Below are 72089 nucleotides of genomic sequence, written 5' to 3' on the forward strand. Positions count from 1 at the left end.
TAGGGTGCTCCTGGATCGGGGGTTTCGGGGCTTTTGGCAGAGCCCTGGCTAGTGGAACCAACAAAGGTGACATCAGCCAGTGCCAGGCAGTGGGCAGCTCCAGAGTCAGGCTGAGACAGCCAGCACTTGGGCTGTTGCTTAAGACAGTTTCTGAGACTACTAAGTAAGGAATGTTGCCTCTGAATGAGGAGAGGGTCTACAGTTAGAGGAAGGAGGAGGAGAGGCTTGAGTTTCCAGTTGGGGCTCCAAGGTCTGAAGGTTGGGAATAACAGGGAGCAGGTCACAGGTCCTTCGTGGCCCACAAGACTGGGGGCTGGGGAAATATGATAGAGTGCCGTTGTCTGGGTGGGCTTGGCTCAGGCCTTTCAGGAACTCCCACAGCATACTTTGTTCCACAGCCTCCCCTAAGGGCATCTATTCCCCACAGTACTGATCCCCATTGACAATCCCAGGTGGGGTGGCCTTGGGTTGTCCAAGGCTCCCATATCATCCCATGGGCCATTGGGAGATGTCCACTAATTGGTACTGGATGTACTTCCCAGCCAGGATGCAGGTCACCTTGCGCTGCTGTGATTTCAGTCACTAGGGACCTGGTGACTGAAGTGCTATAGATGCACAGGGTGCTCATGCTGTGGGTGGACAAACTGATAGACGAACCTAGGTTTCCTATTCTTTTTAAATCTTCACCTAAGGACATGCTTTGAGAGAGGAAGGGAGAGAGAGAGAGAAAGAGAGAGAGAGAGAGAGAGAGAGAAACATCAGTGTGAGAGAGAAACATTGATCAGTTTCCTTCTGTACATGTCCTGACCTGGGCTCAAACCTGAAACCCAGGTATGTGCCCTAATGGGGAATCAAACCAGCAATGTTTCTGTGCACAGGACGAAGCTCAACCAACTGAGGCACTCAGGCTGGCCCTTTAAGAACTCTTGACTCCCTTTCTTCCCGGCCAGCACAGGTCAATGAAATTATAACCTTACTTCAAGTAAAGATTGAGTCAGGAAGGGTCAAGGCCACAGTTTTCTCAAGCCAGAACTACAAAACAAAACTGTCTCTATGCCCAGGCACCATCCTTAACTCTAACCATGGGAAGCTGAGAGGCAACTGGAGAGCTGGACTCACCTGCTGACACACTCACACATACTAGGTCACAATTATCCCAGAACCACCTCATACAAGGAAGGATTTACATACATAAACTTAAAAAACAGTATTTATTTTTTATTAATTTCAGAGAGGAGAAGAGAGGGAGAAAGAGAGAGAGAAACATCAATGATGAGAGAGAATCATTTGGGTTGTCTGACTCCTGCACGCCCCACACTGGGGATCAAGCCTGCAACCTGGGCCTGTGCCCTGACCAGGAATTGAACTGTGACCTCCTGGTTCACAGGTCGATGGTCAACCACTGAGCCACGCTGGCCAGGCCATAACTGAACTTTTTAAATATCTCAACTGTCTTACAGATATTAGTACTATAGTAAAAAATATATATATATAGAAAATAAACCTTCAAATGTTGTCAGTTAGGAAACTTGAAACCAGAGTGGTCAGCTGATAAACTTAAGGTCACACTTGGCAAGTCCCCAGAACTGCAGTTAGGTACAAGGACAATTTCTGTGGGGGTGATATTGTGAGGAATTTGCATGATTCTGCTGCTGAGACAGACTGAGCCATTGGTTTGAATCTGTTGGTAGTTTTAGGTTCTACTTATTAGAGTTCCAGACAGTGATGCCTCAGAGACCTCTCCCCTGGTTTCCCATAATTTACATGGGACAGTTCACTTACTCCCTTAAATTATAAGGATTCAGAGAAACCAAGGCTAGTTCCTCTTCACAGAAAGGTTGGGAACCCTGATCTCAAAGTTGGTTGTTTTTAAAGACTTTTTAAAAATAGAGAACCATGCAAATACTAATATAATATACTAGTGGCCCGTTGCATGAAGATTTGTGCAATAAGCCTTCCGTCCCCTGGCTGCCAGCACTGGTTTTCCTCCGGCACCTGGGACCCAGGCCTTTGGTCTGCCCACAGCAGCGAGGCTTGGCTTCTCCCCTCCAGCTGCTCCCAGATGCTCCTTTTTTTTTCTCCAGCTCCTCTAGCGGAGCCCAGGGTGGACTGGAAGCCTGGGTTGTCCCTGGCGACCCAGGCCCCCAGCCACTCCTTGAGCAGAGTCCAGGGCCCACGGGAAGCTTGGCTTCCTCCATTGCCGGGAGCAACCCAAGCCTCCTGCTCACTCCAGCTCCGTGGCTGTCGCCATCTTCAGTCGTCTTCAGTCTTTGCTCCGAGCCTGCATATGCAAATTAACTGCCATCCTTGTTGGGTTAATTTGCATAGTCGCTGATTGGCTGGTGGGTGTAGCGGAGTGGCCGAGTGATGGAGTGATGTCTAATTTGTATGTTTCTCTTTTATTAGTGTAGATACACAGGTTCCTGTCACCCAGAATTAATGACTATTTTTTTCAAGGTATTTTGAGTAATTTTTTCCTTTGAATGGCTCAGGCATCGTAAGGCACAAACTGAATCTACCGGTGTGCTCGATCAGCCAAATTTCTATCAAATTAGAATGTAGTGTTACAGAATTTACCAGGTGACTGGAAAATACACAATGAATACGCAAAGATTCCAGAAGCAACCCCTTATTTGCGGATGTACTAGTATGGTGGCTAAGGGGAGTTAGATCTCCAAAGACTGAGTGACAGAATATGGATGAAGCTTTCCTTTTATACTTTTTAGTACCTTTGTCCCCCAAATATGAATCAAGCTTCCAGACCTTTCACAGGCCTTGCAGGCCCCCTCCCCCACCCCCCCTAGTGGGTTGGAATGGGGGAAGTGAGATTACACCCAAAGGCCTGGCCTGGCGCCAGAGCTAATAACCCCCTCCGGGGTTTGTGTATAGTTCATGGTTTATGGCCTCTGTACACGCATTACAGATAAGAGGGTTGGGGCTCAATTATACTAGCAAGAATGTGCAGCAGAATACTGGTTCTGGCACAGATTCAGATTGCTAGCCTCCCCAAACTGTCTTATATTCCCCTTTAGTAGAACTGGGGCAGGAATAAAAAAAATTTGTTTTAAGAAAATGTAATGTGATGAGTTTGACAAGTGTCTATTGCTATGCTTTATTTTATTATTTATTATTTTATTGTTGATAGTATTACAGATATCTCCCATCTCTTCTTATTGCTGTGCTTTAAACTGCATTTGAAATTGGAACTATATAAAGAGACATTTAATTTACATAATCTATTTTGCTGTTTTCACTTCCTCCTAAATCAGGTTGGTTTTTTTCTGACAGAAAATGCCTAGTTTCAAAAAAAGTCAGAGTAAAAGTTCAGTTTACAGATTTCCAGTGACAGAGATTTAAGGGGGCTAAATAACCCTGGAAGTAAAAGTTCAGAGTTTTGTTGCCTAAAAATTTATTTTCATTTGTTACATAAGAACCATGTTTGAATTTGGAGTCAGAAAGTCTGAATTTTTGACTCAGTGCTGCCACCAGTACACTGTATGGCTGCTGATCCATGACTTCACCTCGGTGGGCTAAGGATCTAACATTTTATGCTTTGGGATAACTTGATTCCACTTTTGATTATAGCTTTACCCTTTGGTACTTATTGACTAATCCAGTCTTGATTTCTTCCATCATATATAATAAGAGTGGTTAGATCCAAACATGATGATGATGAACTCGGCTAGTTTATGCACAAAACACAGTGCCTGGGTGCCATGCCTGCACTGGACAGCAAGACCTGGATCAGCTTTGCTCCCAAGGGTCAAAATCCACCTGCTTCTGGATCCTAGTCTCACCTCCACAGATCCTTCCAGATATTGGCTTGAAATGTGACTGACTTGGTGACAAGAGCTATTATTTCCCAAACATATTCTAAGCACCCTTTCTGGTTCAGGGCACTGTTTTTCACTTGTACTTGAAGACTATCCTGAAAGATAAGTCACTTTGGCAATTCCTTAACTGCCAGAACTCTACCCTGGTTGAAAACTCAACTCTGGATCTCACCTAAAAAAAAGAACAACTCTAAAGCCACCACTCCCACCTGATACTACTCTAATGCCATTGGAGCAGTCTTCAATCCTCATGGAGCACTCAGGGCTAATATTATGAATTCTTTTAAGAGTTTAGGGTTGGGATTGAGGGAGTGGGTCACCCTAGCTCAAACCCAGCCCAGTACATCAGCTCTAGCTATGCCTACTCCTTCTGATTCTGTAAAGCATGAGAAATAATACTCTTTTTTCCACAAGCACTGGCACTGACAAATAACAGCTCCACAGAGGAGTCCTGTAACACCACCAACAGTCCATGTTCAAGGAAGTGAGTTTGGACCCTAATGTGGCCACTGACTCAAGCTATGATCTTGGGCAAATGGCTGTTTCCTCCTGTGGAGACGGTGAGAGCTCCAGGCCCAGGTGATGGTGCAGCCTCACTGCCCCACTCACAGGAGGCACACAATAAATGCCCGTTATTCAATTTGGAAAATGAAGTACAACATTCAGTTTTGAAAAATATTTATTAAAAAACTAAAGTGAATGTGGCAAAAAACAAAACAAAAAAACCCCAACACATACCTTTAAGTAGCAAGCATATAACATTGGTTATAAAGCTTTCCCCACTCTATTGACCTAGTCTTTCCCACCATTTATGATCAAGGAGGGCCTCCAAGGGAAGCCTCATGTAAACAGCTCTCCTGTACTGGTGATGAGCAAAATCTAATTACGTGACGACTATCAGTGGACATAGGACTCACTTTTCTAGGTAATCCACCCCAAACACAAGAGAAAGACCAAGTCTTGGGAATGTGTTCCTGGGGACCTGTAGTTCTAGTTTTAATTTGAGGGATGGGCTTTGGGGGATGAGATAGTAGAAAGACAAATGGTATCAGTTGAGGGCAACTGTAAAGCACCTTTAAAATCTGGACCCTTTCCCCACAACTTAACCCAGTAATTCTCAAACTTCACTGTTGATAAGTATCACCTGATGGGATTGTTAAATTCATAGGCTCTCAAATCTGCATGTCTAACAGGAGTACTCCAGGTAACTATGCATACTGATTAGCCTTCCAGTTTGAGAAACAGGAACACTGTTTAAAATGCACTAAACCAACTCCTACCCCTAAACACAAGATGAAAGCAATCTTCTGACAGTCACTGTGCTTTGTCAATTTGGAGGGACCACTTAGGGAGGGGGCAGGAAGAAGCCTCCAGTTCTTAACCTACTGGTCTGTCTGCAGGAGCCCTGAGCAACCGGTCAAGGGCTATTCAGGAAGTAAAATTTAATAATCAAGTTATAGAACCAACAGGCCAAAAGCATTCACCCCAGTTTAATGAACTCCATTGGGCTGATGTTCAAACAGAACACAAGGTAACTGGGGACCTTGACTTGTGAAGACATAGTGAATAAAACATCCATAAAATCCTTTATTAACCATAGAGCACTATGCCCAAATAATTTCGCTGCATCATGGACAACATGTTGAAATAGTCACATTGATTCCAAGGTTCCCATTATCTGCAAAAAGATGTGCTATGGCTGTGTCAAAAACTAGGCAATCGCTGTTCATGATGGCCGCAGCCACGCCGTCATGAATGGATCGGGGTGTGGCCTCCCAGGTCAGCCTCCGCCGGTTCCCATTCAGCTCCAGTCTGTAGGCAAAGTTCTCGGCCTGCTTGCGAGTGCCGATGAGCAGCACGATGGCAAAGAACTGCTGGTGGCCTTCGTACTTCTCTTGTTTCTCTAGCACCAGCATGAAGTGATGGCCAAAACACGACTGCATCATCACCCAGTCGACAGCCCCCGGCAGGTTAATGTCTGTAGCTAGAAAGACAATGTCTTCTCCCTGAAGGGTGGTAATGCTCTTGTGGGCGTGCATGAGATGGGACATCACCGCCTCCAGGGACCCCTGCCACTTGCAGGAAGCACCAGGACAGGGGCAGGAGTAGGGCCGGTATTCACAGATGTCTTCGTGCTCTGGCTTCTCTGTGTGGTGAAGGGTCAGGGAGCAGCCTGTGGTGGCATACTGTGAGGACAGAAAGAAATACAGTGAGCCATGGGCTTTTCAAAAGTTCTACTGGGGTGGAAAAAAACACATGGCAGCCGGCAGGACGAGAGGGAGGGAGAGAGTGAGTGGGGAATGTGGGGACATGTGTGGTGTGTGTGTGAGTGAAGGGACAGTTAGATCTGGCAGGAGTCTTGGGGGCTGGCGGATAAGGCTCCTGGACGGGGAGCCCCTGCTATAGCCACAGGCACTCCCCCAACTGCAAGGCTCTGGCACAGAAACCACACCGTTATGAAGGGGAGAGCAGCCAAACCTAGGGGTGCAGCCATACTAACACCCAGACTGCTTTGGATACCACCTTGGACCCTGCAGAGAGTGCATGCCACCCCAGCTAGAATCATGCCACCCTGGCCGCTGTCTCCGGGACCCCCGCAGTGAGTTGCCTGCCGAGTGAGCCCCAACCCAGCCAAAGTTGCGCCACCTCAGCCACAGACATCGGGACCCCTGCCTCCCTGGCCATGGACTCCGGGACCCTATGTGTGTCATGCTACACCTCCCATGAGCTACAGGACTCTGAAGTGTGTTGTGCCACTCTGGCAGTGGGCTCCAGGACCACAAAGTGAGTCCCACATCATGACCCTGAGCACATGCACAACAGCTTGCATGACGAGGTTGGGTGTGAGGTACATAGTCAGACAATCTGTGAGGAAACTCCACCCATGAATGGGACAATAACATTCAAGATCCAACTACACCAAATAACTCAAGTAGGGGGCTTTCCTAGAACACCCAACTCAGGAGATCTAAGAAAATGCACCACTGGGTTCCACAAAACACCTACTACATAGGACCACCCCTCAAAAGTATGGGTGGCATAGCAGTTTCATCTAAGACATAGAAACAAATACAATGAGACAGCAAAAATGGGGAGACAAAGAACAATCCCCAAAGGAAAAGAATCACCAGAAAAAGAACTAAATTAAATGGAGGCAAATAATTTGTCAGAGAGAGAATTCAGAATAATGGTATTAAGGATGCTCAATCGTCTGGATGACAAATACACGCAACTAAATGAGAATTATAAGGAGCTGAATGAGATTTTCACCAACATGAATAAGAATCAAGAGGAAATGAAGAATGACATAGCTGCAATAAAGAAAACCATGGAAGGTTTCACAGTAAACTTGAAGAAGCTGAGGTCCGAATAGGAGAGTTTGAAGACAAGGTAGAAAAAAACACCCACGCAGAGCACCAACCAGGGGTGAAAAAGTTAAAAAGCAAGAGGAGAGCCTAAGGGAGCTGTGGGACAACATGAAACAAAACAACATCCACATAATTGAGGTGCCAGAAGGAGAGGAAGCTGAGCAAGGAATAGAAAACCTAAAGAAATAATGACAGAAAACTTCCCTGACTCAGGGAAGAAAAAAGTCATGCAAGTCCAAGAAGCTCACAGAGTCCCAGTCAAGACGAACCAAAAAAGACTGACACCAAAACACAACATAATTAAATTGGCAAACATAAAAGACAAAAAAAAAAAAAAAAAAAAAAAGAAAAGAATCTTAAAGGCTGCAAGAGAGAGATAGAAAGTTACCTACAAGAGATCTCCTATTAGACTATTACCTGGTTTCTTAACAGAAACTCATCAGGCCAGAAGGGAATGGGATGAAGCAAGGCTATCATTCAAAATTGAAGGGGAAGTCAGGAGGAACACAGGCATAAAGAATAAAAACAAGTACCTATCAATAATAACCTTAAACATAAATAGATTAAATGCTTCAATAAAAAGACACAGGGTAGCCAAATGGTTAAGAAAACATGACCCATATGTATGCTGTCTACAAGAGACCTATCTCAGAACAAATACACACACAGACTGAAAGTGAAAGGATGAAAAAAAAAATCTTCAGGCAAATAAAAATGAAAAATAAAAAAGCTGGGATAGCAATACTTATATCTGACAAAATAGACCTCAGAGTGAAGGTAATAACAAGAGATAATGAAGGCCACTTCATAATACTAAAGGGATCGATACAACTAAAGGATATAACTCTGGTAAACATATATGCACCTAATACAGGAGCATCCAAATACATAAAAATAAAAACTTCTGGAAGATATCAAGGGAAAGATCAACAGCAATATAATCATAGTAGGGGATTTTAATACTCCATTGACATCATGATAAATCTTCTAGACAAAAGGTCAACAAGGAAACAGATATCCCAAATGACTCACTAGATCAGATAGGACTATTGACACCTTCAGAACATTTCACCCCAAGGTTACGGAATATACATTCTTCTCAAGTGCACGTGGGACATTTTCAAAGACAGACCACATGTTAGTACACAAAAAAGTCTCTATAAATTCAAGGAGATTGAAATCATATCAAGTATCTTCTCAGATCACAATGTCATCAAATTGGAAATCAACTACAATAAAAACACTCAATAACAATCAAACACATGGAGGCTAAATAGCATGCTATTAAACAACGAATGGGTTACCAAAGAGATAAAAGAAGAAATAAAAAACATCTCAGAAACAAATAACAATGAAAACAACAATCCAAAATCTATGGGACACAGTGAAAGCAATCTTGAGATGGAAGTTCATAGCACTACAGGCTTACCTTAAACAACAACAACAACAGAAACAACAAGAAAAACTTGTAATACTTTATCTAACCCTACAACTCAAAGAATTAGAAAGAGAACAAGAAAAGCCCAGAGTGAGTAGAAGAAAGGAAATAATAAAGATCAGAGTGGAAATAAATGACATAGAGACCAAAAGTACAATACAAAAGATCAATAAAACCAAGAGCTGGTTCTTTGAAAGGATAAACAAGACTGATGAACCTCTAGCCAAACTCACCAAGAAACAAAGAGAGAGAACCCAAATAAACAAAATCAGAAATGAAAGAGGTGAAGAAACAACTGACCCCACAGAGATACAAAGGATCATAAAAAATAGAGTTGGCACAAGTCTATTCCAACAAACTGCACAACCTTGATTGACCAAACAAACATAGTCTCAGAAAAATACAATATTCTGAAACTCAATCAGGAAGAATCAGAAAACCTGAATAGACCAATAACTACTGATGAAATTGAAGCAGTAATAATGATAATAATAATAATAATGATAATAATAAAACTCCCAGCAAACAAAAGCCCTGGTCTGGATGGCTTCACAGGCGAGTTTACCAAACAATCATGGAAGAACTAACACCTATCCTCCTCAAACTATTCTAAAAAATTCAAGAGGAAGGAACACTTCCAAGCTCTTTCTCTGAGGCCAGCATTACCCTAACCCCAAAACCAGAAAAAGACACTACAAAGAAAGAGAATTACAGACCAATATTTCTGATGAACATAGATGCTAAAATCCACAACAAATTACTAGCAAATCAGATCCAGCAATAGATTAAAAAGATCATACACCATAACCAAGTGGGATTTATTCAGGGAATGCAAGGCTGGTACATATCCTCAAATCAATAAATGTGATATAGCACATTAACGGATAGCAAGACAAAAACCACATGATCATATCAATTGTTGCAGAAAAAGCATTTGACAAAATCCAATACCCTTACTTGATAAAAACTCTGGGCAAAGTGGGAATAGTGGGATCATACTTCAACATCAGAAAGGCCTTATAGGACATACCTAAACCCAACATCATACTCAATGGGCAAAAACTAAAACCATTTCCCCTATAAACAAAACAAGACAGGAATGCCCACTCTCACCACTCCTGTTCAGCATAGGACTGGAAGTGCTAGCCATAGTGATCAGACAAGAAGAAGAAATAAAAGGCATCCAAATAGGAAAAAAAGAACTAAAACTGTCATTATTTGCAGACGACATTATATTTACAAAGAAAACCCAAAAGACTCCATCAAAAAACCACTCAATTTAGCAAATGAATTTGGCAATGTAGCAGTATATAAAATTAACACCCAGAAATCCATGTCATTTTTATACACCAATTATGAACTCTCAGAAAGAGAAACTAAAAAAATAATCCCATTTACCATTGCAACAAAAAAATTAAGATACTTAGGAATAAACTTAACCAAGGAGGTAAAAGACCTGTACTTTGAAAACTACAGGATGTTGAAAAAAGAGATAGAGGAAGATATACACAAAAGTGGAAGAATATACCATGTTTATGGATTGGTAGAATCAACATCATTATAATGGTCATACTACCCAAAGCAATCTATAGATTCAATGCAATCCCTATTAAAATACTAACAGCATATTTCACAGACCTAGAACAAGTACTCTAAAAATTTATATGGAATCAAAAAAGACCCCAAATAGCTGCAGCAATCTTGAGAAAAACAAAGTTGGAGGGATCACAATACCAGATATCAAGCGATATTACAAAGCCATTGTACTCAAAACTGCCGGGTACTGGCACAAGAACAGCCATATAGACCAATGGAATAGAACAGAGAACCCAGAAATCGACCCAAGCCATTATGCTCAATTAATATATGACAAAGCACACAAGAGCATACATTGGAGCAGAGACAGTCTTTTCAATAAATGGTGTTGGGAAAATTGGACAGTTACATGCAAAAAAATGAAACCAGACCACCAACTTACACCATACACAAAAATAAATTCAAAGTGGATAAAAGGCGTAAATGTAAGACATGAAACCATAAAAATCCTAGAAGAAACCATTGGCAGCAAAATCTCTCGGAGTAATATGTTTACGGATACATCTCCTAGGACAGTGGTCGGCAAACTCATTAGTCAACAGAGCCAAATATCAACAGTACAACGATTGAAAGTTCTTTTGAGAGCCAAATTTTTTAAACTTAAACTATATAGGTAGGTACATTGTTATTAACTTAATTAGGGTACTCCTAAGATGGCCTTTGCTAAAAATGTCCTCAATCTGATTAAGATACGTTCGCTGAGGTCGACCCCTTCCACCTCTCCCATCCACACTCGTCTTGTATACTTGTTTCCTCTATCTCCTTTCGTTCATCCTCTCTATATGTCCAAACCAACTCAACATACTTTTCTCAATCCTCGACACTACATCTTCTTTCACTCCACAGTGTTCCCTAAAATTAACTTAATAAGCTTTACTTAAAGTTTTAAGTCTTAGTTAAGCTATAGGTACGTTGAATAAAACTTGATATCATACTTAATAACGATATTATTTATTGGTAAGATTAAATTCCTTACAATTTACCTTACAATATCCATAAAATTAAATCATGACAGTGACTGACAAACACTAATGTGAACAATGGCCTTGCATCTCCTTGGAAAGTTTGGGTAAGTCAGGTTTGTATGTTGTTGTTTTTAATTTTAGGCATGATTCCAGGTTCTCATCAATAAGACGACTTCTCAATTTACTCTTGATAAGGTTCATGCTTGAAAATGATTGTTCGCATAAATATGTAGACCTGAATAAGGAAAGAACAGCAAACGCTAGTTTTTTCAGTTGATTATATGAGTCAGGAATATTATTCCAGGTGTTAAAAATCAACATACCTTCCTTCTCCAGGTCTTTCAAAGCCGACCACTTGTGCTGTGAACTAAGTTCACATTTTTTCCAATATTTCTATATCAGCACAAAGATGTTCAAGTTTCGAGCTCCATAGTTCTTTGTTTTTTTAAATCCAGCAATTGCATTTCAAAGTTGCCAATGTCAATATTAAAGGGACAAAAATTTAATTCTGTTACAGTAGCATTGAGAGGTTTTTAACAAAGACTAGTCACTTTGCTGTTTCTGAATTCCTGAAACCTGTTGAGAAAAGCTTCCCTTATATTTAAAAGTGTTGTTTTGAAATAGCAAATGTCAATATCAGAATTATTTTCTTGGCAATGTTTCAACAGGCTTGGAAAGTGAATCAAAGTTTCTCTTTCAAAATCTTGAGCAAAAAGAGATCCTTTGTTTTCGAATGAAATAACTTCTTCTAACATCGAAAAAACTGTGTTTCCTTTCCCCTGTAGTTTACGATTAAGCTGATTTAGATGAGCCGTAACGTCTACCATGAAATAAAATTTTCATGATCATTCGTTAGTTCTGGATAGTGAACACCCTTCTCAAGGAGAAATGCTTTAATTTCTCTTAATAAGGAAGCGAAACGTTTCAAAACGTTTCCTCTTGATAACCAACATGCCTTGTTATGCAGCAGGAGATCTGCGTACTCACTCTCCATTTCAACTAAAAATTCTTTAAACTGGCGATGATTAAGAGCTTTACCTATAATGGAGTTGATAATCTTAATCACCAATTCCATAACTTTGCAAATTTCTTCTGGAAATGTCTGTGCACAAAGGGCTTCTTGATGAATGATGCAATGGTAAGTAAGTATCTCATGATTAATTTTTTCTTTCAAAATAGCAACAAACCCGTTTCTTACACCGGTCATACTTTTTGACACGTCTGTTGAAACTGAGACAATTTCATCGAGTGGAATATGATGTTTTTCAATGCACTCAATTACAGCATTTGCTATATCCTCTCCACGTGTTTGACCTTTGAGTGGCAATAATCCTAAAAGTTCTTCTTTAGGACCTGTAGATGAAATAAATCGTACAAAAAGTGAAACGTGCGCTGTATCATTTATGTCACAATACTCGTCAACTGCTATTGATAAAGCTGAAACCAATTTAAGATCTTCGACTTGCTGGTTGGTTATATTCGAAGACATTTTGACTGTTCTATCTTTCACTGTTTTAGCAGACAATGGTAACTCTTTAATTTTTTTTTAGAATATCTGCTTTGTTCTTAAAATCCTGAAATAGCTCTTCAGATGCATTTATTTATAAAACAACTTTTTATGTATTCGCTGTCTGTATATGGTTTTCCTCTCTCAGCAATCTCTTGACTAACCACAAAACTTGCAATATTAACATTGTTGGAAGATTGCATCCAGTAATTAAATACAGAACTTGATTTTTCTTGACTCTTCTGAAGTTCCTCAACTGCTTTCTTCCTTGCATCACCGACAGGATATTTAGTACTAAATGACACGTGTTTAGTTGTAAAGTGTCTCTCCAAATTTGATTTCTTGTTATGCGCCAATTTTTCCTGACAAATAAGACAGGTCGGAAGGTCATTTAAGTTTTGAATAAACGCGAAAGTCTCAGTCCATTCAACTTTAAATTCACGGTTTTCGTCTTCCGTTTTTCTTTGCTTCTTCTTTGTAGACATGTCAAACAGGGCACCTAAACAAATGTTTCATTTTATAATAATAAAGCCACCAACACAAAATAATTACAACTCTTAAATTGATGACAAAAATACCTGTAGGATTTGCAGCTGGTTGGAAAAATACAGGTAACTTTATGCTTCGTGTAGGTACTTTTGTCACCCGCACTCGATTTGCGGACGCGACTAGCACTAACCACTGCACAATGAGACTGCTGACTGACTGGCTCACTCAACTCGTGCATGAACCACGCGCGCCTCCACTGCGCTGTGTATCCCACGGCCCCACTGCGCCGCGTGGCCTGACACGCCACTTTTTCAAAATAGATTCACCCAGGCCAAAAACCGACTTCTGCGCAGGGGCCATGAAGTTTCAATCGCACTGTATGTGCGCGCCCGTACGCATGTGGCTCGCAAGCCGTGGTTTGCCGACCACTGTCCTAGGACAATGGAAACTAAGGAGAAAATAAATGGGACTACATCAGAATAAAAAGCTTCTGCACAGCAAAAGAAACCATCAACATAAAAACAAGAAAGCCCACTGCACTGGAGAACATATTTGCCAATGATACATCCGATAAGGGGTTAATCTCCAAAATTTATAGGGAACTCATACAATTTGACAAAAAAAAGATAAACAACCCAATTAAAAAATGGGCAAAGGATCTATATAGACACTTTTCCAAAGTGGACATATAGGAAGCCCCAAGAGACATATGAAAAAATGCCCAAGGTCACTAATCATCCAAGAGATGCAAATAAAAATGACAATGAAGTACCACCTCACACCTGTCAGAATGGCTATATCAACAAATCAAGAAACGACAAATATTGGCAAGGATGTGGAGAAAAGAGAACCCTGGTACACTGCTGATGGGAATGTAGACTGGTGTAGCCTCTGTGGAAAACATTATGTAGTTTCCTCAAAAAATTAAAAAGGAACTCCCATTTGACCCAGTGATCCCACTTCTAGGAATATATCCCAAGAAAATAGAAAGAATATATACACCCCTATGTTCATAGCAGTGCAATTTACAATAGCTAAGATTTGGAAACAGACTATGTGGATTAAAAAACAGTGTTAGAGCTACACAATGGAATACTACACAGCTGTACAAAAGAAAGAACTCTTACCATTTGCAACAGCATTGATGGACCTAGAGAGCATTATGCTAAGCAAAATAAGCCAGTCAGAGAAATATAAGAATCACATGATCTCACTCATTTGTGGAATATAATGAACAATATAAACTAATGAACAAAAATAGATACAGAGACACAGAAGCATCAAACAGACTATCAAACCTAAGAGGGAGGACAGTGGAGGGTGGGGGAGGAGGGTGAAGAGATCAACCAATGAACTCTTATGGGTATATGCATAACCCATGGAATTAGGCAATAGGGTGGTGAAGGCCTTGGGTCAGGAAGGGGGGCAGGATGGGAGAGGCCATTGGAGGAACCGGGGGACATATGTAATACTTTCAACAGTGAAGATTAAAAACAAATTCTACCGGCTTAAGCCTCTAAGAGTACCCACTCAGGTTTACTACTTAACCTGTAGTCTTATTTCAACTATTTTTGCTGGAGATGAGTTGAAGACTTGAGTAAAAGTCTCAGTTCCTATTCACTGTCAGTACTACCCTGCACAAAACCAGGGCAGATCCTGCAGCAGGAATGTGCTGCATTCCAACCCCCCTCTAACATCAAAAACTTATAGCTCAACTACTCTTAGTATAAACACCAACAAAATTGCTGAGGCAGTCCTAGGAAACCTTATTTTCTGTGAATTTCAAGACCTTTTAAAAGAATTTTAAATTGCTTAGGGGTAGGGTTGGACAAGGAATATGTTATCTCCAGACTGGTTTTCACCTAAACAATTTAGAAAATACTACTCCTCTCTTTTTTTGGTCTCCACTTCATCCTGGATCAAACTAGTGACTGGCAGGCAGGCTGTGAGGAAGACTGCCCTTTGGCTCCATGCTTTTGCCTGCTGGTGTGATCAGTCTTGGGCAGAAGAAGGCCAGAGACCACTCACCTGATAAAAAAAATACCTCACCTTCTTTATCTTTTAAATTTTCCCCTGAGGGGCTCTGAACACACCTCTTGGGTGAGAGGAAATCACTTCTGACAGCTGCTTAACTAACTTGGGAGACTGCTGGTCGGTTTGGTTCCAGCCAGTGGAGGTTAAAACGAGAAGGGCTCCACACTCCTCTCAAAGCCCTCTGAGCTTTCCTGAGACCACTTCCTCAAGTTCAATTGCACATCTCCTATGACCAGGTATGTCAGGTCCTCGACAGGCCCAGGAGAAAGGTGACTAAAGTGGGTCCTGGAGTGGGTGTTGTCCTAGAGGAGTTTTCTGACTTGGTCAGTCCACCCCTTAAACTACTGCCTTAATAGGGTACAAACAAAACCTTTTTCTCCCTTGAGGTCAGGATGACATTCCTGATGGATAAATCACACCTATCACAGGAAAAGACCACATGGAAAGGAATCAGATATTTGTTCCCAATCTTCACAAAAATGACAATGTTCATTCCTAGCTAACGGATGGAGCCAGCCCACAAGTAGACACTTGCCCAGAGTACTATGCAATTGTCTTGTAAAGGATGAGGAAGCCTGAACAACTTTTTGGGTGAAGCTAGAAGTATGTCTCAGCACTCTCGAGCAGCAGTGGCAGGTAAGACTCCTCCAACCCCTTTTGAAACAAGACACCAAATTAGGGCAGGGTCAAGGCCATTTTCCAAGATGCTGTGTCCAACTGCTAAAAAAACAAAACAAAATCCCACAGCTGTTTTTGCTTCTCCCTACCCTGCCTTAGGGATTCAACCCCTTATAAACTTTAAGTAGGTCAACTTTGAAATTTTACAGCTGAATTTATCATTAGCAACAAACAGGCATTAGCACCTTCTCCATACAAGACCCCAAGCTATAGTCACTGAGGATACAGAAGCAATGAAGCCAGGCTGCATGCCCCTATTAAAGAGGGTGGCTTAGAGAAAGAAATGCAGCTCGTTCCTCCCAGACCTAAAGTGGATGATGATAATCTTCAATAGAAATTGTCAGAAATTTCACTGTTATTTACTTTGCCCATAGGAACTGCTTATTCATATTTTTCACATGGACTAATCTCAAAAGCATGGGCATAAAAAATTTAATCAGAGGAGAAAAACAAGTTTACTTACCCATATATGTTAATATTTTGTCTTCCTAACAAATATAAGGCCCTAATAAGCAAATCCTATTAACTGTGTTTTAAATCTAGGGTGCAGCTAGGAATAGAGAATCTTCTGATGTTCTGTGAGTGATGGGTGAGGCATTTCTGCCCAGAGTGTAAGACACATACGCACAATAATAATAATAAGAATTAACCCAGAGCCTGGCAGATTCTCTGGTTGAAATATTTGAATCTGAAAGCATTTCAGAATGGGCTGTTTACCATAGCTGCCCAGTACTAATTCCAGGAGCCAGAAGAACTTTGGCAGAGTGTACAGAAAAATGCCATCTGTACATCTTCCTCAACTAAAAGCCCCAAACCACTCCACATCCACCCACTCAATGCGCAGCAAATATTCATCACCTAGCAGTCATTTTAGAACTTTTTCTTGTGTAACTCAAGTAGAAATATTTATATTCTGAATTATTTGGTTTGCCTTACAAGTCACACACTATCCTTCAACCCAAATATAGAGAACAGGGAACCTCCCCAAATTATGCAAATAGAAAAGGCATTTACTCAGCATTTGTGCAAAGACCTTATGAAGAAAGATCTTGCCTTCCATTAACTTAAGTTTTTTTAAAAAAAATCTTTATTGTTCAGACTATTACAGATGTTCCCTTTTTCCCCCATAGCTCCCCTCCACCCGGTTCCCACCCCCTCCCATGCCCTCGCCCCCTCACTGTCCTCGTCCATAGTTGTAAGATTTTTGTCCAATCTCTTCCCGCACCCCCCCATATCCCCTCCTCCCCCCCCCCCCCGAGAATGTAAGTCCGCTCCCTTTCCATGCCCCTGATTCTATTACATTCACCAGTTTATTCTGTTCATCTTAAGAATTTTTAAAGTGTTCCATGCTTTTTCTAAACAAGCTAAACTTTAATGCTAAACTCTTCCTTCTCTTTTCCATCACAGGTGAGGGGCGTCTTCATGATCCCTAGTACCACTTTTATGATGTTTGGATTAGAAATTATTCTAAAAAGAAAACATCTAAACTTGAGCCCTGGCCAGGTAGCTCTGTTACAGGATTCCAGGGCAGGAGCAATAGGGAAACTGAGACAGGAAAGTTAAAACAAGTCCAAACAGTGCGGGCAATTTACAGCCAGCTTGTAACTAACAAACTATGATCTCCCCCAACCAAGGACACAGGGCAGATGGTTAAAACCCTCCCTCTTGAGAGAATGCAGAAAGGGAGGGGGAAGGGGAAAGGAAAAAAAGGCAGTTTTACTCCCCAAACAGAGAAGCCAGCTATCTCAAGACTTAAGGTAAAGTTGCCAGGTACTTTTCCTGAATTCTGGGAAGGCCACAACAAAGTAAAAAAGGGACCTTGAGAATTAATCTGTACCAAAATATTCAGCAGAGCAATTTGAAGCCTATTGACAGGAAGGTATATAACACCTTCAACTTGCTCTTTAGATAAGCTGAGAGCCCGTCTGTGCTCCATAAGCCAGATGTATGTTTGCTTGCTCTGCTTTTTCAAAAAAGGTGCATGCTTTAATAAATTGGCCTTTCATAACACAGTCAAGATCTCTTGTATAAATTCATTTATATGAAAAGACAAGGATGGAAGTTGGGGTCAGCCCTCTCCCACTGATTTCAGGGGGTTGTCCTAAGAACACCTCTATCGTGTTGATGAGAGGCGGCCTATAACAGCTCAGTTGGTTAGAGCGTTGTCCCTATACGCTAAGGTTTCAGGTTTGATGCCTGGTTAGGGCACATAAAATAATCAACCAATGAATGCATAAATAAATGGAACAACAAATCAGTGTTGTTCTCTCTCTTCCTCCTTTCCTCCCCCCCTCCTCTTATCCTCTCTCTCTCAAATCAATCAATAAATAAAAATTTTTAAAAAAACTTTAAACACTCATACACACACACACACACACACTCCATGGTCACATTTCACGCTTATAACAGTCTCAGCATCGTTCTGGAAAACACTACTGTGTTATTGCTACCTACATTAGGGGCTCGAATCCAGGGATAAGAGGGAGGGCTTCAGGGTCTGTGAATTCTGGAAACTGCATGGAAAACTGTCTGGGTGTTCTGAGAAGCAAACCCAAACTGCACTGGCCCCTGGGCTGTGCTTTCCTGATAAGCTCCCAGGGTTCTATCCTGGAGCCCATCCTGCCCTGGGATGTTTCCTGTGGAGAGGGGCCATCCCCTGCAACAATAAACAGCTCAACACAGCAGAAATACAGACAACAGTGCAGAGGAAGACCAGGGGCAACTCTAAATGTGAGGACAGGATGAGGAGGTGGTAAGTAGACAAAGGGACTGTGGATGGAGTGGTTCCAGCACAGGATGGTGGAGCAAACAGTGGGGATAAAACCTAAATGAGAAGCAGGGACTTGATTGATTACTCAGTTTATTTTTGTTTTTTTTCTATAGCGGCACTATCAACTTTTTAGACCGATACTTCTTTGTGACGGGGCTGTTCTGTGCCTTGTGGGGTTTTAGCAGTATCTCTGGCTTCTGCACACTAGATGCCAATAGCAACTGTCCCCCAACCCCCATCAGTTATGACAACCAGAACTGTCACCAGGCATGGCCAAATGTCTCCTGGGGGGCAAAATGGCCCCAGTTGAGAGGCAATGATTTAAATGAATGACAAAACCTGGCTGGGGAGCCACAATCAGAGCTGTGAGGGGGGGCCCACACGGGTAGGCAGGTCAGGCTGGTCACTACCCCGCCCACAGGCACCACTCAGGACAGCTCAGGTATGCCAGCCCCATACAGAAGTAGGTCTTGATTGTTTGCAAAGCGTGGAGGTAGGCCAGAGAGCTGGTTCCACCTGTGTTACAGACTGACTCTCAAGGCTGTGTAGTCATTTGTGGTCACTTTCATCCTGTGCTTAGGAGTCAAACAAAGAATATGAGAAAAAGAAACTAATTTACATTTGCCTTGATTTCCCAGCACCCAAATCTACAAGCGCAAAAACCAGAGTGGAGAGATCCACTGCTTTTAGAAGCAGGTTCTAAAATTAACTTCTTTGGTTTGCAAAGCAGAAAAAGAGCCCCGAAAGGCCTCTCCCTAAGGAAGGGGCAGCACACCTACAAATAAGGAACCAGTAATTAGGCCCGCCCAGCCTTCTCTGGCATCTTTCAAGAGGTTTCACTTTTCCCACTCTGGCTAGAGCTTGCCCCACCGACTGGGGCGGGTTCAAAGGAGGCCTGCTTTCCTTCAGACACCTTTGTCTTGGATGCACTCTCTTGTTCCCAAGAAGCACCTGGGCTCGTTTGTAGAGGGCTGCCTGTGGGTCTTGGGACTTGTTCTCAGCTATAAACAAGATTTCTCCACAGGGAAATAGCTGCTGGTGAGGTGGGAATATGCTTAAGTAAACCTCTTGGGGGTGGGGCAGGGAGGCACAACCACACACAGAAGCTCAAAGCAAAGAAGAATGCAAGGCGGGGGAGGATGGCCCAGCAGAATGAGAAACAAATGTTGAAATATAATTTCTGATTTCTCTTTAGAAACTTTTTGCATTACAATGGCTCAAAAGTCTTGTGCAAATGTGTCCTGTCAGGAAAGGCAATATGTGGCTTGGTACCTCATTAAAAATATAATAATAATAAAAAATATATATATATATATATATTTTTACATATATATTTTTTATTTCAGAGGGGAAGGGAGAGGGTGGTAGAAACATCAACAATGAGAGAGAATCATTGATCAGTTGCCTCCTGTATGCCCCCAACTAGGGATCGAGCCCACAACCCAGGCATGTGCCCTTTGACTGGAATCAAACCCGGGACCTTTCAGTCTGCAGGCCAATGCTCTATCTGCTGAGTCAGACTAGATAGGGCTGGTGCCTCATTTTTTTTTTGGTAAATATTTTATTGATTTTTTACAGAGAGGAACCGAGTGTTAGAAACATCGATGAGAGAAACATCGATCAGTTGCCTCCTGCACACCCCCTACTGAGGATGTGCCCGCAACCAAGGTACATGCCCTTGACTGGAATCAAACCTAGGACCCTTTAGTCCACAGGCCGATGCTCTATCCACTGAGCCAAACCAGTTAGGGCATGGTGCCTCATTTTTAAGTCTTTCCAGAAAGCAGTAAACAGAACTAATTCTTTTTCTCAGCATGGGTTTGAAGGGTGTATTTAAATGAATCTAGGCAGGGTTTTGGCATAGAAACCCTTTTATATACAAACTAGAGGACCAGTGCACGAATTCATGCATGGGTGGGGTCTCTTGCCCTTGGCTGGCGATGGGAGCCTATGGGGTGGGGGTGGGGGGCGGCTGGCTGGCCAGGGGGAGGGACTGTGGGAGATTGGCTGTGGGAGCTCACTCACCACCAGGGGGCAGCTCCTGCATTGAGCATATGCACCCTGGTGGTCAGTGCACATAATAGCAACTGGTCGACTGGTTGTTCAGTCACTTAGGCTTTTATACCAGGTATATATAGATAGGACCAGATCCATCAGAAACACAGTCAAACACTAGACACCTGTTATTTATCTAATAGACACAGTTGTGTTATATTTGCTTATGGAATGAGTATATAAACACAATAACCCTTCTTAGCCAGGTGCTTGGTGAAGGTCATGAATCCTGTGACTGGTTTAGGACATTTAACCTATTTAATTAAATGTGAGTCCATGCAATTCAAGAACAATTTGCTGAACTCCAACAATCAATGTCTTTTACAGCGGTGACGCCATGAGTTCGGGCAGAAGCATGCCCCTCCATGGGGACTGTGAGGCAACTGCCCTGCCTCCACCTGCTTCCCTCCTATGAAACAGTAAACTTTATTAGCAAAACATCTGCCAACACCTCAAATAAGAATGTCTCAAGGAAAACAAAGCACAATCAGTATTTTGTTGTTCGTGCTCTTAAACTTCTGAATTCAATCCAAGAAATGACCTTGTCTTGGAGTAAGCAAAAGCCAACTGCTTTTCTTCAATCTAAGTATGCTGTAATGATCACAAAATGCACCGTGACAGCTAAATGCAATGGAAGTGGGGAAACAAAATTGCCCAAGGGCAGAGTTGGAGCAACAACTGAAATTTGAATACAGTGGATTAGATAATAGTATCCACTACATATCAAATTTCCTGATTTTGGTAACTACCTTACTTATATAAGAAAATGTTTTAGGAGAAATGCAGTGAGGTATTTAGGGGCAAAGGGGCAGGATGCCTACAATTTACATTTGAGTAGTTAAAAAATATATATGGGAGAACCAAGATGGCGGCATAGGTTAACGCCGGAGTTTGCTGCCTTGAACAACTACTTCAAAAGTGAAACTAAAAAACGAAAGGGACATCACCCAGAACCACAGGAACGCTGGCTGAGTGGAAGTCCTACAACTAGGAGGAAAGAGAAATGCATACGGACACTCAGAGGAGGCGCAGTGCTGAAGTCAAATTCTGAGGTGCGGAGTGTGCTGAGCGGGCTGGCGGGGGAGGGCGCGGTTGGCGTTTCGAATCGGGAGGGAGTTGCAGACTCTGAGCTCCAGATACAGGCGAGTCTTTAGGGACCCAGACTCAAACGGGAGAAGCGGGACTGTCTGGCTTCGGTCAGAGCGAGTGCAGCTTTCTCTCGGAGCTTTGCAGTGGGTGCTGGGACTCAGAGAGGCAGAGCCCCTGGGGACAGGACTGAGAGCCGCCATAACTGCTCTCTCCGGCCCACCCTGTTGATCCTGTGCGACCCGCCCTGCCCAAGCCCTGCACACAGGCATTTGCCGGATAGCCTCAGGCAAAGGCTAGATTAGCACCTCCCTAGAGGACATAAGTTCTCTCACTGCAGACACAGCTGATTCTCATAGCCACTTGGCCTGGAGGTCAAACCCTCCCTGGTATTAGCTACAACAATCAAGGTTTAACTATAAGACTGCGAACAAAGACCACTAGGGGGTGCACCAAGGAAGCATAACAAAATGCGGAGACAAAGAAACAGGACAAAATTGTCAATGGAAGATATAGAGTTCAGAACCACACTTTTAAGGTCTCTCAAGAACTGTTTAGAAGTCGCCGATAAACTTAATGAGATCTACAAGAAAACTACTGAGACCCTCGATGTTATATTGGGGAACCAACTAGAAATTAAGCATACCCGGACTGAAATAACGAATATTATACAGATTCCCGACAGCAGACCAGAGGAGCGCAAGAATCAAGTCAATGATTTGAAATGCGAGGAAGCAAAAAACACCCAACCGGAAAAGCAAAATGAAAAAAGAATCCAAAAATGCGAGGATAGTGTAAGGAGCCTCTGGGACAGCTTCAAGCGTACCAACATCAGAATTATAGGGGTGCCAGAAGATGAGAGAGAGCAAGATATTGAAAACCTATTTGAAGAAATAATGACAGAAAACTTCCCCCACCTGGTGAAAGAAATGGACTTACAGGTCCAAGAAGCGCGGAGAACCCCAAACAAAAGGAATCCAAAGAGGACCACACCAAGACACATCATAATTAAAATGCCAAGAGCAAAAGATAAAGAGAGAATCTTAAAAACAGCAAGAGAAAGAAACTCAGTTACCTACAAGGGAATACCCATACGACTGTCAGCTGATTTCTCAACAGAAACTTTGCAGGCCAGAAGGGAGTGGCAAGAAATATTCAAAGTGATGAATACCAAGAACCTACAACCAAGATTACTTTATCCAGCAAAGCTATCATTCAGAATTGAAGGTCAGATAAAGAGCTTCACAGATAAGGAAAAGCTAAAGGAGTTCATCACCACCAAACCAGGATTATATGAAATGCTGAAAGGTATCCTTTAAGAAGAGGAAGAAGAAGGTAAAGATACAAATTATGAACAACAAATATGCATCTATCAACAAATGAACCTAAGAATCAAGTGAATAAAAAATCTGATGAACAGAATGAACTGGTGATTATAATAGAATCAGGGACATAGAAAGGGAATGGACTGATTATCCTTGGGGGGGAAAGGGGTGTGGGAGATGCGGGAAGAGACTGGACAAAAATCGTGCACCTATGGATGAGGACAGTGGGTGGGGAGTGAGGGCGGAGGGTGGGGCGGGAACTGGGAGGAGGGGAGTTATGGGGGGGAAAAAAGAGGAACAAATGTAATAATCTGAACAATAAAGATTTAATTAAAAAAAAGATTTAATTAAAAAAATAAAATTAAATTTTAAAAAAATCCTGATTTCTGGGCCTCATCCTCCGGAAATTGTTTCTTTGTTATGGGGTGGGGCCACAACATCCACACTAATAAAAGACAAACATGCAAATTGACTGTGCCTTTGCTATGCCTTAAGCCACGCCCATCAGCCAATCAGAGTGACTATATGCAAATTAACCCAACCAAGATGGTGGCCAGCTGCCAAGGAGCTAGAGCAAGCAGGAGGCTTGGTTGCCCCAATGATGGAGGAAGCCAAGCTTTCCAGCTGCCGTGGCCGGCTCTGAGCTCCACTCAAAGCAACAAGTTTCAATTATAGAAGATAAATAAAACCCAGATACCTGCTGTGGCCAAGGAGCTGGAGCGAGCAGGAGGCTTGTGTTGCCCCTGGCGATGGAGGAAGCCAAGCTTCCCTCCCACCCACCCTGGCCGTCTCTGAGCTCCTCTCAAGGCTACAAAGATTCGATTATAGAAGGTAAATAAATCCCAGAATAAAAAAAGAAAGAAAGGAGAGGCTGGGAGTTTCCGTTGCCGGGGGTTTTGGCCAGCCTGAAAACAGCCCTCAGCCTCTCACCCAGATAGGCCAGGTCCCCCCATGGGGATCCCCCCCATCCTAAAGGGGGTGTGGCCAGCCTGCAAACAGTCATCAGCCCCTCACCCAGGCTGGCCAGGCACCCCAGTGGGGACCCCCACCCTGGAAGGGGGGTGACCAGCTGCAGACAGCCATAAGCCCCTCACCCAGGCTGGCCAAACCTCCATGGGGTCTGGGGGGGGGGGGGCTTGACCAGCCTGCAAACAGCCATCAGCCTCTCACCCAGTCTGGCCAGGCACCCCAGCGGGACCCCCACCCTGATCCAGGACACCCTTCAGGTCAAACCAGCCGGCCCCCACCCGTGCACCAGGCCTCTATCCTATATAATAAAAGGGTAATATGCAAACAGACCCTAACAGCAGAACGACTGGGAATGACCGGTCACTATGACACACACTGACTACCAGGGGCCATACACTCAATGCAGGAGCTGCCCCCTGGTGGTCAGTGTGCTCCACAGGGGGAACTCTGCTCAGCTACAAGACAGGCTGATGGCTGCCAGTACAGCAGTGGTGGCGGGAGCCTCTCCCGCCTCCTCAGCACTGCTAAGGATGTCCGAATGCAGCTCAAGCCTGCTCCCACTGGCAAGTGGACATCCCCCAAGGGCTGCCAGAGGGCTGACTGCCAGCTTGGGCCCGATCCCTCAGGGAGTGGGCCTAAGCCAGCAGGTGGACATCCTCCGAGGGGTCCCAGACTGCAAGAGGGCATAGGCCAGGCTGAGGGACCCTCCCCCCGCCCCCCCGAGTGCACAAATTTTTGTGCCCAGGGCCTCTAGTTAGTAGTAAAGAAACAGAATTTCTGGAGGATGAGGCCCAGAAATCAGGATTTTAAAAAGATTCCCAGGTGATTCTAATGTGCAGCCAAGGTTGAGAACCACTGACCTAGACCCAGGTTATTAAAAAAAAAAAAAAATATATATATATATATATATATATATATATATATATATATATATATATATGTTTGAACAGAGTGAGCACAAATGAAAAAGCAAATGGGGCAAAAAGGAAACAATTGGTAATTCTGGAAAAAGGGTATATGGAATATTTTTTGGCATTATTATTGCAACTGATAATAAGTTTGAAATCACGTAAGAATAAACAAATGTTAAAGAATCTGGGACAGAGTTAGCATATTAATCCTTTATAGCAGCGGTTCTCAGTCTGTGGGGGTCGACCCCCAAAGGGGGTCGCCTTTCACAGGGGTCGCCTAAGACCATGGGAAACCCATATATAATTACATATTGTTTTTGTGATTAATCAGTATGCTTTAATTATGTTTAATTTGTAACAATGAAATTGGGGGTCACCACAACATGAGGAACTGTATTAAAGGGTTGCGGCATTAGGAAGGTTGAGAACCACTGCTTTATAGGATAGAAATTCCTTTTGCAGAATTGCTCAAATGAATTAAGTTTTATCATAATAGCGGTTTTTAAAGAAAAATATTTTAAACTACATATCTATGTGTAAATGCAACTTAGTTTTTCTTTTACTAGAGGCTCTTTGGGACTCATCTGAATGAACCAATAAAATTTTGCAATGAAGGCATCAGTGGTTATAATAAACAATACTTCTTTGACCCCCGTAGAAGCCAAAGCCTTCTCCTTCCTCCTTTGGCCCTTCTGAAGGTTTGTGGGCACAAGTCTGTTGCCCTGGCGTGCAGTTCCCAGCCACACCCCCAGTGGTCCAAGGTCCAAGGTTTTCTATTCCCCACTACATCAGAAAAAGGAGCTCCAGGAAAGAAACGTACCCTCACCCCAACCTCCTTTTCTTAAACCCGTTTTAGTACTAGGGAGGTGAACTCAGAAATGGAATGAGAGTTATCTGAATTCCACTGAAAGGATGAATTCCTGGCAGTGTAACTTATTATGTGTGATAAGCAGATAACTAGGGGACTACTTACTGGCTGTGGTCTCTCTAGCTTCTCAACATTCTTTGGACTCAGTGAAATGAGAGTTGTAGCAGAACCTAGTATAGACTCAAATCAAGGTAAAACTTACAATTTAACCAGCAGTTAAACTTAAATGTTACCACTTTTTAAAAAAATGTCTAGCAATTCAAGCTAGCTCCTCTGTGACTAAAAATGTTTACTGCCCCCAATATATGATCACAGGTGGCTTTCTAGTTAATTTATGGGCCTATTAATTTTGTTCATTGATTTACTGCTTTCTACAAAGCAATAAATCAATGAACAAAATTAATATTAGGTTTATCTCCAAGAAGATAATTGTTCTCCCACCATGTTAATTCACTTTAAAATCTTTACTGTGGGAAGAATTAAAACAAAATTTCAGTAGACTTGAGATCTGTAGGGAAAATATTTGTTTTGTAATTTTTGATAAAGGCATTTTCTATTTACATAAGATACTCAGAGTGGGGGTGTTCATGATTTTTTGTAATCTTAGATAGATTGAGAAAAAAGGTGCTGTCATCATTTTGATGGCTGTATGTTCCTCCTGTTCAAAAGGTGTTTACAACTATTGGTTGAGTCACTATAATTAGAACTCAAGTACCCAATGTCCTGTGTGACCTTGAATTAAGCCTACCATGTCACCTCTGAGTACATCCACAAAAATGTCTATGACTCATCTATTGACTATTAACAGTGAAGGAGGTCAGACATGGGCAGTAGGAGAAAGTGAAATCTCTTCTTGTGAATTAATTATAATACTCAACCTGCATCTGTCTAGCATCCTTCCTGTAAAGAGTCTCAGCAAATTTTCACTTAAATCGAATGGTAAATTCCTCACCTCCACTATGAGATAGTGCAAAAAGATAATTACTAACCAATAGCACAGTGACGGTTTCACAGATAATAACAGAAGACAGTACCACTAAGGACCAGAACTGTCAAACAGTGAGGAGACTAAGATACTTAACTTTACAAACTATTTTCTGGAGAAGGCAATTCTCATTAACATATTGGGTTAAAAAGTCCTTCTTTTGCCTGAGAAAGTTAACAAACCCCATGCTGCAAACAGCCTTCTCACTAAAGGTATCTTGGTGGAAGACTTTGAGGTAATTTTATTGCAGTAATCTGAGAACATCCTGCTTTTGGGGAAATGGGGGAGTGCATTTAGCCTTACAAAGACTCCCTGGGCTGGCAGGGGTCTATTTTTAATCTTAGACACTTTAAACAAAAGTTGACTTTTGACCAAGAATGTTTCTCATCTGACCACAGCCAGAGTTAGCAGGCAACCACACACTGTCTTGGAGAACCAGTTCTGTAAGGTCCCTTCAGAGTCTATGTTCAAGAAAACAAAAGCACCTTCAGGTAAGAGCTGCACTTAAAGGCTCTGTGCCATACTACCAGTAACCTCATCAGATCTTCCATCCTTCCCTTCTTTGTGGGCAGATTGCCGCTCATCCTGCAAAATGCAGGCCTGACACCACCTACTGCAGGGTGTCTCCAGACTCCTGCACTCCTACCACTTCAGAAGGGCCCTGCTGCTCTGTTAGACTCAGTTTCATAAGGACCTAGCAGGAGAGGGATAGCTGGCTAGGCAGACAGGCTGTAAGAAGGGGAGGGCTTGGGTCTGCAGGGAGTTGCAAGGGTTGGTACGATGATAAGTTATGGATAAGCCATCTGGAGGAGCCATCTCTGGCCTAGGTTATATCAGAGAGAAAAAGCAGGCAGCTGCATTAAGAAAACCAAAGGCTAACACCCAATGTTGGTGATGCTGGAGAAAAATGGGCCATGGTCAATGATTGCGAGTGAGAAGGCAATCTGGCTCTGCTAGCAAAGTTTTTCATTTCTGTACATACCCTTTGGCCTACCCCTCAACTTCTAGGAATATATAATTAGGAAATTATTATTTTCTTATACACAAAGATTCAGTAATAGCAGTGCTTTTTTAAAAACCACCGTAAGAAAACAATGACTTATATGATGACAAACAAGAGATTAAGTAACTCTGGTACTGCTATAAAACTGCACTGCGATGTAGCCATTAGACACAACCTTTAATATCAATGTGGAGAAGCAGCCACAATGTGTTAGATGTAAAATAGGTTATAAAATAGTGTGTGGATTCTCCATCTTACCTGTTTTTTGTTTTTTTTTAAAAAAACTCCATTGATGTAAAGTGGCAAAGACATATGCAAAATGATAATAGTGGTTATTTCTAGGCAGGGAGTAGTATAGGGGATTATAATTTATACTAGAGGCCCAATGCACAAAATTCATGCACAGGTAGGGCCCCGAGGCCTGGCCAGCAATCAGGGCCGATCGGGGCCTTCCTTCGTTACGAGCCGCCCTCTGGTGGTCAGTACATGTCATAGTGAGCGGTTGAACTCCCTGTCAGTCAAACTCCCCAGGGGACAATTTGCATATTAGCCTTTTATTATATAAGGATTACTTTCTATGTTCTATATTTTAAAATAATAACTTTTAACAATGTATTTTATTATGTGTAAAAAAATATACACATTAAAAAACATTGCTTCATCTAACCAGGCGTTTCCTTCTAAAAGCATTAAATAAATGAAAAAAAGATTCATCACTAAAAAGCCAATGCTGAGGCCAACTTACTCAGCTCTAGGGAAACCCTATATGATTAGGAGTAGGGAAGAGAAGCTTGGTAGAATCTATGGGCGAAAATAAAAAAGATTCCTTTTTTACTTTTTAAAGTTTATGCCTCCGCCTGACCTCATACACTGGCCACTTTCTATTAGCTTCTAACTATGCATGTCTCTAAGGGTTTACTCTGTGCTGCGGCTGTGCTGGGCACTGTGTGAGAATTATTACCGAGTTTGATCCTCACCCCCTTTTACCAATAAGCCAATGAGGCTTGAGGGGTCACCAATCCATCACAGTGAGATCTGGACCAGGAGGCTCATGTAGGTAGGGCCTGATCTCAAAACCACCTGAGTAAGAGGCAGCCTGGGGGGAGGAGTGACCCAAAGACACTGCCTTTGTTGATTCAAAGTTTTAAAATAGGGCCCAGACCCACACATTTAACACCAGGGGTGCCTTCTATTAAGTCTGTGGATGAAAACTTATCTCATAGACACTATAGAGTCTAAAAATCATTACATATAATCTTTACCCAAATGGAAATGAGGACAACAGTTTCACAATTTTTATGAAGTGAACGGAGATCAGCATCTGGGGCAAACCTGTTGAAATTCTGTTGCAGAGTCTTCAGCATTTCTCAGAAGTCTTAGAACAGACACTCCAAAGTGTAATATAAAGACACATCTAATCAGGAAAAGTGTTTAGCTTTCTTCGTCTCCGTTTCAGGATGTCTACAGTGCAATCACATTCTAATGCCTTATCTGACTGCACCCTCACGACTCACCCAACAGCCTGACTGCTGCCACTCACTTTAGCAAATGTGTACCCACTATGTGCCACTTTCAGGGCACGAGGACCTTTAGGATGTGATTGAGAAATGCCACTGTTTACAAGTTTTGTCAGATGTACATGTCTGGCTCTTAAGACATTTCACAATACATGGGGCTTCAGACTGGGATAACCTAATTCAACTTGGGCTGGGGACGTCATAGGCCAGACCTGCTGTGGATTGGCCTCCACTCTGGTTGTACTAAAAACTAACTTCAAGTCATAATGATTTACTCCAGTTCCAGTTATGGTAACCTGGGAAAAATCCTTGGCCAACTATGTGTGGAATCAGCATTAAGCTTCAGTACTCCTACATCGCATTCTAGTGCTTCTGATCTTAATTCTACACTTAAAAGCTGTATTTTCAACATCGTGCTTTACAATCTGGAGCCTCACTCTGACTGTATGTGGGCTCCAGGACTGCTAGCACAGTCAACGGCAGCTGGTAGAGAGGACCGCAGGGGCAGTTTCCAAAGAGATTATTTTGTCTTAGGGGGATTTCTGAGGTTAAGAGGAGATCTCTGAAATGGTTTTGGCAAATTGGCTTCTCCCTTCAGACTTCTAGATGATCATCACTCTCATCTAGCAACACCCCTAGTACCAGTCCTCTTCTATTTGATATGGTGAAGCAAAAGCCCTCTGTACCACTTCTAATCTGATTTCAGTGCACCCACCTGCTACGTGTTAGCTTCATTCTTTATAATGAATGAACAAACAGGCACAGCGAAGTACATGACTGAACCAAGGTCATACGAAGCCAGGAGGGGAACCCACTTCTATCTCCTGGTAGTGCTCTCTTCCCTGGTAGCTTACTGGGTTCTGAAAAAAGATCCTTGACATAATCATTTAGGCCAACCCCTTCTCTTTGAGATGAAGACACTCGGGTGCAAAGAAATAAACTGGCTGGTACAAAATCAAACATAGTCACTAGCACAACAGTGCAGGTCTCCCAATGGCCAGAATGGAATATTCTCTTGTCAAAATAAAGATTTAAAAAAGTGCTATAAAATCACATTAGTTGGGAACCTATCCGAGTTCCAAAGTTCATGACGATAAGGTTCAATGAACACTCTCTAAAAGAGAACCAGATAGGAGGTTGCCCACTGGCAGTTGGAATTTGGTCTGCAGACATGGTTGGTTTGGCCTGAAAGTGCCATCCTTAAATTTGAGTTTGGGCAATGCTAAAAAAAGAAGTGCGATTTTTATCACTAAAAGATGCAGATTTTTGTCTTTTCTTAAAAAAACAAAAACCAAAGGTCGGGCATGGCTGCAAACACTTTGCCAACCCTGCCAATCACCCAGAGCAGAGCAGAAGTTGGCCTTCGAAGAGGCATGTGCTCCCCAGCTCCCCAGCGGCTCCACTGTCCGAGGTCTCCCAACCCCAAGGCTACGGGCCTGACAATGCTCTCCTGGTATTTAGAACTTGTCTCCATTGAACTGGATGAGTCCATACTGGGAGCGTTTAACTTTCAACTGGGTTATCTAACTTTACTTTTTTTTTTTAAGGAACAAAAACACCACCTCACAATCCGAGTGCAGGGAAGATTTGCTGACCGAGGCTTTCCAGTTCAATAATTATTTAAAGACATGCTACTAGAAATTCTTAGAGAAGAAAAAGGAAAAATGGAAAGAAAATGTATCATGGTGTAAGTGAACTACAGTGGTTTTAGCATTTTCCACAGGTGTGGAGAGAAATACTTGGCGGATATTAAAAAAAAAAGTTGAGTGGGGGCACAAAGGTGTCACCTTCACTTCTCCTACACCCACGCTCCACTGAGGTGGTGGGTCTGAGATAGCGGAACAGGATGTCAAACTTCTCAGGCATGGAACAAGACATAGAATGGACTAAAAATACCACATGTGGAAAAGAGACATACTCTGATAGAGATCCTTTTTTAAAAAGGAGACCTGAGCTAGAAATGCATGTGGTACCCTCTATCAAAGGTACTGGCAACATTCTAGCCTTTAATTAAGTGGCCCCAAACCTATGTAAGGAAGCTATTTGGCAACACATCCATTTTGGGGCCAACTGAAGCATGAACAGTGCAGAAATGTAATGAAATGCCCCCAAATATTAGGCTTGTAGATTATTTTGCCTCCAATATTCCTACTCCATGCCCTACAAAATTCTTGCCAATGAATTTTGTAGTGAGCATGTCTGTTGTCTTTTGGAGATGTTCCCAGCAGAGGCCCACTTGGTGCATTTATCCAACCAGATGGTTTTGTTACTGGTGTCAACCTTGAGTTATGATTTGGAGCCTTGGAGATAAGCTCAGATTCAAAATCCCTACATAGTGAGTAGTACAAAGGATGTGTGTCTTTGGGATGAAGATTCAAGGGCTGGTCCACTTATTAGCTGTGCGATCTTGACAAGTCACTTAACTCTTAAACTCTCTATAGGCATGAGTTTTCTCATCTGAAAAAGAAGAAAGGCAAACTAAGAAAAGCTGACCCACACAAAGTAAGTAGCTGGCACACAGAAGGAACCCAATAAGCATTCCACATAATCTCCCTTCACTTCACAGAATGTTGGACGCTATGGGGCCTTAGAAGTTGAGAGCAGTCCCACCCCTTCATAAACACAAGAAGAAATTAAGGACCCAGAAATGCTCTCAAACAATGGCAACTCCAGCAACTCTTGAGACCTGGGCTCTGGTATTTCACCCAAAGTTGGTTTTCTCACATAAGCCACCCCATGAGAGATTCTAAGAGCAGATAGGGATAGTGACAAGGCAGTCCCTTTGTTTTCCAGCAGCAAGTGCAAGCCACAGGGCTAGGTACACAGATCTATTCAGTTGAAGTTGACATAGACCTTACTACTCCTTCCTGCTCTCATCCTCCCCAACTAACATATCTTAGTTGCTTGTTGGGACTCTATACATTCAGGTTTCGTTTGTCAAACTAAGTGGCTGAACTCCCCTGTCAATAGCTTGGATTATTGATCAACCAAAGGTAAGACATGATACTCCAGTATTATAAAATCTCTCTCTCTAATCTCTCTCTCTCTCTCTCTCTCTCTCTCTCTCTCTCTCACACACACACGCACGCACGCACGCACGCACGCACGCACGCACACACACACACACACATACACACACGACACTTTTATTACTCTCTAAGCTTGGTTCCTGGTCTGTAGGGAAATGGTTGACCCTGTTAAATTTCAGCTTGCAAAGTGCTGGCTTTGCCCAACTGCATTCTTACAGAATAGGGATGTGGAAAATCAATCATGTTTAGAGAAAGGTGAGTAACTGATTCCCAAGAGAACTACTCTTCAAAAAAGACTTCACTAGCATGTTAGATGTTGGAAAGAACATATGTGTCAATAGGAACCAGAATCCTAGATCCTGAAAGTGAAACTTCACAGTTCAGATAGCATGTTATAACTATTTCCTTCACTTTCTCTTGGGAGCAAAACAATTCTCTTAGAAGATTGCTTTTTGAAAATAAATTATGGAATATTGACTGATATAAAATACTCATTTGTGGACTGTAAGTCACCTAAAGCCATTTCTTCTGCCCACTGAAGGTTTGGGGGGAAGTGAAGGGCTGTGAAGATGACTCCCCAGAAATCCTGTGGCACACACCCCCTGTAACCCAGCCCCCACAATATATCTCCAACATCAAATGTCCACTCTTGTGTCACTATCACCAAATCTTCTCTTGATCATTAGGCTACCACCTTCTTCATGATCCTAAGAAAATTACAAAAATAGTTTGTCTATATATTAAGAGAAACAACTACTGATTAGACTGGGTAAATTTGTAAGCATTATGTGGAGTGGTTGAAAATAGAGTAACTTGTTAAGGTTGAAAGAGAAACCATAGTCCAAACATGAATTCAAACCCTTATTTGAATATGCTATTTTAAACTTATCTGTGGTAGGGCACAGACCAAATTAAATCACTCATTTACTGACTTGAGTCCCAAGCTTCAATTCTCGGGTGGATTATTTTTAATTTAAAAATAAGCTCTTGCCCTATAAAAATAAGCAGCACCAAGGAGAAATGCAAGGCAGCCTAACTGTCTCTAGAGGCAGAGCAGTTACTTTTACACAAAAACTCAAAAGTATTAATGACATTATTTCCATTTCTAAGTTTAGAAAAAGAACTTTATGGTATAGCTCTAGGTTGTAATGAAGTAATACAGACAGGTATATCTCTGATATTACACCTTATGATTTTTAAGTGACAGATGTAGGTAAATAGATGTTATAATATGACCACACAACGCAATACTACATAGCCACTTAAAATACAGCAAGGGAGAACTATGTTTCAGCCATAGAAAAATATGTGATAATATGAATTTAAAACAGCAAGCTGCAGAAGCCATTTTTGGAAAACAAAAGCAAACATGCCTACATATATATATAACCTTCTTGACACACACTGACATTTCCGATTCTAAATTCAGCTGCATGAGTGTATTTATACTTAAAGAACTGTAACGACAGCTCCTGTGTGCCTTTCCTGTTAAATTTCTGATTAACTTTTGTTTTCACCCCACTTAGCAAAAACACACACAACTCTCCAGTACTTAGGCTACACGAGGGAAAGGCTTGGCTTGCACGGGTTTTCTTGTTGCTGAATGAAAGAGAACAGGCTGTAGTCGTCCCCTCCCCCTTTTTAGCTATATTCCTGAGGGTTCCCACGTGTCAGGGGCAGCCAGATGGCAGGTGCGGGGTGCAGGAGAAATCCGGTGCCAATCCTGCCAAACTAAGTGCTGGTAAAGGGTGCGTGTAGCTCGCCCACTTCCTCCCATTTCAAACCTTCACAGATAGTCTGCTTCTCCATCCAAGTTTTATTTGTGCGGCCCACCCTTACACATCTGCAGAGCACACAGGCTCTGCATGGGGAGAGCTGTGATGTGTTCTAACAACAATCGCATGCCAATTCGCCTAGGGTCAGTGCTCGAGCAACCGTCAGCCCAGAGCTACTCCCAAAGTGGGCAGGTAGGGTATGGAGAAAGGAGGACAAAGTGTAAACATTTATTTTAAATAAATGAGGTGACACCTGCCTCTCAGCGCCGGCGAGTGGGATGGAGGACACAGGAGTTCTGGGAGATCGCCAGGCAGAGGTGCGCAGGTAGCACCCGGCCTTACCTTGCAGGGAAACAGGACTGCCGAGGCCACCTTCTCCATAGCAAGGTTCCTGATACTGGGCGTCAGGGCGCCCCTGCACGTCGGGCAGCAGCTCAACTTCTGGCGGCATTGGTTACACACCAGGTGCCCGGCCTGGCACTGCAGGATGGGGGGCAGGACATAGTCAAAACAGACCGGGCACTCGAAGAGCGAGGTCAGCTCGTGGTGCTGTGGGGACACCGGGCCAGCCGCGCCGCCGCCGCCGCCACCGCCGCTGCCGGGGCCCGAGATCACCGCCGCCGCGGCGGGCACCGCGGACGAGCCGGGGCCCGCTGCCGAGATGGTGGCGGCGGCCGGGGGCGCAGCCGGGGACGGAGCGTGCTGGGGCGGCGGCGGCGGCTGTTTGCTGCAGGGTTTGTTAGCGCTGGGGCCGGTGGAGGACGGGCGGCTCATCGCGCTCCGAACCAACCATGGAACTGCGGGTGTCTGCCGACCGCGGGGCCGCTGGGGTCAAGGCGGTGCGCGCCGCCCGGGCGGTGGGCTCCGGAGCAACGCCACCGCGCCCGCCCGGGACCCGGCAACGGAGACGGCGGGCGCTGGGCAGGCGGGGGCCGGACCGCGCAGACGACCTCCGCGGCCCCGGGCGTTCCGAACACCCCTCCGCGCCCCCAGGCCCCTCCTCCCGGCGGCGTCGCGGGCCCCGAACTCGAGCGCGGCGCAGAACCCGGCGCCCCAGCTCGGAGCAGCCGCTGACGTAAGCCCCGGGGGCGCGCGCGGACGTGACGCCTGGACACGTGTGTGGCGGCCCGGCGCGCGGGGACTGGCAGAGCCACCCTGTGACGGAGGCCGGCCCCTCCCGGCGCCAGCTGGCCGCGCGGGGACCGCCTAGCGCGGGCGCTTCCGGCTCCGACTGCAGCCCGGCCCTCGACCTGAGCGCGCCCGGCTCCGCGCGGCGCAGGGGCTGCTTTTCCGGGTTGGGGCGGGACCGCCCTTCGGGAAGGCGTCGCCGAAGTCGTCAGGCCACACTCCGTGGGGCCACCCCCGGGGGAGCCGGGCCGACGCGTCAGGGCTCAACCGGAAGGGCAACTTCAAGGGGGCGTGGGCGGGGTGCTGGCGGGGCGGGACCTGGACAGGTCTGAAAAAAACGTGCGGGTTCTCGTCCCCGGGTTGAGTCACCGGTGCCTGGGGAAGGAGTGTGGCGCGGCCCGCTGGGCTCCTAGTCTCTTAAATGAGATTTCGAGACCCCCTAGAAATGCCAGAAATACGGGTTGGGTCGTGAGGCCCCAGGAAGACAATGGGTGACCCTCCAGTTTAGCGCGCTGCGTCCTCATCCGAGATTCCCGCTGAAGTTAAAGGCTTTGATGCGAGGTGTAGGCACGCACCTTGCCGAGTGAACCACAAGTTAATTTAAGGTGCTCCGGGTTAAATTGCTTTTCATACTTTGAGCCACTGACACCAGAATTGGAGGAAGAGGCTACTTGGACGGGATTCAGATATTCTTTGTAGAAGAGACAGTGAGTGATAAGGAGCAAGAGACAGGACTGGGTGAAAAATGGTGCTTCCTGCTTACCATCTCTGTGACTCTGGATTTCTTTAATTTTCTGTGCCTCAATTTCCTCATCTGTAAAAGTAGAATGAAAAAAGTACCTATCTCATAGGTGGGATAGTGAGAATTAAGAGTTTGATATATGCCAATCATAAACATTGCTTAAATGTTAGTTATTTAAAAATATTGTTAGTGTTTAATATTAATAGTATCAGTGAATAAAATCAGTTTAAGAAATATACTGTTAGATGTCCGGCCTGTGTGGCTCAGTGGTTGAGTGTTGACCCATGAACTAGGAGGAGGTCTTGGTTCCATTCAAGGTCAGGGCTGGATCCCAGTGGGGGGCTTGCAAGAGGCAGCTGATCAATGATTCTCATCATTGATGTTTCTATCCCTCTCTCCCTCTCCCTTCCTCTCTGAAATCCCTAAAAACATTATATATATATATATATATATATATATATATATACACATATATATATATTCTAGAAAAAATTAAGTTTAATCTTAATTTCTTAGAAGGACTACATGCATGGGATTGGTGAATATGATCTGAGTCTTGAAAAAAAATAGATATGATGTTATTCAATCATTCAGTAAATGATTCCTGAGTATTTGTTATGTACAGTCCTTGTTTGGGCTCTGAGAATGGTTCTCATTCAGTTTACCTTCTAGTAAGGGAGTAATGAGGATAGCCACACACTCATGGGAGAGGATTTCAGATGAATAGGTGGGGTGGGGGTGAAGACATTGTAGCAGGAGCTAAAGCACAGGGAGGTAATGCATTTAGGAGAGCATTGAGCTTGGGGGTTGGGGATGGTGCATGGAGTCTCAATTGACCTGATAAGACCTGTACCTCAGTAACAAGGGGTAACCACTGTAGGTTTTTGAACAGCACTATAACATGATGAGTCAGAGTTTTGAAGGGGGAATACAAAATAATAATAACTAATATTTATTGAGTGCCCACTATGTACCAGGATTTTGCAACAACTCTACATGATGGGTACTATTGTTCTCATCTTCATTATTATAGTTGAAACTCAGACACAGGGAGATTAATTTGCTCAGGATCACACAGCTGATAATCTTTGGGAAAAGCTCCAGAGTCCTTTTTCTTAACTACCTAACTAGACTATACCCCTTTCAGTTATGTCCGACTCCTACTTATAGTCTAGTTAAGGAGTTAAGATTAGCACACTCAACACAGTCAGAAAACAGTTGCACAGCCTGAAATAAAGCACTGAATTTTGTGGGCACACTTTACATAAATTCTTTCCTTAGCTGGTCTTCAGAGGAAAAAATTAAATCATATTCTATTTATTCCATTTGTGCCTTTTTATATCATAAAGAACATAATAGTGACAACAGAAAAAAGAATCAGCCACAGTTTTACTTTTATTGGAGAAAATATAATATTTTCCACTCTTAATTTAACACCCAAGCCAGTGGAATTTATTACCAAGATTCCTTCCCTTTCCTTCCACCTCTGGCCTTTCAGTGCAGGTGTCCTCCATGCCCAGGGCTCACTAGCTCTCATTGGAGAAGTGGGATCCCCACCTTGTCATGTTGACATGAGCATTCATTGTTCCAGTCAATGAGGAACTAGTTGTTCAAAAGGCAATTTGGTTTCAGGGGTGTTGAAACAAAGAACAGGAAAAACAATTATCTGCAGAGAGATTTGGTTTATTTTTCCAAAAATACAACTAACCCATCCACTCTTACCCTGACAGGTGCCTCCCATGGTATGGAGAAGTTTCTTCTTGCTTCCACCTTCATAATATTGCACTCCTTTGGCAGTTGTTGAAGGTAGGTGGGATGGGAGTGAACAGGCTGCTGGTTGACCCACATTAGTGACCCCTCCAGGCTGCCAGGCTGGCCTTTCCAGTTCTTCCTTCCTCCTTCCTTGGAACTTTTGATACAGGGAAAGATGGCCTTTGCACATTGGACACTGTGAGCTAGAGCACTCTCTATCAGGAGGCCATGCATACTATTGTGAGGTTTATCTGCCCTGGAGAGTTGCTGGGCTGTGTTTAATGGGTGACTCTGAGGCCTCGAGGAAATGAAAGGGGGAGGGGGAGTCCAGACTTTTGTTAGCTCCTGATTTATGACTCATTTATCACATCTGTTGCATGACAGGTTGGCCTCCTTCCCCCACCCACTGCATCCCAAATTGCATAAAAAGGGCATGTGCAAAGCAGGACACCTCTCCTTAACTCGTCTCCCACTCTGTACTACCCTTTAAAGACTATGGGTGTACTGGATAACCTTTCTTTCCTTAAAATATTAGTGAATATTGTTTTTTTAAAACCCCTCACAGATGAGCCCCAAATCTCACCTAGACTGCTGAGCACAATGAGAAAGGCTCCAGCTAGGCAGATAAGCTCTTGCCCTTCTTTCTGTAACTTATAAATTGTGTGCTTTTGCAAATTGGGCAACTTCTGCAATCAGGCTAATGGTATGCATTTTCAGAGCAAAGTGTGGTTGGCTTTTTCTGTTTAGGTTTAGAGATGACTCAGGATGTCATTGGAGCTTGCTGCTTGGGAATTTCTAATGTGGGGAAAGCTTGTGGGAAATTTGAAGGTGGCTGTGAAGCCCCATGATAATTATGGTAGGAACTTTCATCTTTATAAAGTACTTTTGTTTCTGGGGTAATTTCCACATGCTCTAACTTTTTTTGAATAATTATGGGTCTTTTAATGCAAGTATTTTATGAACAATGGCCATGAACCTTGTATGTACTGGGTATTGCCACAGAGTATATATACATTTGCATTATTTTTGTATCCATACTTAGCTAATATTTCTTTAGTGCTCACCTTCTGCCAGATACTGTGCTAAGCACTTTACATATTTTAATTCTTTTAATATATGTTCTATTGTCTGTACATGTTTACAGACAACAGAACTGAGGTACAGAGAGGCCAAGTGAATTATAATAAATATATTTAGGATGGCTGCAATGAAACCTCCTCCTGCTGTTCTTCCTGGTGTGATCCCCTTCCTTCAGGTGAAAGCTGGATCTACTGACTCACTTTAAATGAACAGAATATGGCCAAAGTGATGGAACGTCATTTCCAAGATTAGGTTACAAAAAGACTAAGACTTCTGTATTTCTGTCTGTCTCTGAGCCTTCTATGTGGGTGAAGTAAGCTACCACAATGGGGGTAGCCCTATAAAGGCCGACACCACAAGGAATTAATGCCTCTGGCCCATAGCCAGCAGAGACCCCAGGCGTAGCTGACAATTGGATTGCACTTGTGTGACCCTGAACCAGAGGACCCAGTGACAACAGAGCTGAGCTGATATAGAAACTGATAATAAATGTGTTAAAAATTTTTTTTTGTTAATCCTCACCCAAGGATATTTTTTTCATTGATTTTTTATACAGAGTGGAAGGGAAGGAGGAGGGGGAGAAAGAGAGAGAGAGAAACAGAGACACATTGATATCAGACACATCAGTTGGTTGCCTTCTGAACTCGCTCGACCCAGGCCTGTGATCTAACCTGCAACTGGAATTGAAACTGTGACTCTTCAGTGCGAGGGCTGACAATCTAATCACTGAGCAACACTGGCCATGGCAATGTTTGTTGTTTTAAGCCACTAGGCTTGGGGGTAATTTATTACACAGCAATATAACTAATACACTTGTTCAAGGTTAAAAAGCTGTCTCTATTAAGAATTGCAGATTATAGACCCTGTACATTTTTCCTCTCTTAAATTATTTTTATTATAATGCTACTTAAGTATATAGAAACAAATCTAGGAATGCAGTTTTTATGATTATTGTTGTATACAGCTATAAAAATAAAAAATTGGAATACCAAATTTCATAAATACCCAGAATAATGTTTTTTTATTACTTATTCTGATTTAAATTTATACTTTTTAAAATGATAATGTCATTGCTCTGACCGGTTTGGCTCAGTGGATAGAGCGTTGGCCTGCGGACTGAAGGGTCCCGGGTTCAATTCCAGTCAAGGGCATGTACCTTGGTTGCGGGCACATCCCAGTAGGGAGTGTGCAGGAGGCTGCTGATTGATGTTTCTCTCTCATCGATGTGTCTAACTCTCTATCCGTCTCCCTTTCCCTTCCTCTCTAAAAAATCAATAATATATATATATATATATATATATATACACATATATATATATATATATTTTTAAAATGATAATGTCATATAATGGAAGCTGTACTAAAACGAAATCATTATCTAGTTTGGAAACAATGTCAATGTCCTTCAACAGGAAAATGAACTATGTAAGCCATCCCACAAAATCTTCTGCAACTTGGGAGATTAACTGCTATATGAAAAAAACAAGCTGCAACCAAGAAGTCCCTAAACAATCCCATTTATAGAAAAAGAACCAAAATAAAGTGACAATTTCTTTACATGCTTAAAAGGTATAGGAAGGTCTGAAAGGAGACAGTGAACTGATGACAGTGCTGGTTTCTGGGGAGAGGAGTATGAATGAATGTGGGGAGCTTTTGCTTTGTATTTTCTGTGTCTTTATAGGGTTGTGGTTTTTTTTGTCTTCTCTTTTTTCTTTTTTGTGGGGGAGGGGGAAAATAAGAATTTATTCCATGTGTTTCTTGTGTAATTAAAAAGAAAGTGTTGTCCTTGCCTTTCTGGGGTTATTTTAGAGTAGGATTTATTAGCTGTAGGGCTGGTGCCAAAATGAGTGACACATAAAAGATGAGCCAGCCAGAAGAGGTGGTCCTTGACGGACAGGCATGGGAGTTTCAGTCAGGCCTGGGTCTGGGAGGTTGGGCTGAAACTGGAAATTTAATAAGAGTAACTGCAAGGCAGGGTGTGAGTAGAACTTGGAGACCCTGGACAGCAGGAATTAGACAGGCTGTGGACCTGGTGCTTTAAGGGAGGCTTCCTGAGACAAGCAGAAATTCAGTCCTGGGGCAGAGGTAATTGGGGCTATCAGTCAACTGATCAAGTGCAAAGATTTATTCAGTTAACAGTGTCACATTTGGAGGCCAAGGATAAAATCAACCCAAGGTTCACGTGTTGGGGTGACAGTAGCCCAGAAAGGGGAATAATATTAATGATAACTCACCCTTACACAGTGCTTACTAGACACCTGACACCCTTTTAAGCACATTATATTTAATCCTCAAAACCCTATGAGGCATGTAGTATTATCCTATTTTATAGATGAAGAAAGTAAGGATCTTGGTCACACAGCTGATACGGGGCCAAACCAGGATTTGGGGCCAGGTTATTTTAATTCCAGTATTTGTGTGCTTAACAACTTGGTTGTCCTGCCAGAAACCCTTTTGATAAATGCCATAATAGTGTTTGGAAAAGGGAGGGTGAAACTTGTGCTCCTGAATAAGTATGAAGGAGATATCAAGAAAAAAGGGACATTGTTTGTGTTGGGTCTTGAAGCAAGAGTAGGAATGTGAAAGCAAAGGAGGGGGGTTAAAGAATGAGAGACAGGGAACAGTATTCATGAAGGCATAGAGCTCTTAAACCTTCTATTTACCCTCAGAGTCTTCTGTTCTCTTTCCTTTTTGTACCACCCCAAATCAGACCCCTGCTCTCCCCCTTTCTGAATTAGCTAGTGACATACAGTTATAGATCTGTCATACAGTTCTCCCAGGACTTTTTATTCTGAGATGTCTACCTTGGTGAGACAAACGATATTTAATCCTTAGTGGAAAAATGAAGAAAACCAGAGGGGAGAGAAAGAGTCCCTACATCCCTAGACTTGGTCCAGATTCACCAGATGGCCTCACCCATGCAGGGCCCAACACAGAATGTGGGCTACTGAGAACCAGCAAGATTGACATAACCTTGAGGCCTCAAATAATACATTCCTCTCCTTCAGTATCAGTTTTGTCAGATTAAAAGTCCAATGGCAGTCTGTCATTGAGTCTGAGAAAAGAGATGATGTAATAAAAGGGAGAATCTGACTCCCTGATGGAAAGCAGGTGATTTTTAAAAATTTGTCTCTATGGCTGTCTATGCTACAGAAATTTAGAAAAGGGAGATAAGCCTGTGCAGGTATCTTTCTCCCCAGATCTCCTCCTTCCCCTTCATTTTTCTTGGACTTGGTGAGTGGCCTCATCATTGCCCCTGTGTGCCTGGCTAGGACTCAGGGAGCAATTCTCACTTCCCCTCCCACTGGCTCAGCTTAGATCTGTCTCAGCTTCCACAACCTGCTCCTCTGGCATCCTGCTGCTCTGCCTTTCCTGAGGTCAGCATAAATCACGGGACTCTGCCGCCTGCCACCCTGTCACCGGCCTTCCTCCTCCAGTACCTCTTTTGCCATCTCTAAAGTACAAACATAAATAACCCTGGCAACTGAGTGGCTGGATGCCCTGGAATGAGTAATGGCATGTAAACCACTTCCCTTATTGTTGTATCCACCATGTGTAAAATAAAGTAAATGCTTACTTACTGTGAGACCTGCCTTGGGTAGGTTAGCCTGGCTCTTTGGCTTGCACAAGACAGAACTTACTTCACACTAGTCCAGAGGGTTCACATGGAAAACAAGGGTAGGCAGTGCTAGCAGGCCCTGACATTGAAGTCAGGAACCACAAAGCCTCCAGGAAGAGGCCAACTGTACTCTCCAATTCTTTCTCATAAAGAGTTTTTATTTGCTTCCTTTCTGCAGACTGGCTCTCATTGCTGCCCATAGCCCAGGAACAATATAGCGAACCCACACTATGATGAGGAGGCTGTGGCCAGACCAGCTTCAAGCCTACATCTGCGGAGAAAAAATCTGATTGGGCCAGCTTAGGTCAGCTGATCATTCCCAGTCCAATCAGCTAAGTGCAGGCAGGTGGCTCACTCAACTCAATCTGGCGTCTAGGGCTCCTCCCTCACTTGTTGGGCATGGAAAGACCTTTGAGAAGAGGAGTTTGGGGCTGGCCAGATGCTACAGAAGTTGTCTACTGTGTCTTATAAGGAAAGACATAATCTTTGTCTTCTCAGCAGTTAAGCCCCATTGGGAAAATTGAGTGCTGAGTTGGAGTTATTTCAAACCAATGTAAAATCTTTGTTTTGTGGACAGAGCTTGGAGTTTAGGGAAGCATGCAGCGTTGAGTTTTTTGGAGAATGGTAATTTCAAATGAGAATATTTGAAGGAGCATAGGTTCCTAACAGGAATGAATGAGGGCAGTAAAGATTGTCGAGTTCTTGTGCTCTGGCCCTTTAGGTGGGTAGAGTGGAAGCATTTATTGGAGGGATTTGAATATCAAATAAATAAGCTTAGACTCGCTTCATTAAGGATCAGGAATTGGAATGGCTGAATGGAAACTGGGTGTGTTCTGGAATCAGGTACTCCTTGATTTGAGTCTGTCCCTTCCCGTGTTTTATGGGACTTGGGAAGGTTCCTTAACTGCAGAACCTCAGGGTCCTCAACTAGAAAGTAGGGATAACAGTACTGGCCTATAGTAGGTATCTGTTGTTTTGTCTGTCCAGCATCCATTCCCATTCCTAATAAATGCTTCTCAGTGTCATGGGGGTGGTGGACCACTCTGGGTGGTTTGGGTAGGATTGATCCCACCTCCCAGCATGGGGATGGACACATATCCCTGGCCAGGGCTACCCATACAGCACCTTCCTCAGGACACTTTACTTCCACCTATTAGAAATTGTTGTAGTTCATATACAGATGTGTGATATCTGGAACGAATGGTGCTCCCTTACATGTGGTACTTTGTATACTACCTAACCTGCCCAGCTGTGCAAAGGTGCTCTGACCTGGGCCAATTAAAAGCAGACTACCCTCTTGTCCCAGATCAGGGAAAGGGAAGTTACCCAAGCTAGGCTGATAGGAGGTAGTTGTACCACATAAAATTCTGTCTGACAGTAATGCTAACACAATGGGAAAAACTGCTGAGAGATGGAAAGAAGCATAAACGCATCATGTGAGCTATTTGATCCAGATGTGCCTAGAGCTATGGAGTTATCTCTGGAATTTATCATTTAAATTACCTAATGTTGAGGGAGACAGTCCTTCCTTTGTCCCTCTTATTTGTATACATCATGTTGAGTGTACTAAGAACACAAGGCCCTGACCACTTTTATTGGGCCATTTCTCATAGTTATGTTCATAGCAAACAATCTTGAAGGATGAGGTGATGTCTGCCTACAGGGTAAAGAGAAGGTTTTCTTACTGCTTGCCAGAAAACCGATGGATTTTCCAAGCTCAGTGTTCCTCAACTGTGATGAAAACCTACTGTGTGCAGAGCATCCATCTAAGTCATACTGTGTCACCTCTGAAGGGCTCAGGGTTAAGGGAACCTAGGTAAATATGCTGGTACTCATGCTGCTTGTTATGCCATAAGTAGATCCAGGAATTTTGTGTTCTCTGCCAGCATTCATGAAATAGTAACAGGCTAACTTACTAGCTTATAAGTAAGGTAATATTCATACCAGACCAGGCAATAATCCTCTCTTCATTTTTGTTTCTTAATCCAGAAAGAATTGAGATTCTGCCACTTGCAACAACAACAAAAAATTGTAATAAATTCCCTTCCTCATCAGTTGAAATAATATATAAGAAACCTTCAAATCTGTGTTGGGCTGCCAAGTATGTGTGGTCCTATAATAGGCTGTTTTATTAAACAACTTGAGATTTAATTGACATACAATAAACCACACTTATTTAAAGTTACAATTTGGTAAGTTTTGACTTAAATATGCACCAGTGAAACTTTGCCGCAACTATGATAATAAACCTAAAGATAGATTATTTTTCCTTTTATTGTTAAGTTCTCATTGAGATCACCCATTCTTCCCCTAATGTCCTTGAGTATCCTTATAACCATTGTTTTGGGGATTTCTCTTGTTCTTTCATTTGGAGCATATTTCTTTGTCTCCCAATTTTGTCTGCCTTTTTGTGTTTAACTCTACGTATTAGATAGATCTGCTGTGACTTCCAAGTTTGTTATGAGGGCTTTCTGATGTAGGTACCTTGTGGGTCTCAGAGGTGCAGCCTTCTAGATAACCTTATCTAGGTACTCCAGAAATCTTTCTTGTATGGGTTATGTGCCCCTTCCTGTTGTAGTTGAGTCTTGAATGCTTTGGCCCATTCATGGGTGGAGTTAATCCTCAGGCTGGCTGACTATAAGGACAGACCTTGTTCACTGTGTATGAGTCACTGTTTAGGGGCTTCCCCCTGAGATGGAGTTGTTCCCAGCAAGTTCTAGTACCTGCTGGAGTCCCCTTTGGGTGTGCTGGTTTTGTGGCTAGTTGGGTCAAGCTTTGGTGAGGTTTGAAGCCCACCATTGGTTGTGTTAATTCTGGGCCCACTTCGATGGGATTCTGGTGCAGGTTGGTGTCAGATGTTGTGTAAATGACCTTGGGCTACCTGTCTGGAGCTACCACGTTATTCACTGATTATGGCTGTGTCTACTGGGCTTGGTGTGCATGGGAGGGGCCACCAAGCTGTGTATAAGGTTCGGCTTCCTGCAGCCCTGAGATGGGGACAGATCAATAAAAGGTCCAAGGCTCTCTGAGGTAGATGTCCACCTATCAGCTACTTTGTCACCCCCTGAGGTTGCCTGGATTTCCTCCAGAGACTTTTGAAAAAAAGACTGTAGAGTGGGCCCAAGTTGGCTGTGCCCCACTGCCTCTTCCACTCTGTGCAAGCTCAGTCAGGAGGAACAACCAGCTCAGGAGACAGGGCTAGCGGGTCCCATACTTGAGGGCAGTGTGGTCAGACACTCAATGGGCAGAATGTGGCCCCTACTCCAGAGCCATACCACTTAGTCTCTGCTAGCGTTCCCAATTCTAGCTCCCCTGGAGGAGCGCACCACAGATTCAGGTTGGGTGCAACCAGCTGTCCCCACTGTAGGAGCAAGCTCAACAGGACAGGCCCCTAGGACTTGGAAAAACAGATCAAGATAGTCCTTCATTGGGACTGGCAGGAGAGGAGTGAGTTCTATGTCTCCCTTTAGCTGCATAGTTGTGCCTGCTCGAGTCTTGGACCGCGAGGGAAGATGCATTTAGAAGGTCCCAGCTCTGAGTGGTGTTCCCTTCTCCCCACAGATCCGAGCTCAGCAGGATGGGGCCACCAGGACTTGGGAAGATAGAACAGAACAGTCTCCCATTGGGGGTGGTGCTGACTGAGCCTGCAGGTGGGGGGGAATACTGGCGCCCATTCCAAAGCCTTGCAGTTTAATGTCTCTCTGAGTGTCTGCCAAAAGTTTCTCCAGAAAAAGAGCAGACCAAAGGTCCCTATTGGGTGCAGCCAAGAGTCCTTTCTGCTGGACTCAAGCTTGGCAGGGTGGTGCCACCAGTATTTGGAGGACTGGGTTAGTGCACTCCCTAGGCTGGTGCTATAAGAATAGGATGGTTCCTGAGGGCAGTGTGGGATATTGACTCAGACGCTGACCCTCCAGATCTGTCTTCAGGGCTACGCCATCCAGGTCTTCTCCTTATGACTCTGTATGCCCTGAGTCGCCTGCCCTCTACCGGAACCCCAACTGACTGCAGAGACCAAGCTCTTGTGCTCTGGCCCTTTAGGAGAGCACCTGGGTTTCTAGCAGACTCCCTCCTCTTCCTGGCAGAAAGGGGCCTCCTGACTTTCACTGCCAGACACTATGCAGGTGCCACCTCCTGCCCTCGTGCTCTGGGTTCGGCGTACTGGGGAGGGGTCGTATGTGCTCCTTAGTTGAGACTTTTGCTGCCAAGCTATCCTTACAGCTTCTCAGCCACTGTTCATGGGTGCAGGGGTCAGCCCTCTCTGTGTCTCTGCCCTTCCTACCAGTTTCTATGTAGTTTCTTTTATAAATCCTGGGGTATAATACTCCTATTCAGCTATCTTTCAGTTGGTCATTCAGATTGATTGCTCTATCATTTAGCTGTATGTTTTGGTACCAGGAGGAGGTGAGTGTAGCTTCCACCTACTCCTCAGCCATCTTGAAAAACCTCCCACGACATTTAAATAACCTAGTGGATCTATGTGGCTTCAGTCAGCCATGGCACCAAAGCATTAATGCTCATTTTCCCCAGCATATCCTGTGCTAAAAGCATGATCCAAAAGTCCAGCAAACAATGTTTCCTCTATCAAATAATAATTAAAAGGTTATGTTTCAGGAGCTTGGGAAATATTGTGGCTTTCTTAGGAAATGGCTGTGGAAAGACTTCCCACTGAAGCTTGACTGTAGGTGACATGGAAATGAATATAGCAGCCATGAAAATGTGCACAAATCCCAGATCCTGGGCCTCAATGAAATATAATGAGCACCCGTTGGACCTTAACATTTTAGAGCCTGGAAAATTGCAATTTGGGGAGTTGTAAGCAGTTTATGCTTCCTAGGGCAGAGCTTACAATTTGTCTTTGGGGACTACATCAATGAGTCATTTGGTGCAGGAACAGAAACAGACATTGGCTGATTTTAGCAAAAGGGGCTGTATTGGTAGAACCGGGAGTAGCTCAGAGAACTGGATAAAAATGGATGACGGGTAGTCTTTGATAGAACTAGAAATCAGTTGGCAAGAGCTACCAGACAGCCTCTTTGGGTAAATGATTCATTTTCAACCTCAAAGTCACTCAGCTCAAGGTCTGGATTCCAGGGAAGAATGTTTGGATTCCAGGGAAAGACCTATTTCTAACAGGTCCTCCACTCAGGCCTGGAGGAAGTGCCCTCTGATTGGCAATTCCACCATGGTTGCTGGCCATGGGCTGGATTGTCAAAATCAAATTCTGATGCTGATTCCAGGAGGTAGGGGTACAATGCCAAGTAGTCCTTCCTTTTGTCCCAGGAAGGACTACTTCCCTTGACCTATCTACTGTTTAGAGGACAGGATTTAACCAAACCTGGGTCAAATTCCAGGGAAGAGCATTTGATCATCTAAGATTGGGTCAGATGTCCCCTTTTGGTCCAGGGTCATTGCTGCAATCAGCTTGTTAACTAAAGAGGCAACCATGTAACCTTGTTTTGGACCATAAGATTGTAGAAGATGTTGTTTGGTGGCCTGTCCAGCTCTCCGTTACTGGGACAACATGCCTATGCCCCAGGTGCTTTCAACCAAAAGAACCTCCTTTGGAAATGACTAGGAGATGATGCCACACATCCTAAGCAGCCTGCAGCCAATGATGGACTGATACGGGGATTCCAAAGCCAGAACCTCTTGCCTCCATATGGGATGACTCTGTGGTAGGATCAGGCTGAGCCCTCATCATTGCCTAACTTCTTTCCTCTGCTGTACACGGCTTCCTTTACTTCCTTAAATTTTTACTGAAAACACCCCCTCAGTAAGTCACTGCCACAAGAATCCCCATTTGAGACTGTAGAGAACCGAACCTCAGTCAGCCATAAGCAGAAGCCGGTGGGAGTGCCTTTCTGGGACAGCATTTGCCTTGAACATCGATTGCTGTGATGTCTGAAACTAGAGCTCCTATCTTGTGGCTAAGAGGCAATAGATGTAAAGAAGTGATCAGGAGAGTCGCAGAGCCAGTGCCAGCAGCTCCTACCTCCAGGGTTTTATATCTGAGAAAAAGAAATCCTATTTGCTTAAGTCACTTTAGGTCAGTGTTTCTATTATTTGTAACTGAACATACTGCCATCTAGTTTCGTTTTTGTAAGAATGTAATAAGAAAATAAAGAAACTAGCATATAGCAAACACAAAAAAATGGTAATTCGCCCTGGCCAGTGTGTTCAGTGGTTAAAGTGTCGGCCCACCCTCTGAAGGGTGATGAGTTCGATTCCCAGCCAAGGGCATATACCTGGATTGCAAGTTAGATCTCCAGTCCCAGTCAGGGCACGTGCTGGAGGCAACTAATCAATGTGTCTCTCTCACATCAATGTTTCTTTCTCTAAAAATTAATGGAAGAAATATGCTTGGGTAAGTATTAACAAAAATAAATAAATTTTAAAAATGGTAATTTTATTTCCCCTTATCTCTTCCCAAATTAATATTTCTGGTTGGAGGGTGAGCAGGCCGGCGGGGGAGGGGAGCAGTTGGGGGCGAGTAGGCTGGTGGTGGGGCAGTTGGGGGCAAGCCAGCCAGCTGGGGAGAGCAGTTGGGGGCCAGCAGGCAGGTGGGGGGGGGGCAGTTGGGGACGAGCAGGCTCGCAGGGGGGGGCAGTTGGGGACGAGCAGGCCGGCATGGGGGCAGTTGGAGGAGAGCAGGCCGGCAGACGGGGGCAGTTGGGGACGAGCAGGCTCGCGGGGGGGGGGGGGCAGTTGGGGACGAGCAGGCCGGCATGGGGGACAGTTGGGGATGAGCAGGCCAGCGGGGGGGGTGGGGGCAGTTGGAGGAGAGCAGGCCGGCAGACGGGGGCAGTTGGGGATGAGCAGGCGGGCAGGCGGGGCAGCTGGGGACAAGCAGGCCGGTGGGGGGAAGTTGGGGGTGAGCACGCTGACAGGGGGGGCAGTTGGCAACAAGTAGGCCGGCAGGGGAGCAGTTGGGGACAAGCAGGCTGGCAGGGGGGGCAGTGGGGGACGAGCAGGCCAGCAGGGGAGGCAGTGGGGGATGAGCAGGCCGGCAGGGGGGGCAGTTGGGGACAAGTTGGCCAATGGGGGAGTGCAGTTAGGGGCGAGCAGGCAGGCAGGGAGGTGCAGTTGGGGACGAGCAGGCCAGAAGTGGGGGGCAGTTGGAGGAGAGCAGACCGGCAGACGGGGGCAGTTGGGGATGAGCAGGCGGGCAGGCGGGGCAGTTGGGGACAAGCAGGCCGGCAGGAGGCCAGTTGGGGATGAGCAGGCTGGCAGAGAGGGGCAGTTGGGGACGAGCAGGCCGGTGGGGGGAAGTTGGGGGTGAGCACGCTGGCAGGGGGGGCAGTTGGCAACAAGTAGGCCGGCAGGGGAGCAGTTGGGGGCAAGCAAGCTGGCAGAGGGGGCAATTGGGGATGAGCAGGCCAGCAGGGGGGGCAGTGGGGAACGAGCAGGCCGGCATGGGGGGGCAGTTGGGGAAGAGTAGGCTGGTAGATGGGGGCAGTGGGGGTGAGCAGGCAGGCAGAAGCGATAGTTGGGGGCAATCAGGCTGGCAAAGGGGGGCAGTTGGCAACGAGCAGGCTGGTGGGGAGGCAGTGGGGGTGAGCAGGCTGGCAGCGGGGCCAGTTGGGGATGAGCAGGCCGGCATGGGGGGCCATGGGGGATGAGCAGTCTGGCAGGGGGGGCAGTTGGGAATGAGCAGGCTGGCAGAGGTAATAGTTGGGGGCAATCAGGCTGGCAGGGAAGACAGTTAGGTGTGATCAGGCCAGAATGGAGGGTGATCAGGCCAGCAAGAATAGTGGTTAGGGGCATTCAGGCAGGCAGGTGAGCAGTTAGGAGCCAGTGGTCCTGGATTGCGAGAGGGATTTACGACTGTGGGATTGGACCTAAACTGGCAGTCGGACATCCCCCAACAGGTCCCAGATTGGAGAGGGTGCGGGTCAAGCTGAGAAACAACCGCCCCCCCCCCCCCGCATGAATTTCATGCACTGGGCCACTAGTCTATATACACTGAGTGGCCAGATTATTATGACCACCTGACGTTTGTAGGCAAATTAGCTATAATTTCACACTGAAGTTGCTAGAGGGCCAGACCATTATAAATAGGTAAGCAGGTTGTTTACCACAACAGTAGAAGTGATTTTTTTCTGAAGATATGGGTAAACAATGCAATTTAACAGCCTTTGAATGTGGGATGATTGTTGGCACTCAGCAAAATAGCCAAAAGCCTGTTCGAACACCTTTGCTGTCTGTAGTTACCAAGATAAAACGTCTCTAATTCGCACAGGAACAGAAGGATTGGACAGTTGAGCATTGGAAAAAAGTCATGTGGTCTGATGAATCACGTTTCCAGTTGCATCATGCAGATGGCGGAGTGAGAATTTGGCAGAAACAGCATGAAAACATGCACCCCACATGCATGAGAACAACCCTTCAAGCTGGTGGGGGCAGTGTTATGGTTTGGGGCGTGCTTTCCTGGCATGATTTGGGCACTTTAATTTGTGTGGAACAACGTCTGAATAGCACAACATACCTAAGTATCGTTGCTGATCAAGTTCATCCTATCATGTTGATGGCGTATCCCAATGGAGATGGCTTCTTCCAACAAGACAATGTGCCATGCCACGGTGCTCATATTGTGGAGGAGTGCTTTCAAGAACATGAGGGAGACTTTACCTTGCTTAGGTGGCCCCCACAATCAGCAGATCTCAATCCAATCGAGCATTTGTGGGACAAAGTTAAAAGAGCCATCAGGCAGCTGGTTCCACAACCATCAGATCTCACAGAACTGGACAGTGCTATTCATCAGGCATGGTGTCAGATTCCTCACATCACCTTTCAACATCTCATGGAGTCAATGCCAAGAATCGCCGCAGTATTGAAAGCAAAAGGTGGCCCAACGAATTACTGATGGGGTGGTCATAATAATCTGGCTACTCACTTTATATAAAAGCCTAAGCAACCAGTAGGACAGAACAACCAGAATGGTCGGTCTCTATGATGCTCACTGACCACCAAGGGGCAGATGCTCAATGCAGGAGCTTCCCCCAGCCCACAGGCCCCGATCACCAATGGTGCCTGCCAGCCAACCTTCTGGTCCCTCCTGATTGCCAGATCAGGGCCTGCAGCCAACCTCCCAGTCCCTCCCCCATGGGCTGTGACAGGGAACCAGGAGTGGGTGGCAGCGGACACGGCCCCTTTCCCAGGGGTGCTGAGGGCTGCCTCCCTCCTTGGGGCTGGCAGCCAACCTTCTGGGTCCTTCCCTCCATCCCTCCCCTGGCCGGCAGGCCCCGATTACCTGATTTGGAGCCTGCCAACGAACCTCCCAGCTCCTCCCTCTGAGCGGGCTCCGGGCTGGGACAGAGAACCAGGGGTGGGTGGCGGTGGACGTGGGCAGCAAGGGAAGGAGGAGGCGGGAGGCGGGGAACATGATCAGCCCTGATCACCAGCCAGGCCTAGGGACCCCACCTGTGCACGAATTTCATGCACAGGGACTCTAATAAAGAGATAAAATGAGGCTTAGCACAGTTTAAAGCACTCATGTGGCTTTATATGATGAAGAACCCAGGTATTGTAGCTCCAGATTTAGTACTTTCTCTGTAGACCAATGGCTTTTACATTCCACAGAAATGGTTCTCAAACTAGGCTGCACATTAGAATCTCCTGGGCAGTTTAATAAATCCCCATGCCCAGGTTGTACTCCAGACCAATTAAATCAGACTCTAAGAGTATGTGTTTTTAAAAATTTATCTTTTATTTACTTATTTATTTATAAATTGTGGTGGAATACACATAACATAAAACTTACCATCTTAACTATTAAGAAAATATGCATTGATTTTTAGAGAGAGAGGAAGGGTGCGGGAGAGAGAGAAACATCAATGTGAGAGCATAACATCAGTGGCTGACTCCTCACAGCCTCTGCCAGGGATGAGCTCACAACCCAGGCATTTGCCCTAACTGGGAATCAAACCAGCAACCTTTGGTGCCTTGGATGAAGCTCAACCACTGAGCCACAGCAGTCAGGGCAATCTTAACCTTTTTAATAGTAAAGTTCAGGGCATGAAGTACATTCACAGTGCTGTGCTACCATCACCACTGTCCACCCATAGAACTCTTTTCATCCTGTGACACTGAAACTCCATAAATATTAAACAATAATTCCCTATTACCCCCTTCCCTCAGCCCCTGCCAACCACCACTCTGCTTTCTGCCTCTATGAATTTGACTACTTGAGGTACCTCATATAGGTGGGATTATACAGTATTTCTCTTTTTGTGACTGGTTTACTTCACTTAGTTATAATGTCCTGATGGTTCATCCATGTTGTATCATACGTCAGAATTTACTTCCTTTTTAAAACCAAATAATATTCCCTTTTATTTTTTTTAAGTTTATAGTTTATTAATCCTCTCATGAAAAATCTGCACAACCATTACAGATAAAGCCACCAAAGAATCTTTACTCCTGTAGTTCAATCTCCAGCTCACTTTTTGCCAGCACCAACATTGGCCTTTGCAGTCCCCCTGACTTTCTTCATTCTGTTCTTGTGTTCCTTTCTCTGTTTTCTTGAGGTCTTCTTCTTCTCATGTAGGCCATGTCTTGCAAGGCTGTGTTTGGGTTCATTTTTCTTTGTGTAATCCAAGGAATCATAAATCATGCCAAAGCCAGTGGTCTTGCCACCACCAAAGTGGGTTCTGAATCCAAACACAAAGATGACATCAGGTGTGGCCTTATACATTTTGGCTAGTTTTTCCCGGATTTCTGTCTTGGGTACTGTTGCCTTCCCAGGGTGAAGGACATCAATGACCATTTGCTTCCGCTGAAGTAGTCTGTTGGTCATGAACTTCCTGGTCTGGATAGTTACCGTGTCATTCATGATGAAGGTTGGTCTTCAAGCAGCCAGGGAGGAAAAGAGCTTCCCTTTTATTTTTATACCACATTTTGTTTTTCCTTTCATTGTCAATGGACACTTGGGTGTTACTTCAACCTTTTGGCAATTATGAATAATGCTACTATGAACATGGGTGACCCTGCTTTTAATACTTTTCAGTATATATTCAGAAATGGAATTGCTGGATCCTATGGTAATTATATTTTTACGTTTTTGAGGAACTACCATATGGTTTTCCATAGTGATCTCAGCATTTTACATCCCCACCAATGGTGCGTCAGTGTTTTTTTTTTTTCTTCCAAAACTCACTAGTGATCTGAGTGGACAGCCAAGGTTGAGAACTCCTGCAACAGACTGACCTCAAGGACAAGAGTGTTTTCTTCCCCTCTGTGTGCACAATCTCTGCAACACGATAGGCAAGCTGTATCATGGCTCTAATGTTGAGTAGAATCCTCTGTGCTGTGTTCATTTATTTCTATGTAATTTCTGCGAATCTGTAGCTAATCCAGCTTTCCCTACAAGGCAGGTGCAATGAGGGACCTCTGAAGTTTTCTTAAATTTTGAACATGTATTTTTCCCCTAGTCACAGTTATTCTTTGGTTTTGCAGGCACCACAGATACACTAGAAAGAGTTGCTTCTTCCAAACCAAATGTAAGATGAGAAATAAAATAAGGGAAAGGCAGACTGCCAGGTTTTGTTTGATCAATAACACATGGACCCACTGCTTTCCATGACTGACTGAATGCCGTCTAGATGTGACTTCTTAATTAAACTTCTTCACCTGCCTCTCCCCCTAATGCTTTTTGAAAACCAGGAAGGAGCTTTCTTTACTTAAAACAAACTGTGTTTTCCTTGTTGGAAATAGACAGCAATCTCCTCAAGCTAAGAGAAAATTTGGGGACTTGATCCATAATTATCTTAATCTAAGGGACACTCCCCCCCCCCCCCCCCCCCCCCCCCCCCACATATTATTAAGGACAAGAGTCTCTGAATGTGTGTAGAAGGGAGGGCAACAGAGGGGAGAACACAGGGTGGAGAGGAGAGACCAAGAGTCACTGTATTTGGTGTCTCTGTTTTCTCTTTGAGTTGTCAGGAATGATTTATTTAACTGTCTTGATTTAGAAGACTTTTAGAGTCTTTTTTATTACTGAGTGTTCCTAGGCCTCTTATATTTCCATCAAGCTATTGACATTCTGTCAGAATCAATAGCAGGCAAAGGTCTCTTTCTTGGATATGAGCATAGTATATTCTCCCTGGGATCATAGATGAAGAATTATAGCTGTTTAGAACCAAGAGAGACTTTGAGAGATGATCCTCCAGCCCAACTTTATTTTAGCCTATAGACTCCATTGCTGGTTAGTGGCAGAGCTGAGACAAGGACCCAGATCTTCTTTGAGTAAATCCATTATTTTTTGCTGTATTCTATGCTTACATTCACTCATTTTTTTTTTAATTGCAGTCTTTCTTTTTCTTGAAAAAAAAATATATTTTATTGATTTTTTTATAGAGAGGAAGGGAGAGGACTAGAGAGTCAGAAACACTGATGAGAGAGAAACATTGATTAGCTGCCTCCTGCACACCCCCTACTGGGGATGTGCCCGCAACCAAGGTACATGCCCTTGACCGGAATTGAACCCAGGACCCTTTAGTCCCCAAGCCGATGCTCTATCCACTGAGCCAAACCGATCAGGGCACATTCACTCATTTTTTCATTCACTATTTTTTGAGTATTTTAGATGCAGTGCTTGGCCTTGGGGAAAGGGAAACACAAACATGTTTTCTGTGTTAGGTATCTCCTCCAGTAGAGATGATAAGAATATTATCTTCTTATGATCTCCAGTGGAGGAGACACCTAATTACTCATGCAGTAGCACAAAGGGAGGAATCCAATCTCTTTGGTGGGGGAAATGAGGGAGAAATTTCTGGAGGAAATGATGTCTAAACTAAAAACTGATGAGCAAGTAAAAGTTTACTAGGGAAAAGGTGGAGGTGGTCTCAGGAAAAGCAGAGTACATGCAAAGGCCTCAGACAGAAGAGAATGGTGCAATTGAACTGAAGGAAATTCAGCGCGGAATCGGTAAGGCTCACTCTCAGTGCCATGTGGAGAAGGGGCTGGAGTTGGGCAAGAATGGGGAAGAGAAACCAATGAGGGTGGTGGTGGTTTGGACCAACTTTGTTGCAGAGAAGTGAACAGGTTTCAGAGGCATGCCTGTGATGGAAGGACCATGGGAGGTGGTGAGCTCAAGGGGTGCCATATCTTGGGGAATGGACCATGGACAGAGGATGAGGTCTAAGTGTAAAGATGGAGGTGATGGTTATATTGATCCTGAAGTGCCTTTTGGATTCACAGATATCTCAAGTTGACATTCTAAGTAGATACTTATCATGGGCTGAAATGCATTCTCCCCAACTTCATATATTGAAGTAGTAACCCCTAGTACCTCAGAACGTGACTGCATTTGGAGATAGGGCCTTTAAAGATATGATTAAGTTAAATGAGGCTATTATGGTGGGCCCTAATCTACTCTGACTGGTGTCTTTATAAGAAGAGGAAATTTGGACATATGAAGAGAAGCCAGGAATGTGCACACACAGAAGAAAGACCATGTGAGAATGCAGTGAAAAGTTTGGCTCTCTGTAAGTCAAAGAGAGAGGCTTCAGAAGACACCAAACCTGCTGACACCTTGATCTTGGACTTCCCTCCTCTAGAACTTTGAGACAATAAATTTTATTTCTTTTTTTAAAAATACTCACCCAAAGATGTGTTTTTATTGGCTTTAGAGAAAGGGGGAAGGAGGGAAAGAGCGAAACAGATCTGTTGCCTCCCATACAAACCCCAACCCGTTATCAAAAACTGCAACCTAGGTATGTACCCTGCTCAGGAATTAAACCCACAGCCTTTTGGATGATGTTCCAACCAACTGAGCCACCCTGCCAAGGCATAAATTTGCTTTTTATAAGCCACTCAGTCTGTAGTATTTTGGCAGCTCTAGCAAACTAACACAATGCCTCAAACAAGTTAATAATTAATCTCCTTTTCAGCTAATTATCTCTAAGTGGAGATATCCATAGGCAGTTGGCTATAGGCTTGCACAGGAGAGGGCCTAAAGTTAGCCCTTTGACATCCTCCTCCCTCTGACATAACTGAAGCCATGAGAGGATGGGCACCAACAGTGCATGGGTGGAGAAGTGAGGAGGGCCCAGGCCTGAATGCTGGGGAAGGCCATCATTTCAGGACCAGTCAAGAGGAAGGGGAAACCCAGATCTCTGTGCCCAGAGAGCCCAGGGAATGGAGTGAGCAAAGGTGTGAGGCTGAGGGGCTTGGAGAGGAGACATGCCATGTAACACTGTCATATGACAAAAGGTTACTTGTGTTCTTTGATGTTTAGGCCTCTCTGGTAATTTCTCTTAAGCTTACTTGTTTTGAAGACTTTCTTGAACTCAGATACTCATCACTATAGTAATTTACAAACATCACTTTTTCAAAGGCAATGACACTTGTCCACAAATTAGAACTGACAAACTGCAGGAGGCAGTGTGACCACTAGGGGTCAGGCGATGTCCTGAGAAAGGAGACCCTGGTGGTGGAGAGAAAGGAGAGGGGAGGACAGCACCTAGCCAACTTGCATTTCATTTCAGAGAGAGAAAGATGTAACCATTCCTGCAGGGACCTGAAATGTAGGCATTCTGAGCTTTAGCAATAAGAGGTGGGTTTTTGGTTTTTGGTTTTTTTTTTTAATTTGTTTTGTTTTAATTCTCTGAAGAGGACCATAGATTGTATATCTATTTTGCTTGCAGTTTCTCTTCTTGGCAGATTTTCAAACGTCATTTAATTCTCCCTTATTAGCCCTGTGTGGCCATTTCTAGTGGATTTAGGGTGCGGAAAACTGCAACGTTACTTTCATTTCTCACATCATTTTTATTCAGGTGAATTCTGGATAAAATGAAAAAGGATCAAAGAAGAGGTGGGCTGGGGGTGGACGGAAGGCAGGGTTATTCCGATCCCTGCTTCCTACAGCCTCACTGAGGAAGAGGGACAAGGATGATGTCTTACCCAGATCAAGAGCTCCCAGACTTTTAAGTCCCAGGAGACAATCCCACTCTCTTCCCATGGGATATTGTCCCTTTAGATTCTTGTGCCCACAGCACACATTGCTGCCCAGTCTCTCTTTTATGGTAAGTTGTGATTGGCCTAAGAATGCTTCTCATCCAGTGCTTTAGAGGTGGTCAATACCAACGTGGCTCTCTTCAGGTTTGGCAGTGCCTAGGTGTCAAAAAATAGTTTATGTTGAACTTAACATTCATCTCTCCTGCCTTTGTGGCGGTGGCCATTGTTTGCAATTTAGATGTCTCTGGAAATTTCTTGAGAGTCTTTATTAAGATGTGGTGGAGGGATTTTTTTGCACAATGGCCAAACAATGGACTACTTTCAGGCACTGATTGATTTATAGCTAAAATGGTGTCCAGGAGATTACAAATGGCAGTGGAATAAGTGGAAGCTCACAGACACGCTCCCAGGACCAAACTGGAATTATAACTAAAATACAGAAGAATGACCCTGAAAAATCAACTGAGGACTAGCTGGAGAGAACCGTGATAACCAAGAACAGAAACTGAAGACCGCATAAAGACTGGTAGAAAGGGCAGAGGCGCGAAAGGGCTAGCCAGGCTCCCATAGACAGCAGCTGAGGTCCTGGAGGAATATCTCAGCTGTGGGAGGTTCCCACTGAGAATTCTAGGTTTTAATCCCCAAGCTAGGCCCCCAAGAAGAGAGCACAAAAACTGAGAAAGGTACCCACATAATATCTGGTTGTGAAAAGCAGCAGTGTTGCTGTCTGCCAGGGAGAGGTGGATGGAAATGCAGGCATCTTCTTAAAGGGCCAAATGCACAAAATTCCCTGCAGAACCACTCACCTTAGGCTCTGGCAGAGGGAGGGCAGAATGGGCTGGAGCTGTAGAAACATAAGCCAGGGTTGGGGGATCCGAAGATAGAGCTTGGAAGGCAGACACCCTGGTTTCCTGTGCTGAGTCATTCCTTCACACTGCGGAGGTCATCTTTCTCAGCCAATCCTGTGCTATCCTGAAGTTTTTGCCTGGGGAGAAGACAGTTGAGCCACCCTATTGGAAAATCTCCTGCCCTACCCTGTAGAGTTTCTGAGGCCCAATAAGAGACTGAAAATAACAATTAGCCTTCAGGCAGAAGCAGTTGTCCCATCCTATTGGGAAACCTCTCAACCAACCTATGGACAATTGCTTGAGGACACTTCAGACTGAACCCAATCAGTCTGCAGGCAGAGGTGGTTCCTTGGAGGCTTTGAGTCTTTGCCTGATCTAATTAGTCAGAAACAGCAGTTTGGGTCCCCACCACAGACACCATCCCAAGACTGCTCAGTGAGGCAAAAGCCAGCAGCACTCCAAGCACCTGCAGCTGACACCTGCAGGAAGAGGTCCATAGAGGAAGGAAGTACAGGTCAGAACAGGGTCAATCAAGGTGTGAGACTCAAGGCAGACCCAGCCTCTGGGCTAAGGAGTCCCTGAACACGAGGTAGATGGCACAATGACTGGTTGAACCTCACTGGCAGCAAGTCAGAGGGGAGACCCCTCCCATAAATGGGATATCAGTAATCAAGTCCTAATTGCAATAGGAGAATCCAAACAATGCACACAAGGGACACTCCTAGAGCATCCAGCTCAGGTGAACAAAAAGACTACAGTGGGGCCTTGACTTACGAGTTTAATTTGTTCTGAGACCAAGCTTGTTAAGGAGCTCATTAAGGAGCTCGTTAACTCAAATTACTCTATCAACTCAATGCAAAAAATCAGCCGAGAGACAGCTGGTATCTCAAAAAACTCATTAGTCAGGACACTCGTAAGTCAAGGCCCCACTGTACACCACTGGACCCCTCAAGACACCTACATAAAGCCATCCCACAAAGACTGGGAGGCATAACAGTTCTATCTAATATGTAAAAGCAAATATAAAGTGACAGCTAAAATGTGGAGATAAAGAAACAACCTCCAAATGAGAGAAAAGAAGGAATCTCCAGAAAAAGAACTAAATGAGATGGAGGCAAGCAACCTATCAGAAATAGAGTTTAAAGCAATGGCTATAAAGATGCTTAAGGAACTTAATGCAAATTATAACTGCACAAGAAGGGAAATAGAAGCCATAAACAAGAGTGAGACAGACATGAAGCATGATATATTTGACATGAATGATATATCTGACACTGGAAGGGACTGAAAGTAGATTGATTGGATGAAATAGAGGACTGAATCAGTGATTTGGAAGACAGGGTAGAAATAAATATTCAATTAGACCAGCAAATAGAAAAAATAATTGAAAAGCAAGAAGATAGCTTAAGGGAGCTCTGGGACAACATGAAATGTAACAACATCTGAATTACAGGAATGCCAGAAGGGGCAGAGGATTAGCAAGGAACAGAGAATTTGTTTAAAGAAATAATGACAGAAACCTTCCACAATCTGGTGAAGGAAAACACCACACAAGTTCAGGAGGCACAGAGAGTATCATTCAGGATGAACCCAAAGAGACTCACACCTAGACACATCATAATTAAAATGGCAAATGTTAAAGACAAAGAACGAATCTTAAAGGCAGAGAGAGAGAGAGAGAGAGAGAGATACAAAGGAGTTCCCATTAGAATGTAAACTGGCTTCTCAAGAGAAACACTTGATGTCAGAAGGAAGTGGCATGAAGTACTCAAAGTAATAAAAAGCAAGGGCCTAAATCCAAGACCACTGCATCCAGTGAGGCTGTCATTTAAAATTGAAAGTGAAATAAAAAGCTTTCCAGACAAAAAGAGGTTAAAGGAGTACATTACCACCAAACCAGCAATGCAAGAAATGTTAAAGGGACTGCTTTAAGAAGAGGAAAATTGCTGGAGACCAATTCCAGCATGACGGCAGGGCTGCATCTGGGAATGGCTGAAGGCATTTCCCCAAACCTGAATAGGATACATTAAATTGATTTCTTGGCTGCCAGACAGCTAAAAGGCATCTTAATCTACGTTATTGCCTCCTACTGGCCAAACACCTGGACAGCCATAGGTTAATTCCCCCATTCTGAGAATTCTTGTGTATACCCTTTGAAGTGCATATCTCTGCCTCCCCTCAGGACAAATTGTGTTAATAAAAAGCATGGGGTCCTGGGACGAGGAGACCTTAGACCTAAGACCTAAGACCTTAGAACTTAGCTCCTTTAGCTAAGCTCCTCTGATCCCCAAATGCCTTTCAAAATTATGTTTCGTCTCTGACAGGTGTGAGATGGTACCACATTGCCATTTTGATTTGCATCTCTCAGATGATTAGTCTGGACTTCTATTTAATCTACGCACAGCCTTCTCCAGATTGCTGAACCCTTCTAGATGCTGGGACAAGAACCCCGGCAGGAAATGAGAGAGGATCATAGGCATAAAGAATATAAAAATGGAAATAAGTAAATACCCATCAATAATAACCTTAAATGTAAATGGACTAAATGCTCCAATCAAAAGATATAGGGTGACTGCATGGATAAGAAATCATAACTCATATATATGTTGTCTACAAGAAACCCACCCAGAACAACAGATACACACAGACTGAGAGTGAAGGGATGGAAAAATATATTCAATGCAAATGGAAAGGAAAAAAAAAAAGCTGGAGTAGCAGTACTCATCCTATACAATAAGAGAGGAATATGCTAATTAGCCCAGATATGCTAATTAGTTAGGACCAGTCAGGCACTTAATAGTCACCACCAGTCAGGCGGGGCCCAGGAGTGGCGCCCAGCGGAAGTGGCCACGGGCAGGGGCATGCATGGCTCACAGCACTGCCCAGCCTTGAGGCTGACCCAGTCGGGGGTCGCAAATAGGCACACCACGCCGCCTGGCCTAGGAGCGGCCCCTGGCGGATGGCCACCTGTGAGGCTGTCATGATCCTGCACTCCTGGTTCCTGGATGCCAGATGGAAATGCCAGAACTTCAGCAAACAGGCCACCGAGGTCCTAAATGAGTATTCCTATTCCCACCTGAGTAACCCATATCCCAGTGAGTAGGCAAAAGAGGAGCTCGCCAAGAAGTGTGGCATCACCATCTCTCAAGTCTCCAACTGTTTTGGCAACAAGCAGATTCACTATAAGAAAAATATCAGAAAGTTTCAAGACGAGGCAAACATCTATGCTGTCAAGACCGCCGTGTCTGTCACCCAGGGGGGCCACAGCCACACCAGCTCCCTGGCACCCCCTTCCTCCGCAGGCTCTGGTGGCTCTTTCAATTTTTCAGGACCCGGAGACATGTTTCTGGGGATGCCTGGGCTCAAGGGAGATTCCTACCCTGCTTCCCAGGTGGAATCACTCCGACACTCGATGGGCCCATGGGGCTACAGAGATAACCTCGGGGAGGCCAGATGGACAGCCCTCGGGAAATGAGGGCAAACGGCGCTGGCAGGAGGCTGTGACCCCGTCCTCAGTAATGTCCCCAACAGAAGGACCAAGGAGCGTTCATTCTGACACTTCCCACTGCTCTCACCCCTCAGGTCACAGGGTGGGGGCTTGATGACAGGACAAAGGCATCTAGAGGACAAGCCCCAGACACAGGAGAAACACAAGATAGAGAAGGGCAAATGGGGTCACCCTACCCCAGCTGACTCAGTGCTGGGGTTGCTGACTACATGGCAAGGAGAAGGGGGTCCCCTAAGGGGAAGGTGGGGTCTGTCTCCCCTTTTTTCCCTACTTTTCAATCTTTTTCTCTCCCCATTTCTTACACAGAAACACACCCAGAACCCTCTTTCAGATTCTCTGTCTCTCTCATAGACACATACACAACTATTCTGTTTCTCTCTCTCATAGATACATGCACAACTGTTGTTTCTCTATAGACATATATACATTCTCTCTCTCTCTCAGACACATATATGACTATTCTGTTTCTCTCTCTCTCTCTCTCTCTCTCTCTCTCTCTCTCTCTCTCTCTCTCTCTCTTCACCCATTCTCTCTCTCCCACCCCTTAACTGCTCTGGGATCTGTGGAGATGCCAACCTTGCCCTACCTACCAGAGATGCCAAAAATGGGGACACAACTCAAAACTTCTAGACTCCTGGATTGGAGAGGGTGCAGGTTGGGCTGACCCCCACCCCCACCCCCTGTGCACGAATTTCATGCACTGGGCCTCTAGTCTATATATATAAAAGCCTAAGTGACTGAACGACCGAACAACTGAATGACTAGTCGACTGGTTGCTATGATGCACCCTGACCACCAGGGGGCAAACGCTCAATTCAGGAGCTGCCCCCTGGTGGTCAGTGCACTCCCACAGCCAACCTCCCACAGCCGGGCCAACCTCTGCAGTCCCTCCCTGCAGTTGTCCGGCCAACCTCCTGCAGGCCCTCCCCTCCATCCCCCTGCTGGCCTCCTGCGGTCCTACCCCCCAGCTAGCTGGCCCATCCATTGGCCCTGATCAGGGAGGTCAGCTGGCCAACCTCCCTCGGTCCCTCCCCCCGGCCGGCCAGCCTCCCTCCAATAAGCCCCCATCGCCGGCCAGGCTGAGGGACCCCACCCATGTACAAATCTGTGCACTGGGCCTCTAGTATCAGATAAAATAGACTTCAAAACAAATGCCATGAGAATAGACAAAGAAGGCCACTTCATAATACTAAAGGGAGTGATTCAACAAGGAAATATAACCCTTGTAAACATATATGCACCCAATATAGGAGCACAGAGTACATTAAAAAACTCTTGATGGACTTTAAGGGAGAGATTGACAGCAATACAGTTATAATGGGGGACTTTAACACCCCACTGGCATCACTGGATAGATCTTTCAGACAAAAAATTAATAAGGAAACAGAGGCCTTAAATGAACCATTAGATCAAATGTATCTAACCAATATTTACAGAACATTTCATCCAAAAGCAACAGAATATACATTCTTCTCAAGTGCATATGGTACATTTGCAAAGATAGACCACATGTTAGGGCACAAAACAAGTTTATACCAATTCAAGAAGATTGATATAATACCAAGCATCTTCTCAGATCACAATGTCATGAAGTTGGAAGTCAACTACAACAAAAAACACTCAAATAACACGGAGGCTAAATAGCATGTTATTAAACAATGAATGAGTTACCAATGAGATCAAGCAAGAAATTAAAAACTTCCTGGAAACAAATGAAAATGAACACACCACTACCCAAAATCTATAGTGCGTCTGCAAAAGCAGTTCAGAGGGAATTTCTTAGCACTACAGGCCTACTTCAAGAAATAATAAAAAGGACTAATAAACCATCTAGCCCTAAAACTAAATGAATTAGAAAGAGAACAGCAAGAAAAGCCCAGAGTAAGTAGAAGGAAGGAAATAAAGATCAGAGCAGAAATAAATGACACTAAGATTAAAGAAACATTACAAAAGATCAATAAATCCAAGAGCTGGTTCTTTGAAAAGATAAACAAGATTCATGAACCCCTAGCCATATTCAGCAAGAAACAATGAGAAAGGACCCAAATAAATAAAATCAGAGATGAAGAGGGAATATAACAACAGATACCACAGAAGTGCAAAGGATTGTAATCAAACACTATAAGCAAGTATATGCCAACAAACTGGACAAGCTGGGTGCAATGGACAAATTCCTAGAAACATACAATCTTCCAAAACTCAATCAGGAAGAATCAGAATACATGGGTAGGTCAATAACAAGTGATGGAATTGAAGTAGTAATAAAAAATCTTCCAGAAAACAAAAGCCCTGGTCTGGGTGGCTTCACAGGGGAGTTTTGCAAACATTCAAAGAAGAACTAACACCTATCCTCCTCAAACTATGCCAAAAATTCAAGTGGAAGGAACACTTCCAAGCTCTTTTTAAAAAGGCAGAATTATTCTAATTCCAAAACCAGATAAAGACACTACAAAGAGAGAATTACCGGCCAATATCCCTGAGGAACACAGATGCTAACATCCTCAACAAAATATTAGCAAATCAGACCCAGCAATATATTAAAAAGATCATATACCATGATTAAGTGGCATTTATTCCAGGGATACAAGGCTGGTGCAATATTTGCAAATCAATAAATGTAATATCACATAAACATACTGAAAAATAAAAACCACATGATCATATCAATTGATGCAGGAAAAGTATTCGACAAAATACAGCACCCTTTTTTGATAAAAACTCTCAGTAAAGTGGGAATAGAGAGAACATACCTCAACATATTAAAGGCCATATGCGACAAACCTACTGCCAACATAATACTCAATGGGCAAAAATTAAAAATGTTTCCCTTAAGAACTAGAACAAGGCAAGGATGTCCACTTCCACCACTCTTATTCAACATAGTACTGCAAGTCCTAGTCACAACAATCAGACAAGAAGAAGAGATAAAAGGCATCCAAATTTGAAAGGATGAAGTAAAACTGTCATTCACAGATGAGATGATATTGTACATAGAAAACCCTAAAACTCCACCAGGAAACTACTAGACTTAATAAATGAATTTGGCAAGGTAGCAGGATACCAAATCAACATCCACAAATTGATGGCATTTTTATACACCAATAATGAATTCTCAGAAGAGAAACTAAAAAAGCAATCCCACTTACCATTACAACAACAACAAAAATAAGATACCTATGCATAAACTTAACCAGGGAGGTAAAAAACCTGTACTTGGAAAACTATAGGACATTGAAAAAAGAAATTAGAGGAAAATACAAAGAAGTGGAAACATACCATGTTCGTGGATGAGAAGAATTAACACCATTAAAATGTCTATACTACCCAAAACAATCTACAAATTCCATGTAATCCACCTTAAAATACCAATGACATACTCACAGAGTTAGAAACAACATACCAAAAATTTATAGGAAACCATAAAAGACCATAGCTGCAGCAATCTTGAGAAAGAAGAATTAAGTAAGAGGGATCACAGTACTGGATATCAAAGTATATTACAAAGCCATTATAATCAAAACAACCTGGTACTGGCACAATAACAGGCATATAGACCAATGGATCAGAACAGAGACCCCAGAAACTGACCCACACTATTACAGTCAATTAATATGTGACAAAGGAGGCAAGAACATACAGTGGAGTAAAAACAGTCTCTTCAACAAATGGTGCTGGGAAAACTGGACAGACACATGCAAAAAGATGAAACTAGATCACCAACTTACACTATACACAAGAACAAACTCAAGGTGGATAAAAGACTTAAATGTAAGGCATGAAATCTTAAAAATCTTAGAAGAAAACATAGGCAGTCAAATCTCAGACACCTTATGCAGTAATATGTTTATGTCTATTAGGGCAAAGGAATAAAAAAAAATGGTATTACATAAAAAAAGCTTTTGCACAGCAAAACAACAACAACAAAACAAAAAACCACAAAAAAAGCATCAGATTGAAAAGGGAACCCACTGAATGGAAGAACATATTTGCCAGTGATGTATCTGACAAGGGGTTAATATCTCAAATATATAAAGTACTCATACAACTCAACAACAAGAAGACAAACAATCTAATAAAAAATGGGCTGAAGACATGAATAGACATTTCTCCAAAGAGGATATTCAATGGCCAAGTAAGTGACACATGAAAAAATGCTCAAAGTCACTAATCATCAGAGAAATGAAAATTAAAACCACAATGAGATATCACTTCACATCTGACAGAATGACTATGATAAAAAAAAAATCAACAAACAAGTTCTGGCTAGGATGTGGGGAAAAGAAAACACTAGTTCATTGCTGGTGGAAATGCAGATTGTAGCAGCCACTACAGAAAACAGTATGAAGTTTCCTCAAAAAATTAAAAATGGAATTTCTGTTTGACCCAGTGATCTCACTTTTGGGAATATATCCTAAAAACCTCAAAACACCAATCAGAAAGAATATATGCACCCTATGTTCATAGCAGCATATTTACAATAGCTAAGATTTGGAAACAGCCAAAGTGCCCATCAGTAGATGAATGGATAAAAAAACAGTGGGGCATTTACACTATAGAATACTATTAAGCTGTAAAAAAGAGGGATCTCTTACACTTTGGGACAGCATGAACGGGTCTAGAAAATATTATGCTAAGTGAAATAAGCCAACCCGAGAAAGACAAATATCACATGATCTCACTTATTTGTGAAATTGAATGAACAAAATGAATGGACCAACAAAATAAGACCTGGAGCAGAAAGTCATAGAACAGACTGACATACCTCGATGTGGGGTTGGGGGGAGAAGAGATAAACCAAAGAACTTATATACTTATATATATAGCTCATGGACACAGGCAATAGGGTAGTGAAGACCTGGGAGCTGGGAAGGGGCTGGGAGGTGTGGGTAAATGGCGGGGGCGGGGGGGGGGGCAGGAGGGGAGATATCTGTAATACCATCAGCAATAAAAATACATTTTAAAAAATGGTGTCCAGATAACAGTTGTAGGTTATTTTGCTAGAGATTTAGTCTGACTCCTCCATTTTTTTCTCAGGAGCATAGAGTCTATGTAGATTAAGAGTCTGACCTGCTAACTAAATTTATTAAACAGTGAGATGAACCACCTTACTAGCATTCAGAAATACAAATTAAACAACGTGAAGTACGATTTTTTTTCATCAAATGACAACAATTAAAAACACTGTGACATACAGTGCTGCTGGGAGTAGAAAAACAGGCACCCTCATGTGATACTTAAGAATATAAATTATTACTATCTTTGGGAAAGTATATAGCAATATATATTAAAATAAAAATATTTTTTGTCTCAAATCTCATTTGGCATAGTATATTCTTTAGATATGAAAACTGTTAGAACATGCAGATTAAAAATGACGGCAGAGTAAGTGGATACTGCATGGACATGCTCCCAGGAACAAACTGGTATTACAACTAAAATACAGAAAAACTTCCTGAATAATCAATGGAAAACTTGCAGGAGAGAACCTGATACTCAAGGACCAAAAGTGGAGACTGAATAGAGACTGGTAGGAGGGATGGGGGTGCGAAAGGGCTGGCTGGGCACCCACAATAGCAACTGAAGTCTCAGAGAGACTTCAGCTCTTGGGGGTTTCCATTGAGAACTCTGGTTCTACTCCCCATGCTGGGCCCCCTAGTAGAGTGTACCAAAACTGAGGAGGTTACCCACATAACATCTGGCTGTGAAAAGCAGTGGAGTGCTGTCTGCTAGGGAGTAACAACTGAAAATTCAGACACCCTCTTAAAGGGCCAATGCATAAAATTCCCTGTGGAGCCACCCACCTTGTGATCCAGCAGAGGGAGGGTTAAGTGCACTGGAGCTGTCAGAGCAGAAGTCAGGACTGGGACTAGAGCTCAGAAGGCAGATACCCCAAGTTGCTCAAGCTTGTCATTCCCTCACGCACCAGAGGTTATCTTTCCCACAAAGACATTTGACTTGCCTGGTGGGGAGACAGTTGACACATCCTATTGGAAAATACCTTGCCCTGAGGCCACTTCAAAGATTAAAAATAAAAATTAGCCTCCAGGCAGAAGAAACTGCCTCACGCTGTTGAAAAAACACACCACATCTGAGGATGATTGCCTGAAGTTCAATTCAAGTTGGAATCCTATCAGTCTGTATGCAGAAGTGGTCTCTTGAGGCTTTGAGTCTATGCCTGATCTAATTAATCAGAAACAGCCTTTAACACTATCCTGCACTAGTGATTGAGAGGTGTAGAGGATCTATCTAATATGTAGGCACAAACCCAAACAGAAAGCCAAAATGAGAAGACAAAGAAGCACCCCCCCAAATGAAAGAACTAGAGAATTCTCCAGAAGAAGGGATAAAGGAAGCAGAAATAAGAAATTTATCTGACAGAGTTCAGAGTAATGATGGTAAAAATGTGCAACAGAGTGAAAAAAGATATAGTAACTATGAAAAAAGAACAGTCTGAGATAAAGAATGACATAACACAAATAAAGAACACATTGGAAGGAATAAAGAGCAGAATAGGGGAAGCTGAGGATCAGATCAGTGAATTAGAAGACAGAGTTGAAAATATCACTCAATCAGAGAACCAAAAAGAAAAAAACAATAAACAAGAAACAGGAGGACAGCTTAAGGGAGCTGTGGGACAATGTGAAATGTAACAATATTAGAATAGCAGGTGTCCCAGAAGAGGCATAAAGGGAGAAAGGCATAGAGGTGTTTGAAGAAATAATGGCAGAAAACTTCCCTAACCTGGTAAAGGAAAAAGTCACACAAGTATAGGAGGCACGGAGAACCCCAGAAAAGAAGAACCCAAACAGGCCCATACCCAGACACATGATAATTAAAATGCCAAAAATTAAAGACCAAAAGGACCAACACCCGATTTCTCATCAGAAACTCTACAGGCCAGAAGGGAATGGCATAATGTCCTCAAGGTAATAGAAAGCAAGGGTCTGAGACCAAGATTACTATATCCAGCAAGGCTATCATTCAAAGTAGACGGTCAAATAAAGAGCTTCCCGGACCAAAAAAAAAAAAAAAAAAAAAAAAAATGCTAAAGGAATACATTGCCACGAAGCCAGCATTATAAGAAATGCTAAAGCAGGGGTAGCAATACTTATATCGGACAAAATAGACCTCACAGTGAAGGCCATAACAAGAGATAAGGAAGGCCACTTCATAATACTAAAGGGATCAATACAACAACAGGATATAACCCTGATAAACATATATGCACCCAAAGCAGGAGCACCCAAATACATAAAACACTCCTGGAAGATATCAAGGGAGAGATTGACAACAATACAATCATAGTAGGGGACTTTAATACACCACTGACATCACTGGATAAATCCTCTAGACAAAAAAATCGGCAAAGAAACAGCAATCCTAAATGACTCACTAGATCAGATGGACTTAATTGACATCTTCAGAACATTTCACCCCAAAGCCACGGAATATATGTTCTTCTCAAGTGCTCATGGGACATTTTCAAAAATAGACCACCTATTGGGTCACAAACAAAGTCTCCCCAAATTAAAGAAGATTGAAATCATATCAAACATCTTCTCAGACCACAATGGCATAATATTAGAAATAAACTACAACAAAAACAACTCAAAATACTCAAACACTTGGAAGCTGAATAGCACGTTATTAAATATTGATTGGGTTACCAATGAGATCAAAAAAGAAATTAAAAAAACATCCTGGAAACTAATGACAATGAAAACACAACAATCCAAAACTTATGGGACACAATGAAAGCGGTCCTTAGAGGGAAGTTTATAGATCTACAGGCCTATCTCAAAAAACAAGAAAAAATGGTAGTAAATCATCTAACTCTACATCTCAAAGAACTAGAAAGAGAGCAACGAGAAAAGCCCAGAGTGAGCAGAAGGAAGAAAATAATAAAGATTAGAGCAGAAATAAATGACATAGAGACCAAAAAAACAATACAGAAAATCAATGAAACCAAGAGTTGGTTCTTTGACAGGATAAACAAGATTGATGAACCTCTAGCCAGGCTCACCAAGAAGCAAAGAGAGAGGACCTAAATAAACAAAATCAGAAATGATAGAGGCGAAATAACAACAGACCCCACAGAAATACAAATGATGGTTAAAAAATACTATGGACAACTCTACTCCAACAAACTAGACAACCTGGAGGAAATGGACATATTCCTAGAAAAATACAACATTCCAAAACTCAATCAGGAAGAATCTAAAAATCTCAATAGGCCAATAACTATGGAAGAAATTGAAGCAGTCATCAAAAAGCTTCCAGCAAACAAAAGCCCAGGACCAGACGGCTTCACAGGGGAGTTTTACCATACATCCAAGGAAGAACTTAAACCTATCCTCCTCAGACTACTACAAAAAATTCAAGAGGAAGGAACACTTCCAAGCTTATTCTATGAAGCCAGCATCACCCTAATACCAAAACCAGGTAAAGACAACACAATGAAAGAGAATTACAGGCCAATATCCCTCATGAATATAGATGCCAAAATCCTCAACAAAATCTTAGCAAATTGGATCCAGCAGTACATCAGAAAAATCATACACCATGACCAAGTAGGATTTATCCCAGGGATGAAAGGATGGCACAATATCCGCAAATCAATAAACGTGATACATCACATAAACAAAATGAAAGAAAAAAACCACATAGTCATATCAATTGATGCAGAAAAAGCATTTGACAAAATCCAACACCCATTTTTGATAAAAACTCTCAGCAAGGTGGGAATAGAAGGATCATACCTCAACATAATAAAAGCCATATATGACAAACCCACAGCCAACATCATACTCAATGGACAAAAACTAACACCATTTCCCCTAAGGACAGGAACAAGACAGAGATGCCCACTCTCACCACTCCTGTTCAACATAGTACTGGAAGTATTAGCCATTGCAATTAGACAAGAAGAAGAAATAAAAGGCATCCAATTCGGAAAAGAAGAAGTAAAACTGTCCTTATTTGCAGATGACATGATATTATACATAAAAAACCCTAAAGACTCCATCAAAAAACTATTAGACTTAATAAATGAAGTTGGCAATGTAGCAGGATACAAAATTAATGCCAAGAAGTCTATGGCATTTCTATATACCAATAGTGAACATATAGAAAGAGAGACAAAAAAAAAAATCCCATTTACCATCACACCAAAAAAATTAAGGTACCTAGGAATAAACTTAACTAAAGAGGTAAAAGACCTCTACTCAAAAAACTACAGGACGTTGAAAAAAGAGATAGAGGACGACATAAAGAGATGGAAGAACATACCATGTTCTTGGATTGGTAGAATCAACATCATTAAAATGTCCATACTACCCAAAGCAATCTATAAATTCAATGCACTTCCCATTAAAATACCAATGGCATATTTCACAGACCTAGAACGAACACTCCAAAAATTCATCTGGAATAAAAAAAGAGCCCGAATAGCTTCAGTGATCCTGAAATAGGTGGGATCTCAATACCAGATATCAAGCTGTATTACAAAGCCACTGTTCTCAAAACTGCCTGGTACTAGCACAAGAACAGACATATAGATCAATGGAATAGAATAGAGAGCCCAGAAATCGATATGCTGAACCAATATGCTCAATTAATATTTGACAAAGGAGGCAAGAACATACAATGGAGTCAAGATAGTCTCTTCAATAAATGGTGCTGAGAAAATTGGACAGATACATGCAAAAAAATGAAACTAGACCACCAACTTACACCATACACAAAAATAAACTCAAAATGGATAAAGGACTTAAATGTACGACAGGAAACCATAAAAATACTAGAAGAATCCAAAGGCAACAAAATCTCAGGCATATGCTGAAGCAATTTCTTCACTGATAAAGCTCCTAGGGCATTGGAAACTAAAGAGAAAATAAACAAATGGACTACATCAAAATAAAAGCTTCTGCACAGCAAAAGAAACCATCAACAAAACAACAAGAAAGCCCACTGCATGGGAGAACATATGTGCCAATGTTATCACCGATAAAGGTTTAATCTCCTAAATTTATAGGGAACTCATACAACTTAACAAAAGGAAGATAAACAATCCAATCAAAAAATGGGGAAAGGACCTAAATAGACACTTTTCAAAAGAGGACATTCAGAAAGCAAAGAGACATATGAAAACATGCTCAAAGTCACTAATCATCTGAGAAATGCAAATCAAAACAACAATGAGGTACCATCTCACACCTGTCAGAATGGCTATCATCAACAAATCCACAAACGACAAG

The 72089-nt window shown here is 43.4% G+C and overlaps 3 protein-coding genes and 1 pseudogene across 3 annotated transcripts; 1 reads left to right on the forward strand and 3 right to left on the reverse strand.

The window, feature by feature from the left end:
- Window positions 1–4494: 4494 nt before the first annotated feature.
- SIAH2 (siah E3 ubiquitin protein ligase 2) lies at window positions 4495–35009 on the reverse strand. Its single transcript, XM_036349448.1, has 2 exons — window positions 34544–35009; window positions 4495–6019 (listed from the first exon to the last, which is right to left on the reverse strand). The coding sequence occupies exons 1-2, from the start codon at window positions 34973–34975 to the stop codon at window positions 5462–5464; spliced, it is 990 nt and encodes a 329-aa protein (XP_036205341.1). The 5' UTR covers window positions 34976–35009; the 3' UTR covers window positions 4495–5461.
- On the reverse strand, window positions 11979–12689 carry LOC118676107 (protein ZBED8-like). The gene has a single exon (XM_036349450.1). It carries the CDS (start codon window positions 12687–12689, stop codon window positions 12021–12023), a length of 669 nt encoding a protein of 222 aa, XP_036205343.1. The 3' UTR covers window positions 11979–12020.
- Window positions 35010–52940: 17931 nt separating the features above from the next.
- On the reverse strand, window positions 52941–53369 carry LOC118676108 (40S ribosomal protein S24-like). The gene has a single exon (XM_036349451.1). It carries the CDS (start codon window positions 53351–53353, stop codon window positions 52961–52963), a length of 393 nt encoding a protein of 130 aa, XP_036205344.1. The 5' UTR covers window positions 53354–53369; the 3' UTR covers window positions 52941–52960.
- A 7915-nt stretch (window positions 53370–61284) lies between these two features.
- Window positions 61285–61927, forward strand: LOC118675640 (annotated as a pseudogene).
- Window positions 61928–72089: the final 10162 nt, after the last annotated feature.

This window comes from Myotis myotis, unplaced genomic scaffold, assembly GCF_014108235.1.
Source record: "Myotis myotis isolate mMyoMyo1 unplaced genomic scaffold, mMyoMyo1.p scaffold_m19_p_2, whole genome shotgun sequence".
NCBI lineage: Eukaryota > Metazoa > Chordata > Mammalia > Chiroptera > Vespertilionidae > Myotis > Myotis myotis.

Excerpts from the sequence above, each read along its gene's own strand:
- SIAH2 (XM_036349448.1), bottom strand. The coding sequence starts at position 34,975 with ATGAGCCGCCCGTCCTCCACCGGCCCCAGCGCTAACAAACCCTGCAGC. Across the intron at positions 6,020-34,543 it reads CAGTCCTGTTTCCCTGCAAG|TATGCCACCACAGGCTGCTC; the intron begins GTAAGGCCGGGT and ends CTGTCCTCACAG.
- LOC118676107 (XM_036349450.1), bottom strand. The coding sequence starts at position 12,689 with ATGTCTTCGAATATAACCAACCAGCAAGTCGAAGATCTTAAATTGGTT.
- LOC118676108 (XM_036349451.1), bottom strand. The coding sequence starts at position 53,353 with ATGAATGACACGGTAACTATCCAGACCAGGAAGTTCATGACCAACAGA.